Source organism: Carettochelys insculpta, chromosome 15, assembly GCF_033958435.1.
Source record: "Carettochelys insculpta isolate YL-2023 chromosome 15, ASM3395843v1, whole genome shotgun sequence".
NCBI classification, from domain to species: domain Eukaryota; kingdom Metazoa; phylum Chordata; order Testudines; family Carettochelyidae; genus Carettochelys; species Carettochelys insculpta.
This window is the reverse complement of record NC_134151.1, coordinates 2,505,335-2,577,423: the sequence shown is the minus strand read 5'-3', so window position 1 is coordinate 2,577,423 and position 72,089 is coordinate 2,505,335. Positions and strand designations below refer to the sequence as shown.

The window sequence follows — 72,089 nt, the reverse complement described above, 5'->3', positions numbered from 1 at the left end:
TCCACATAACCATCCATCCGGCTCACCGGCGATTCCTCCGGTTCATGGTAGGCAACGAACACTTCCAATACAAGGTCCTACCGTTTGGCCTCTCCTCGGCCCCCAGAGTCTTCACCAAGACCTTGGCAGTGGTGTCAGCCTACCTGCACAGACAGGGGGTATTTATTTTCCCGTATCTGGACGACTGCCTGCTCAAAGGGGCCTCGAAAGGGGAGGTTCTGCGCATGATACGCGTCACAGCAAACACGTTCTCCTCACTTGGCCTGGTTATCAATCTGGCAAAATCACAAATAGACCCCACACAGGACATAGAGTTCATAGGGGCTCGCATAAACTCGGTTGCAGCGAGAGTATACCTACCAGAGGCTCGCTTTCGAGCCATCGGTTCCCTCGTGCAAGTCATCACCTTCAGCCCTACGGTGCCGGTCTTGACGTGCCTGCAGCTGCTGGGCCACATGGCAGCGGCGACGTTTGTAGTGCAGAACGCCAGGTTACACATGCGCAGCATGCAGCACTGGCTGGCGAGAGTATACAAACCGGCAGTACACACCGTTCACAGGGTGGTGTCGCCCACAGCCGGGGTGCGCAAATCCCTGCAATGGTGGGTAAACCCCAGGAACTTGCTAACAGGGGTACCCTTCCACCAGCCGCAAATATCGGTTTTTCTCACTACAGATGCCTCCCTCATAGGGTGGGGAGCGCACATGGGTGAAGAGGTGACTCAAGGACTGTGGTCACCCACGGAACAGTCACTACACATCAACGTACTGGAGCTCAGAGCAGTGTTCAACGCCTGCAAACACTTTCGAGACCACATACAAGGCAAAGTCGTCGGGATCAGTACAGACAATACCTCCACCATGTTTTATATAAACAGGCAAGGAGGAGCTCGATCCCGTGCCTTATGCGCGGAAGCAATCCGCTTATGGAACTGGTGCATCGCCCACGATATAACCTTGAAAGCCTCATACTTGCCGGGTGCGCACAACGTGAAGGCAGACCAGCTGAGCAGGCGTTTTGCGCTCACACACGAGTGGCAGATCCGTCCCGATCTGCTACGGTCGATTTTCCACGCATGGGGTTTTCCCCAAATAGATCTGTTTGCCACTCAGCACAACAAGCAGTGCCCACGATTCTGCTCCAGGGCAGGACTGGGATGGGGGTCCCTGGGGGACGCGTTCGCGATCCCGTGCGGGGGGCCCCCTGCTTTATGCGTTTCCTCCCACAGTGCTGATCCACAAAGTTTTGCAAAAAGCCAGGAGGGAACGGGCCCGGATGATCCTGATAGTCCCAACGTGGGATCGCCAACAATGGTTCCCCCTACTCCTGCACATGTCGGACCGTCCACCGATGCCTCTTCCGGTGGCGCCGGATCTGCTCACGCAAGCCCAGGGGTCCATAGTGCATCCGCACCCCCACAGCCTGCGACTGCAAGCGTGGTTAATCCATGGCTCAGCTCCCTAGAGAGCACATGCACAGTGGCAGTACAACATGTCCTAGAAAGTAGCAGGAGGACTTCCACTAGGAAGACCTACAAACAAAAATGGACTCGCTTCACGGCTTGGTGTTCTACCAAGCAGCTGGCCCCCCTTTCGGTGCCTATACCTACAATTCTAGAGTATTTACTGGACCTCAAGAGAGGGGGACTCTCGCTATCCTCGTTAAAGGTCCACCTTGCCGCCATCTCGGCGTTCAGACATGAGGAGGAAGGGCACACGGTGTTCGCCCACCCTATGGTTACCAGGTTCCTCAAAGGGTTGATAAACCTCTACCCCCCTCGGAAACCGATTCCACCTTCGTGGAACTTGGACCTGGTGCTTACCACGCTGATGGGACCACCGTTCGAGCCCTTGGCCACGGTTCCCCTCCGCCCCCTTACAATTAAGACGACCTTTCTTCTCGCAATTACGTCAGCTCGTAGGGTGAGCGAGCTCGCGGCAGTCATGGCAACGCCACCCTGCACTGTTTTTTCCAAGGAGGCGGTAACCATACGGCTGCATCCAGCCTTTGTCCCCAAAGTTTCTTCCGAGTTTCACATCAACGAACCTATTGTTCTACCCTCGTTTTATCCAAAGCCTCATAACTCCAACGAAGAGGTGCGCCTACACCTCCTGGACGTGAGGAGGGCGCTAGCCTTCTACGTAGACAGGACCAAGTCCTTCCGGAAAACGGATAGACTCCTAGTCTCCCTCGCTCCCAAATCGAAAGGAGAGGGTCTCTCCTCGCAGAGAATCTCAAAGCACATTGTATCCTGCATAAAAATGTGCTACGAGCTCAGAAAGACTCCTTTATCGGCCACTCCCAGGGCTCATTCCACCAGGGCGGTGGCGGCATCAACAGCCTTTTTCAAGGGCATTGCGTTAAAAGACATTTGCAGAGCGGCGACCTGGTCATCCTATGACACCTTCGCCAAACATTACGCCCTTCACAGGGTGTTCCAAGAGGATACCCGTCTCTCTGCAGCGGTCCTCTCGGGGACAAGCTGCACATAATCCGATTACCCACCACCTATCTTGGGTTACTGCTGGGTAGTCACCTATTGTGGAGCACCCACGGGGACACTCGAAGAAGAAAGAGAGGTTACTCACCGTAGTAACGGTGGTTCTTCGAGATGTGTCCCCGTGGGTGCTCCACTACCCGCCCATCCTCCCCGCTTCGGATCTCTGTTAGTGTTTTGCAGGGGCACCCAAGGCGGTTGGTCGAGGAACTGGCGGGGACCGGATCGCGCACATGGCCAGGAGCGCGCAAGGGAGCGGCGCGCGCCGGCGCATGCGCGGTCCGGCAGAAACTGCTTGGAAGATCCGATCTGCGGCGCCGGGCAAGCCCGTCACCTATTGTGGAGCACCCACGGGGACACGTCTCGAAGAACCACCGTTACTACGGTGAGTAACCTCTCTTTAAAATGCCTGCTCAACAGAATGAGGTTGTGTACTAGTGTCCTTCTCCACTTGACTTCTACTCCATCACCGTGGGATGCAGCTGCATCATGCCTAGTCCAGCCTGGGCCCAATTCAGTACCAGTGGGGTGGGTGAGGGGAGAGCTGAGCACACACATCTGCGTTTGGTGGAAGGTTGCCCAAGCTGCTGAGCTATTTGGGGTGTGACGCTGTGAAGTGCTTCAGAGAGGTGCAGCCTAGACACTCCCACCCCAGCGTCTGGTGGAGAGGCGGGGCAGTGATTAATCATGAGGGGCAGGATGTTACTTCAGTGAGTGCTCCACTGAGGCAGCTATTGCTCAAGTGCATTGAGCAGAAGCAATGCCAGGAAACGGTTCTGTTTTGTAACAAACCACGTTTGTACCAGCGGCACGGAGAAACCAACGTCCAGCGCCAGGACGAAGGCAGCGGGGAGGGGCTCCTCGAAACACTCCCCGCATGCTTGTCTCGGCCTGGCTTGTCACAGAATGCAGCCCTAGCAGGCTGGGGCGCTTCCTTCAGCACCGCTAGAAAATGCTATATGAGGAGCTGTCCACGTGTGGGGGAGACCCAGGGGCTGTGTTTGGGCTGGGAATGTTCCACACCGTTCCATGTATTTGTGTTTCCAAATCAAGCTGCTTCTGATCTGGAGCCTGCTGGAGTTCCTCCTTGGAGACCAAGGGCTGACTTATCCCATTGCGCGAGCTGCTGAAATTCTCATTGGGAAACTAGCTTTCTTTCTGAGAAAAGGCTGGCTGAGGGCTTTTGTTAAAGGGCACCACCCCCAAGCGCACCTCATTTGCCTTTTATGGTGGGAGGGGAGGGGACAGCTTTACAACCAATGACAGCAGGGTTACCAAGCAGGGTCAGAAACTGCTTGTGAACTTTTGGTGCCTGTCTTGTGAGGGTTTCGGTCTGGGAAGTATTTTGTGAACTGCTGCTGCTCTCTCCCCATAGGGCACAGCCCCCGGAATAGGCTTTGGCTGGCAGATGGAATTGCAGCAGCTCTGTGGCTAACAGCAGGCAGTAGGACATGCTGGGACGGGGTGTCCTCGGAGGAGTGGTGGTGGGGGAGAGAATTCTTACACTGTCCTCTCGCCCCACAGCCTCCCAGGAACATCCGTGGCAGGAAGAGCCCCACCCCAGCCCCTGTGTTTCTTGTCCCGCACTCACTCGCCATCCCTGTCCCACACCAGAGGCCTGGCTGAGCTTTGAACTTGCCCCCCCTCACTGAGTGCCTGCTGCAGAACGTAAACCAGTTCATACGCTCAGCTGGGCAGAGGGGTCTGGGCCCAGGTCTCATGTTGGGCCTGTAAGTGGTGCAGCTGGAGGCGAGGCACAGCCTGCAGAGCACTGCTACCCTTCACGACTGGACGCTTCCCCAGCGCTGTCTGCGCGAGCGTCTCCATGGCGGGCGTTCCTTTGAAAAGCCAGGGAGCCCACCCTGCCGCCGGCTCGGTGCTGCTTTCTGGAGTGACGCCCCCGGCTGCGGGGGGTGCCTGACGCTTAAATCGTGCTCTGGCTTCAGAGAGCTTCACCAACATTGACCTCCTGCGTGTCAGAGAGCGGGCGCTAGCCGGTGCGCCCAGAGCCAGGCTGCCGGCACTGTTGAACTGGCAGTAGAATTAAGGCCTTCCTGGCTCCCAGGGCCTGGCTCAGACTCTCTGCTGCCTCTGTCCATTCGGCTTGGTGCAGCGCGTGCTCGGTGCCTGCAGTGCGGCAGAGAGCTGCTCTTGGTCTCTTCTTCCCTGCTGCTGTTCTCGCATCCAGCAGCCTTTGCACCGGGCGCCCTGCTTGGGCCAACAGGCCCCCTGCTCTTACTCCTCTCTTTCCTCCTGGCACACTGGGGACCGTGCCTTGGCCCTCCCCGTGCTGCCTCAGCTGTGCTCCTGGGTGCGCGCCTGCACACCCAGCTCCAGCGTAGGCCTGCAGCACACACCGTTCGCCTGGGAGCCAGGTCTTTGGCAGCACAGCCCGCTCCTGCACAGGACGGGCAATAAGCTGTGCCAGTGTCAGGCACTGTGTGCCACTGCATCCACGCTAGCTAGGGCTGTATCAGTAAAACCTCGCCCTCCCGACCAACAGGCTGTGCGTAGACTGGGCCAAAGCATAAGCAAACATCACTATCAGATGTCAGGGCACAGAAACTAGTGAGCCGCATGCCCTGGACATCACCCTAGTCTTGTGATATACAAATGCCTGGCCTGGGGTGCAGCGCGGCAGGTTTGGGTCCCCACCTCTCCATGTTTTTCTGACAGTCCCCAAGGCAGTGGGTACAGCACCACCAGCTGCTGCCCTAGACCAGCAGATGTAGCAATCCCTGTGTGTGGGTAAACAGCAGTGATATTTACTAAACTCTCTGGAGCAGGTTGGACAAAGCAGAATCCAGCCAGATTCCAACTAAACCAGTTTTCTTGCTCAGTTATTGTAGTAAGAAGCTGCTACTGGCTGGTCTGCTCCTGCTGCACCTTTCTGTGTGGTAGGATCACAGCAGTGCCATGGCTCTGCAGCAGGTGTCTGTAATGTGACGTGTTTAGTGCCAGGTCTTGGAAGCTGTGAGAATGGACTGTGAGGGCTTTGTAAGAAGATCGAGGCAGGGTGGCCTCATAGAGAGGGTGCAGTGCTGGGTTCTGGTCTGGATGCTGCTGTGCTAGCTAAGCAGGGGAAGCCACTGAAACACATGCTTCAAATGTGGCCACAGGTAAGGGGCCTAATAAGGACACTGGGTGTTTTTTGAAGGTGCCCTGTCTCCGCCTTTCACCACTGAAGGTGCTGAGTGCCTCCGATCCGGCCCTGCGGGTGTCAGGTCAATTGCCTGCAGCAAATATCCTCATTTGCAGATGTGGGCCTCTGTCTGAGCATCTTCCCTGTGCAGTGAGAAGACTGCCTGCCAAGGCAGAGGGCCTGGGCTTGCAGTGAGATCCTCGTATGAAAGGTGCTCTCCCTGCGCAGCGTTGGCACTTCTTTGTGCCTGATGTGCAGCTCAGCATGACGAGCCAAAACTTAACTGGCAAGTCCGGCAGGGCGCTCAGCCACTGGCTGTGCTGTCTCATGCAGCACCATATTCACACAGCCCTGACTGCAACCTTCTGAACTCGCCTTCTTTTTCCCCACAGTCTACGTTGTGGAAGAGCAGAGACGGGACAACAGAGGGGAGAGTGCCTGCCTGACAGCCTGTTGGACTGCACTGTGCTGCTGCTGCCTTTGGGACATGCTGACTTGAGTGCCCCAGGAAGCCACCACTGTCAATACCTCTCACTCAGAGTGCTATGCATTCTTCTGTCATCTCTCTTCTTCTGACCTCCTTCTAGCCATGTAATCACTGATCTGCTTTGCACAGTCACCAGTCCCGGGCTGGTGTAGTTCTAGCACCACGGTGCTGTTTGCACTCCTTTAATTTAGTGAAGGGAAATCCCCTCAGAATTTATGTCTAAGATTTTTATTGTATTTTCAAGACTGTGCTAAATGATATTTCTTTTTGGCCCGAGGCTTCATGATTACCCAATGTGTGTTTATCGTTTTAAATTTTACCCTTTCTAGAAATGGAGAAATATGCAATAATTACAGCCAATGACTGACTTGTCTTTGCCAGCTCCCACTTTGGTTTCAATAAATTTGTCAGATCCAGCTTGAGTGTTTGTCAGGTATGTGCCATGTTGTTCATTTGTTCTGCAGATGCTCTGCACTTACTCAGAGAACACAGCCCGGCAGGGACGCAGAGCTCCCCGCTTCACTGGCCCCCAGAGCCTCCCGTGGGTTTGTGCTGAGGGAACTAGTAATTGTCTCCCCTGCTGCCATGTAGAGACGTTGGGCTGAATCCTCGATGTGTGCGAAGAGAGCTAAGAGACGAGTACTGCGGCAACAGTGCCCGCTTCCCAGCAACAGCATCCCTCTTACGTACATCGCAGCTGCCCCGTGGAACCAGTCCTTAAAGGGCCAAGGGACTCGTGGGAGGACTGTTCCTTCAAAGCTGGGGGCTGCGCTGCAGTGGTCTCCAGCCAGGAGTTGCCTAATAAGGCATCTTAACTGGGTGGTTTGCGTTTGGCCTCTTTGCCGGAGGCTGGGGTGAAGACCTGTCACTCCCCAGGTGCTGAAGCACAGCACAACGCCCAGTGACTCAGGGGAGGCGCAGCAGAGGGCTGGAGGGGCCCTGGAGACAGATGAACGCCCCCCCCCCCCCCCCAATCCCCCAGAGCTGGAAGCCTGAAGGGACTTGTGCTCGATTTGCCTGGGACTAGCCCGGTGTTCCCAGCGCATCCTTCTTGGCCAGTGCTGAAGGCCTGAGCTGCAGCACCGTCAGCTCCACCTACGAATGCTGCACTCTCTATAGGACAGCACAGGTGCCTCCCGCCGCAGCCCTGGGAGAACGAGCCTGCTGGACTGGGGCTTGTGCGGCACTTCCACTCCCCCCCTGCCTCCACCAGCATCTCCTGCTTGGGAACCCGGCTCCAGCGACCCCTAGTGGCGGCCTGCAGCGCTGCAGCTCGTTTCTGCAGAGGAAAAGCAAATTGTGCACAAAAGACATCAGTTTCTGGATATTACACATGCCCAGAGGTGCTGCGGTGCCCTGGGTGCTCATAGGCTGGGGCAGGGCGTGGTGTGGAGGTTGCTTTCCAGCCAAGGGGAACCTAAGGAACTTCCTGTGCCAGTCGTACCTCCCTGTCTCCTCGTTTTGTCTCCAAGCACAATTCTGCGTCTCAGCCCCCAGCGGGAGGACGAGGGACCCTGGGAGGCTTATGCTACAGTTACATTTTCCCCTGCAGGTGGAGGAGGGACATGCAGGGAGAGTTGAAAGCGATGCTGGGGATCCTTACTCCCTGCGTTCTGGCAGCTGCCGCGCTGCAATGTGAGGGCAGCCCGGGGGCTGGATCGAGCAGGGGCTTGGACACAGGGCAGTGGTACAGGTTGGAAGGTTGTTTCCTCAGCCCCAAAGAGCAGGGTCAGGAGCCCCCAGCACAGCACATGCTCCGAGGCCCTGCCTGGTGGTAGGTGCTGTGCTGCATTAGTTCTTCCACCACACAAATGGCCTGGGTGTGTGTGCACAGCACTGGCACCCAGCAGGAAATGCTGAGGATGACCCAAGGTGGGATAAGGCAGGAGCACCCTTCCCTGGTGGAAATGCCTTTCTGGGCCCCAGCATCAGAGCTAGAGCCAGCCCACCACACTGCTGCTCCTTGTTCTGGGCCCCTCATGTCCCATTTGGGGACCTCTTCCCTTGCCAGCCAGCTGGGTGTAGGCTGCACATGAGCAGTTGCGGGGGTGGGGAAGAGGTAGGGTGTAGCCCTGCCTGGGGCAATGTACTTGTGCTTTCTTCAGCCAAACAGCTGCTCAGGTCCTGGCTCTGCAGGGCTGGGAGCAATTAAGGAGCCCAAGCTGGGCAGTGCAGAGAATCTATTTATAGCCACTCAAGTCAACAACTCTGTGTTCCCTTTCTCCTGATCCCCTAATCCCTCCGTGTGACACAAGCTGCATCTTCATTGCACTGTTAATGGGCTCGGTTCCCAAGCCAGCATCCTTCAGTCCCCTCCCAGGCAGAAACACCAGCGGCCTGGCAGCCAGCCCTGTAAGCTGATCATGTGCCTGACCAGGGCTTTGCAGGGAAGGGAGGGGGGGGGCCACTGGGTGACAGCCCAAACTGTGGAGCAGAAAAGCTACAGCAGCAGGGCATGGGGAGGGCCCCTGCCCAAGCCCCCTGCTGAATACACCTCCTGGTCCACCCTGCCCCCTGCTCAGCAACACTGCTTTGGTGCTGCCAGCAGCAGAAGCCCCAGGGACCTGCAGCTCCTAGTTAACAGGGAACACGCTGAAGCTGAGCAGACAGAACACACCAGCCCATGGTGAGCTAATTCCTGCCTGCCCATCAGACCTGCCCCCAGCAGAGTTGAGTGCATTGTTCAGCCAGCGCCTCCCTGCCTGGAGAACCTGCCACCAGCAGAGGTGCCAATGTGCTTCAGCTAGTGCTCACCTAAGCCACCCTAAATCTGGGCATGTGATGGCCAGCCAAGGCCCCCAGGACCTTCCTGTACTGAAATAATCACGCTGCTATCCTGGCCTGGCTGTTTGAGCAGCACAGGTGTGGTGCATCCCAGCACCCTGCCAGCAGAGCCCCATCCCAGCAGAGGCAGAGCCCCAGGCACGCTGTAGTCATAGCAGGGAAGCAAAGGAGGAGCTCAACAGTTGGGCCAGAGGCCAGCAAGGTACCCTCCCCATCATGTCCCCCATGCTGTCTGGGCCAGGCAGCACAGGGTGGCACCTGCTACGGAGAGGTAAACACTGCCCTGCCTGGCTGGTGTAACACCAGGAGTCCAGGGAGTCACAGCTGAGGAATGCCACCCCCCCCAGCACCCTGTTAGCCTGGCCTCCTGCTGTTCACTTCGCCCCCACCACTGCTTTGTGCCCGTTACCCGCAGGCCCAGGCCCAAAATCTCTGGCATGCAGGAGTAAAACAATGACTGTGTCTGCAGCCTAGAACAGGGCCCTGGCCGGCCAGCACAGTACTAAAAACATGCAGGACTGTGGCTGCCAATATTCCTGCTAATTGTTTCCATCCAGGGTGGAATAAATGTTACATGCACTAAGGCCTGTGCAAATGTGCACCACCAATAGAAACAGGCTGCTGGCACTCTGCTAATCAGCTGGGCAGCACCTGAATCTCTCCTGGGCAGCTGCTCCAGGTTGCAGGAAACACTGGCAGTAGGGGCTCCACCTAAAGCCACCAGCAATGGAGCTGAAGCTGAGCTAAGCCGCATGGGGTGTGCCAGGGCTCCAGCAGAGGGCAGCTCGGCACCCTAAAGCCGGCTCAGCTCTGCACGGAGCCCAGTCATTTCAGCCTTCTCCTGCGTATTCCCACTTCTGCGGCAGGGCGAATGGCAGCCAGAGCAGCCTTCCCCGCACCTCAGGGCTGGTGGGCAGATCGCAGCCTGGGCTGGAATTGTTCAGCGTAATGATCAAACTGCCAAGCCACAGGGCCTGTCCTGCTCCCCTGAGGGACTGAACCAGAGCCCCAGAGAAGGGGTTTGTTGTGTTACAAACGCCTTGTATGGTGCCAGCAGCTGGTGCTCCCCCCTCCACTCCCACTGGCCAGCAGAGCTCCTGCGCCCATCACTGCCGGGCCCGAGCACCCTGCACTCTGAGGTATCGACCCTCACGCTGCTCCAGGGAGGTAGGGGAGGACTGGCCCATGAGCCACGCAGTGACTAGGAGAGCCGGGAGTTGAAGCCGTCTCTCCCCAGTGTTAGGCTAGTTCCCCACCCCTGCTGGGGCCATGAAACCCTTTTGGCAGAGTTGCAGGAAGGGGCAGAGCTCTGTGGAGCAGAACCCTCTTGCTGCTCCAAACTGGTCCAGCTGCAAGGTCAGCTTCAGCCACACCTGGCTGCCTCCCTCTGGTTCTCCAGCTGCAGCTGTCACCAGAGATGCTAACAGCTGCCAGCTGTCCTCGGCCGCTTGGTCCCTGTGAGTTGCTGCCTGTGGCATGTAACTGCCAATCTCCTGGGCTGAGAGAGGCTGGACTCTATGGTGGCTGGTTGAGTGCATGGGAGCCTGTGGTCTAGGGGGGTCACACCAGGCTCTCTCTAGGACCCTGCTGGCCTTGGACTCCACGACTAGGGATTTCTAGAGGGGCTGTCCTCAGGTCGGCCACTCATGGAAGAAAGCACCAGCCTGTTCAGCGAGTTAACCCCTTGCTGAGGAGAAGCTGAGATACTGACAGCTCAGGTGTCTTGCCTGAGGCTACCCTGGAGCTGCAAACACCCAGGGGCCTGCTCTTGCTTAACTCATGAGTGACGGGCCCAGCCATCCATGAAACGAGCACTAGCCCCAGGGCACATGCAGCACAGCCTGGCAGTGCCCAGCTCCGGACATGGAAACTGCTCTGGATGCATCACGGCACAGAGAAACCTGCCCATCCTATTCTGCAGGTGGGGAGGGTTCATTACAGACGTTACCCACGAGGGGGCACCAGCACCCCACACAGCCGCCAGGGAGAGTGGAACAAGCGCTCTGAGCAGAGCTGGGTTGTATCAGAGCAGGAGTGACCCAAGTGCTTTCTACTGGTAAGCTGAGACTGTAGGTGACCACGGACAGGCCCGCTGGCGATGCCTCACCCTGGCATGCCCCGCTGTGCCTGCCCCCGCAGCCCTGGCATTGTGGTTTGTTTGTGAGCTCTCCGGGGGACAGGACCATCTTTTACTCCACAGATAAAGCCAGCTGGAGCCCTGATTGTGGCCCTCAGGCACACCTAGCTCCGAACAGCTGCCCCAGCAAAGATGCTTATGGACATCTCGGGAAGGGACCCTTTCCCTAACAGCTAGGCACACCCCGGAAGGGAGAAAGTGACATTACAAGCAGAGAGGTTTAGAGACAGGTTAAAGTTCAACAGAAATGGCTGAGAAAATCCATGCTCCCACCTCCTTTCCTACTCCAGGTTAGGAGCAGACCATCCACTGCTCATGCGCCTGCATTCTTCTGCACCGACTCGACCCTCGAGCTAGCTGCTTTTTGCTGCCATTCGCTTCTACGCTAGTTCTGCCAAAGGAAACACCAAGAGCCCTTGCAAAGCAGCTTGAAAAAGAGACAGCAAGTCCCTTCTCGCCCTCTGCTCCTTAGGAGACAGTGTGAGGCTTTTACCACCACAACAAGCAGCCCACCAGCTCTGACCTCAGACAAGCCTCCCCTCTTGAGCACTGTGTGCCAGGACCACGGATGTCACTCCCTCTGCTACACCTAAGAGTGACCAGCTGCTGCATTAGTTCTCACCTCCGATCTACGGGGAGAACTTCCAGGGAGCTCTGCATGCTGGGTGGTGCCGAACTCCCGACAATCCAGCCCTCACAGAGCAGTTCCACTCCTAACGAGAACTGCTGAGTGCTTTGCAAATCTGGGCCTGATCGGGTTCTGAGCTATTGAAATCTAACCCCCCACTAAGCAAAAAGGATGACACCTGAAGCAGCAGAGGGTGTACCCCGCTGGGAAGCCAATGCTAAGACCACCACAACTGGCATAAAAGGCACACTGGTCTGCTAGATGCAGGAATCAGTGAATGCAGCAAGCAGCAAGGAGAGTTTATTACGACATCCAAATATACACTGTGTGAGAGACACCAGCCGACGCATTCAAACACAAACTCCTCCCCTCAGCAGGCAGCGGCAAACAGAACAAGGACGTCTCTTCCGAAGACATCCTGGTTCCAGCTGATCAGTGCAGGCACCAGTGAAATGGAGCAACTCAGCTGCGGCTTTGGGGGAGCCACATCCCTATTGTGCTCTTCGGGCCATCAACATTTCTCGGATGTTATCTTCAGCGTCCTTCACACTCCGCTCCAGGTATGACTTCCGCTGCTGCAAGGCATAAGAACCGGAACAGACTCAGCAGCCATATCATCCCAACACAACCATCTGGTTTAGAGCAGTGGCTGAACCTGTGCTTTCCAGGGCAGGGTGTGAACCACATCCCACCACAGACACAAGGCGTACATTGTCTGGGCACCATGCGAGTCCTGAGTGATGGTGAACAGAAGTCCCAGCATAGCCTGGTTCACACACCAGGGCTGTAGAGGGTTATTTCTGAATAGTTTCAGCATTTATGACATATTTGGGCACTGTCATATTTATTTGGTTAATGTGCATTTCATACCTTTATGGACATCGTATTCATAACTGTCATTACAAAGCACTGAGAAGCGATTAACTTTATTGCAGTTAGTTTGGCCAACAGATCTATAAACTCACATCTTGAGCACGAAACAAAGGAAAAGAAAAAGCACTTCTGTATTATGTTGTGAAATAGCTCTCTGTACTTTGCGTGCTCACATCTAACGAATCAACCGCCAAAAGGCCCATAAAATGATCTATTCCACTCAGCTAATACCAGAACTGCCATAAAATCATCTTCCAGCCCGGTCAGGTTTTCAGAAATTGGATCACCTTCTACCCCCTCTCTCTGAGGTGAGTGTTCTAACCCTCCCTCACAATCAAGAGATACTTATTTAAAAAAAAAACACCTCACCCTGAATTAGGCTAAACGTGGCAGGGAAATGAACAAACTGTGTCCCGGAAATAGGAATTCGGCTGGCAGCATTTTCCTCCTCCTCTGCGTAGCCCTAGCAGGCTGGAGTCATTTCTTTGGACTGTTCTCTCCCGGTTTGCAGACAGCGCTGGCACAGCTCCAGAGGGAGGACTCCAGAACCACAAAAAGCATTTTTTCTGGAGTGAAATGACCACTGAATCCCAGAGGCAGAGCTTTAGATGCGAACTCACTTCATTAACCCCTGCAAAGAAGGCTCAAGGAGGCTCACAAAGACCCTGTCTTTCAGAGGAGTGACCCATGAGCTCCGAGGACACTGGTGAGGAATGTAACAAGGTAACCATAAATGCCATTTTAAAACCCAACAAACTGTGACAGGTGTCAATATCCAGCTTGGTTCACAGCTGCCTCCCATACTCTATCCCTCCAGAATTATGGGTGCCCCCAGGTGACCGAAAAAAACCAAGAGGCCTGTTGACAGCAATGTTCCCTCTACTTCTTTTCATCCATGTGTGGAATCAAGTTTGTTATGTGCACCAAGGAAGGGAGGGATGTGCACCATCAGTAAAAACATGCTGGCAACTGTGGGGGCTCAACTGGGCAGCACCTGAATCTCCTTGGCAACTGCCCAAGCGCTGCACTCACAGGGAACACTGACGGACACCCTTCATTTCACTGAATTGTAGGGGTGGGCAAGATATGGCCCATGGGCTGGGTCCAGCCTGCCAAGCTGCCAGATCTGGCCCACGGACTGCCCTGCTGGGATCTGCAGCACACTGTAAGAAGCCACTTAAAGCAGCTTCCTGTTCTGTGTAGCGCTCTGCTCCAGACCTCAGGGGGACACTTCATGTGCTGGCACTGCCCCGCCCTCCAGGTGAAAATCTCTAAGCTCCCATGTTCTGGCCAATAGGACGTTTTGCTGGGGGAGAGGGGGGTGAGAACAGAGCATGAAGCCTTCCCGATCACTCAGTGTCCGGAGCAGAGGGCAGACATGCAGCAGGATTGGTCGGGGACTGCAGCAGGAAAGGAGCCTGCCTCAGAGGGCTGCTGGCTGGGAGCTGCCTAGGTAAGAGCCCAAGCTCCACGACGAGGACAGAAGCTGAGCCAGCCTGCGTGTGGATCAGCCTTTTATATGCACAGCTGTAGGGATAGCTGGGGGGAACAGAAGCTGAGCCAGCCTGTGTGTGGAACAGCCTTTTAAACACGGAGAGGCAGTAAGGGAAACCACCTGATCCCAGCTCAAGCAGGGTTAGGGGCTGTACCACCTACTCCCTACTTACTTGGTTGGGGGGGCCTGTGAGTAACCAGTAGCAATCGGTCAGTCATGTACCCAAATACTCCATCACATCCCTAGTATGGGGGGAACCTCCCCCAAACGGCATGCGGCTGGCTCACACACCCCAAGGCTGGGACAAGCTGCCACAACGCAGGAAATTCCAGGTTAAAGCTCCAAACCAGACTGACTCCTGTCAGGCATTGCCAAGACACAGAGGAACTGGACGCATGAGAACATGAAGCTATGAGACAATCCTGCCAACATCCCCTTGTGTGCACACTCTCCCAGCCAGACTCCAGCAGAGGCACATGTGACTGAAAAGCCTGCTAGAAGCTTTTAGTTAAACTCAGCTGTGCAGCACAAGTCTGCACACTACTGAGGACAATTTGGGTTCCCCTGCCCACAGCCGCAGCCCTTCAGTGAAATAGCCAATGAGGAGAGCCCAACAAAGAGCTTATGGAGGTACCTGCACAAATGAAGCAGAAGGGTTAGGTGATGAGCTCATGGTCACAGAAGCAGTGTGTGTCAGAGTGGTGGTTAGCCCTCCACATCCTCTATAGTCATGCTGCCAAACCAAGATGGATGTGGCTGGCTTTAGCTCCAACATGATCCACCCCTACCAAGTTACTTGCTAACCAAATGTTCTGTTAGCTGGTAACACATGAAACCTCCGTCTGTTTGTCCTCAAGGCACATACCTATGACAAAATTTAATTTTATAAACCTTCCCTCAACAGATGCAAAGTGAGGAAATGGAGGGGTTGTATCATTTCTATTTAGGTCATTAAAGAACTCACTTAATGCCACGACACATAACCGATCATTAGCACTGTCAGTCTGTCTTTATGCACTGAATAGGATTGCAAACCTCCATTGGGAGGAAACCCAAAGACCCGTGGGCCTTGCTTCTGATGAGTAAAAGTACAAGGACACAGCCCTGAGGTATTCTTACTCTGGGTGTAGACAGTGAGGCACGGCTCTTCAAATAACCTTCTACACTCCCCCACTCGGCCTCTTGTCCATTGGCAGCATGTGGTCTCCAGCTGGCAGAGGGCTGAGCACAGGAGGTGAAGCAGTCCACCAAAGGGGACATTACTTGAAGAGCCAGATCAGATCAACACTATGGAAATTCAGGTGAGGGCATCTGGGAGAGCTGAATGGCCTGTAACTGCGTTCCCACCCCATTACATGGTTTGCAGGATCCAGTCCCATAGCTGAGAGGGTCTGCTACCTGTCCCGAGTCAGACCCAAGGTGGCCTGGCTTCCTCCCAGCACAAGGCTGTCCTAGCACAATCCTCTTCATGAGGTCTGCGCTCCCACAGAGAGAGCAACACTGGGCACACAATGGTCTCCGGGAAGCCTTCAAGCTGACAATGCCAGCAGTGGAACAGAAAGGCAGTGAAGGCAGCCTTGGACTCAGCCGCGAGGTGGAGGCCTCAGCTGCAGATAAAGGGAAATGGAGAAGGCTGGGGCAAAGAGGGAACCAAACACATTTGCAAACAGCCTTGCAATGCACTATCAAGTATCCAGGCCACTCCTTGTGCCCCAAGGGAGGGGTTCACCAGAAGGAAGAAGTGAAGCACCAGAACACAACCCAAAGAAGGTAGCTGTACAGATACCTCCAGCCGTGAGCAGCCCGAAGGGCCAGGGTTATGGTGGCGCATTACATTTGAACTAAGAGCCAAGCTCTAAAGAACTGTGTGGTATCGACTAGTGCTTCATTTCCATTGCAAAGGGAAATCAAGGTGTCCCCTCCCCTCAGAACCTTGGGCTGGTGTGTGTTGAGTAATCACAGACCCTATCAGGAACTTGCGTGTAAACTCCTCCTTGTTCCCTAATTACCAGGGCCTAGAGAGGAACTTGGGGTGACTCCCTGGCCCAGTCTTTGCTGGGGACAGCAAGAGAGAATTACACAAGCTGATCTGAAAAACAGTTTGCCTGGTCAGAGCCATTTAAAAACCCACCTGATGAGTCTTGAATAGAGTTAAGTCACCTCTAAGGCCAACTCTGCTGACACAGCCACTTTTGATTGGTCCTAGTTGGGGCAATAAGTGAATCATTAATTGGTAGCATTATCAGAAACTCTACCAACCTCTTGTGACAATGCACCCATTATTACAGGCTGTGCCAGGATCCTCAGGGTCCGGAGTCGCATGTCATTGGCCTGGTTAACTGACCACCAACAGAAAAAGGCTGCAAGGTATTAAAATTCATAGTCTGCTGCTTCACTTGAGTTTCATGCTACCCTTTAAAGAAACGCCCTCGTAAAGAGGTACAGCTGTATCCCCAGGCACACGCAGGCATGCGTGTTTCAGTCAATGGATGTGTTTGTATTCATTGGACAAAACCAAAAACCCACCACTTTGCCCAAGTCGCCTCCCCAGCTCAGCATTTTACTTCAGTTCTACAGTGCTTTTAACCTCTGCACCTCGAACCGACTGTGCGGAGGCGCAGCAGGGCACTGACCCTGCAGGACAAGGACCTACACTCGGGAATCAAGCTCTCAGTACTGGAAAGACAGCTGCTGTGTTCTACCCCAGAGATGGCTGCATAACGCGGCTCAGAGCAGAGAATGGAAAAACACCCTATCCGATTGAAACTGCTTACACATCAGCGGAAGTGCTTTCCCACCTACCTCCCCCAGCAGCAACAGTGAGGTCAACTGAAGAATCATCCCGTTGACCTAAGTGCCTCTATGCTGCGGGCCGGGCTGTACACATGAGATCAATCTAAAGTTTAAGTGTAGACCTGGGCTTATTTGCTGCTGTTGCAAGGGGCGGGGGGTGTAAAAGGTTAAGTTGCATGAAGAGATTGGGTTGCCAGCTGATGGCTATGTCTGGAACAGAGCTGGTCCCTTTCAGAAGGGCTCTCCCATGCCCCAGTCAGCAGGTGCAAACGACTCCTTATTTAGCTTACTATGTATGAATTTATGAGTCAGGACTCTGCTACCAAGAAATAACTTGATTATTCTAGCGAAGCTCCTTTGGCCCAGGCTACTGCAAGTAGTTTAACGTCTCACTGCCAAAGTGCAACAAGATCAGGAAATAAGCTTACATCATGTGCCACGCAAATGAATCGTCCGGCACTCAAAATTACCAAGGACTCCTGTGCATCTCAGTTCCCAGGGCTTACCGGGCTTAATTTGAAAGGAAACGGTTTTCAGCCGTTTCAGAAACGAGACAGTTTTTAATGGCACTTGCCTTTAATGGATATTTACAGGGCAGCCAAATATGGAGGAGTGACCTGACGTTACACCCCTCTGGCATGTGGCACAGTCTGTTAATTATTGCCAAGCTGAGGAGCTGAAGCATAAGGCTGCCTTGAAAGCAGCTGAATGCACAAGGGAAGTATTTAATGAGATCTGTAGTTCTACGCCTTTGGAATAGGGCAGAGTTCACATTTGATTTCAAAGAAAAACCCCTCCCTGGGTCAGAGAGGAAGGGCGGAAGAGATGACTATGGGAATAAACCTGAATGGCTGAATTTGCAAGTATTGCTAACTCCATCATGAACACCAAGCTTATGTCATCACCCCCCCCACCCGTTACAGAACTGGAATCCTGCCTGCCACTCCCACTTCATCAAGCCGTTTCCCCCACACTAGCATGGGGCCATGGGGAAAGAGTATTGCCCACCATGGCATGATCGCCGTGCTATTTAGAGCAAATCTATGCCACACGGTCGAGCCCCAATGGGTCAACTGAGCATGTCCCCACTAGGTCATCAGCAAAATCTCCCAGAAGTTCAACCCTGATCAGGTTGATCTTCCAGTAAGTACAGACGTACCCTACAAGGCTGCTTTGATTGCTCTGCTTTGTCTTGTCAGCAGCACAAGACAGATGTTGTAAATAATATATAAGAACTAGGGGACACCAAATGAAATGAATGGGCAGCAGGTTTAACAAAAAAAAAAAAAAAAAAAAAAAAAAAAAAAAAAAGGAAATTCTTCTTCACATAGAGCACAGTCAACCTGTGGAACTCCTTGCCAGAGGAGGCCATGAAGCCTAGAACAACAACAGGCTTTAAGAAAGAGCTAGCTAAATTCATGGAAGTGAGGTCCATTAATGGCTAGTAGCCAGGATGGGGAGGAATGGTGTCCCTAAGCCTTTGTTTGTCAGAAGCTGGAGATTGATGGCAGGAGAGAAATCGGTACCTGTTCAGTTCATTCGCACTGGGGCACCTGTTATTGGCCACTGTTGGCAGACAGGATACTGGGCTGGATGCACTTCTGGGCTGACCCAGCAAGGCCGTTCTTATGTTCTTAAATACCTGGCCTCACACTCTAACCTTGCAGTAGTGGACACACAATGTGACCTTGTGTTTTATATCCCTCCTCGGTGACATGCTGCCCCCTTGTTTTCTGATCTAAGCAATGCTATTTGGACTCAACAGCAGCCGAGGAACTGCACTCTGTTTAATGAAGAAGCTGTTAGCAGATACTCCCTCAAGAAGTTGATGGAGTATCTATGGTCTGAAGAAATGGGTCTGTCCCACAAAAACTCATCTAATAAATTATTTGGTTAGTCTTTAAAGTGCTACTTGACTGCTTTTCTGTTCCCTCAAGAAGGAAAGAGCACAGACTCTCCCTCTCTTTGGCAATCCAGGAACAAGTTTCCTGCATGGTGCAGGTAAATTGGGGTTCAATGCATTGGCTATTCCTCTGGAAAGTTTTTATGACACTAAAACCTCTTAGTTATGAATGACTGAAATGGTGTCATTCTGAAACAGGCAGGCAACCTGACACATTCTTAACAGGTTAAAGAGGTAGCATGCAGGCATTCCACAGAAAGGGAAAAACCTATGACTCAGACCCAACTCCAATGAGTTAGATTTCCTGCAGGCTTATGGCTTAGATACTGCCCTTGCATTAAGAGAAACTAGGATGGGTTGCATATTTATGGAGAATCCTAAATCCCATCCTCAGGAGAGGATGTACTACCAACATGTCCATTGGCTTTTGCCTAATGGCACCAACCAGTGTGGCATACATTCTCTCTCCTATTAAACAGCCAGTATTACCTGTCTGCTCTCCATGATGAACTGGGCTGTGAAAGGCAGAACTCTAGATTATGCACAAGATTTAAAGACATAGTCTTTGATCAAATAATTCTTTATGAACTATTTTTCACAATTTTTGATGTCTGCATTGTGCTTCTCTCTGTGCTTGGACAATGAAAACAATTTACCAGCGTAGCCAGTTTCAGCCTCTAGTTCTCATGCATTAGCTCAATGCTTCAGCGTATGGGCTGCAAATACCAGAAGGGAACCTTTCAGTCCAAACAAACAAAAAAAACTCTGTGAAAATTTAAGTCAGTCCCAGAAGTTTCCTGCCTAATTTTAGGCTTTGTAAAACCTTGTTCCTACAAACCATAAATGATGAGCCTGAGGCAAGCTGGCAGCCTCCTTTCCTAAGGATGCTCTTCCTGCTGTGTCCTCTCCCAAGCATTACATCACATTCGAGAGTGTCAGCCTGCCAGTTGCTAGTACTTTATTCTCATGATCAGAAGCTTTCCTCAAGGAAGGCTCTGAAGTCGTTGGACATGACACAATGCCTCAAACAGCACCTCTGATGTAACTCATCTTGTGACATGGTCTTTATAAGCTTTTTGGCCGGGAGTTTCTGTATCTCTGAAGTTAATACGTGTCATTTTTTGCATTCCTCAAGGTCTGTGTGGGGCCACATTGGGAAAGTGATGAGATCCCAAGATATAGTTAGGCATACACACTTGTCTGGAGATAGATTTTCCCCTAGTGGGAAGGAAATCCTACTGCCCCACCACCAGGAGCCAGACAGGAGTGGTATGAGGTTACCCTCACTCAACAGGGCTGCAGCCGCCATCCGGGTGGTTGAAATTGTCCTCATAACCCAGGCTGGAGAAAAGGAGACTTTTTTCTGCTGTCCTCAAAGAGACTGGCAACGAAGTGAAGTATTTGTGGCTACTCATCTTCTTTTAAAAGGACAGGTCTGAGGTGTTTTGCCATTTATCTGGCCAGAGTGAAACCTAATTAGCCAAACAGCTTAGCCCACATAATGCCAGACTGGGCTTTTGCTGCTACCTGTATGTCTTGGGGAAATTCAGAACACTGCAATCAGTGGGCTGGTTTTCGAGCATTCACATGGGGACACACCATTTCCCAAATTCTAATTCTTTCGAAAGCACCTTCTTCCCAAAAAAAGTTGGGAACATTCCCGTCACTGCAATGAGTGTCTCTGGTGAAGCTCTGCAGAAGCATCACTGAAGCTTTTTAAGTGAGACCCACAATTAACGTGTAACTCTAGGCAAAGTAAAGCGTGAACAAGGGAAGGCCAAGATGCAGTCATGGCAACACCCCTGAATTCCTGAGAACTGAGGTGTGGTTCAATGACGCTGACTCATGGCTCGGTCAGTCAGGGCACAGGTAAAGGCATGCCTGGGTCTAGGCAACATAAATAACGATTTCCTGTTCCCACCTGGGGAGGGGGTTGGGGAGCAGGAAACACTGATTACCCCCACAATAAACTGCATGGAGTAAGGGCTAGTGGGGAGTGGCAGGATGGGCCACAGTGACTAAGAAGTGAGTCCAGAGATATTAGACTCATGAGTATGGATTGCCTATGTGAGTAATGCTATCGCAGAGAAAGCAGAACTGAGGAAGTACTGGCCATTGCCTCAGCTAATGTCTCGCTATGCATTGCAAGCACTCCTTCCAATGGCTCAATACTCTGTTTCCAAACTATAAAGAATGATTTTGTAACTTACCAACTTTGTGGAAAAGACATTTTAAATGTATTCATAAAAAGAGGCTCCGCTCCTATCAAAGGAAATAGCAGTCACTCATCGGCTACTACTATTCCCTCTTCTAAGGGCATGCTGTGAAGCTGAAAATCATATTTAAAAAAATGTGGCCAAAATTTTCAGACACCTGTACCTAAAAAGTTCAGCTCTGCATTCCACACCTAGATACTAAATCAGAAGCAGACTTTGTTTCTAGCCTGTTTCACATTTTAACTCCCCTGCACTAGAACTGAAGGCTGGTTTGCAAACAGTGCAAGGGTGGGTGATTTTTTAAAAGCTCCTTCCATTGGAATTTTTTTAAATGATAGAAACATTTCAATTACAGAGTATATTTTTTCACCAAATCTACATCCTGGGACAAATTTGGCCAGAGACCATCCCTTCAATAAGTTCTCAGAATGTTTTTAAATTAATTGATCAGCAACTATGTCAATCATTTTCCTAGTTTCAAATCTACAACATGTTTATACAATTTAAAAAAAAAGAGTCAGGAAAACCATCAAAGGTCCAAAAGACAAAACACAACGGTGACCATATGGAACAGGGTGCAATTTCAAACTTTTCAGTGTATAAAATCAACATGTTTATTTTGTACCATTGGCAGCTCAATGGAAGATTGGTTGAGTGAATTATTAATATAATAATCAAGCAGCTATCTTGGATAACTTGCAGGCCTTACACAAATCACTATTAATGAAAATTTATTCCAAATTAAAGGCCTGACCCAAAAAAGACATACACACTAGTAATTGTATACATATTGGCTGTCCCCTTGAATTCACAATGGCCAAAAAACACTTCAATGTACAAAATAGGTGAAATGTTAAAGTCTAGAGCTCATGACTTCCCAGAGCTAAGCCACGGCCAGATCCTCTTAGAAAGCTGAAAGTCCCCTCTTTTATATGATCTAATTCTCCTATTTCTATCCCCACTGGATTTAAGGTTTTATACCTTGCAGCCTATTACTTGCACCTCACATACTATAAAAGCCATAATTTGCTGGCAATTTTAAAAACCCCGACACACTTTTCACCTGTGTTCTGAGTTTGAGAGCAGAAGTGATCTAATGCATCAGCCCCATCACAGCAGGGCATAGAAACTGACCTCCTGGCTGCATCACCATAATTACTGCAGATTAGAACTCCAGAGTCCCTTTCAATGGAAGGCTGTAATCAGGCAGCAAAACTACTCATCGAGGTCCCTTCCAGCTCTATGAGATATGTATGTATTACACAGATCACAGGTAAAGTTCTCTCTATTTCTCTTGTCCTACTCCTACGGTTACCCGCACAGAGTAAAAACCTGGAGGACCTAAGCAATAAAGAATTCAGTGCAGTATTAACTTTGTCCCATCTCTTGCAGCACTAACTAGAATTAATCCACATTTGTAAAGCAGCAACTACATGCCTTCTGTGCTCTGTAAAAGCAATGTTTTGTTCTTTGATCGTGACAGTTTCAGGCTGCTCCAATTTCTCCAATCTGGTTACAGAAACATATTTTTAAGCCATATATAGGGTAGATTCATAGCAGCAGCCCTCCCTGCATGTTCAACAGGCTACCACCACTGGGGAAAAACCTCCTTGTATAACTTCACACCTGCCAAAGGGAGCAGGGAAATGAGAACGGGTTGTGTAGGTTCCACTGCCAGAGCTGGGAGTACAGCAATGGAAGAGGAGGAGTTAATGTGGTGGAATCCCCTCCCCAGCCATGCACTGCGGTTCTTCAGTCCAGTAGCTGCCACATGCAACGGAGAGAGACAGGAGGGGTGAGCAAAGCCTAAGGACAGGGAGAGCCTATCTATGCATTCTGCAATTTTTCCGCCAGTGCCTCAGATGCACTTCAGGACACTTTCCTCTGGAGGAATTCTAATAGATCTTCTTAGGTGGACAGAATTCTGATACCAAGTTTTCTAATGCATTTCAGAGTGAAGCATCCAGACAGAAGCCTGCAACCATGCTGGTAACAGCAGCTGGGAGTTAGCAACATGTATTGGTGCAAAGATCTCAAAGCAAGCCTCTTTGCCACAGACGTACCTCATTGGCTGGCTGAGCTCTGCGGAGAGCATTGAAATTGCCGTGGCGGCACAGGGGCCAGGTTACGCGAGGCTTTCAGCATGTCCAACTTCATTCAAACAATGCAGATAACTCCAAATACCACAAAGCCATTAGAGTCAGAACAACACAGCACTCACTGCGAAGCCTGGTACTGTCAGGGGAGGGTAGATTCCCTGGGGGCCAAACAAATCCAGGCTTCATCAAGCCATGGAGTGACAAAGACAAGAATCGCAACACTTCGTAGGGAAGGAGGAGGCAGAAATCTGCCCTGGAGCCTTCCACACCATCATAAATAACAGACTTTGGGAAAGTCTGGGAACAATACAAGATACTCCCAAAGAGTTCAAACAGCCAAATATTATATGCAGCAAGGCATGAATGTGTACAGCCCTGCCTACGCAATGGACATGTTATAAACTAGCACCAGTTCTGCTCCCTTAGCACTGGAGGCAATGGTGCTCAAAATACCAGCAGCTCCACTACATTAGGGCTCCCAGTGATACTCAAAGTTTAACTGAACTGGTGTTAGCAATGGTACGAAACATTCGCAAGAGGTCCACAATGGAGCTGGGGCCATAAGGCCAGCACTCAGACTGACCAGCACTCAGACTGACCAGCACTTCTGGGCATGCTTGGAACAGTTCTCAAAACTGACAGCCTGTTTCTACTCTATGTATTGTTGCTGTTTAATTGTACAAAACAGAGCGGGGGGTGGCAGGGGAGCGACACCACACAACCAAAATAAAATCTACTCTAGAATAAAACACAGAGGCCGATTCTTGAGAGCATTCCCCCAACACAAGCATAAGCAGGGCCATTCATTATTCTCCTCCCTTTAAAAACCCTACACACTCCAGACCATTGGCCTGCTCCATGGATCAACAATAGGATAAGGAGCTTGGCAGTGGTAAACTACAAGATTAAGTTCGGTCCAGCTCATTAGTATTGTAACACTGTTACCTTCTGACGGTGGCTTAGTGGCCTGTGAAATGAACTGAGGGTTCAGACTAGTTTTTAAGCTTTCACATTAAACATCACACTTGCTACTGGCACCTACCTTGACAGTCTCAGTATGGAAATCAGGTCCCTTCCTCCCTTTTGGAGGTGGCCCCTCGAGAGCAGAGTGGAAGCATATTGCCAAGTGAGGGAAAAACCATTACTGCCTTAACTGTGCGATCCCCCTGACAGAGATCTTTTCACCACCACTACGCTTACTATTTTAATTCTCATGTAGCGTGAAGAAGCCTTGGCAAATCCAGAGACTCCTTATCTGATTGAGATGTTGCTAGTCTCTGACACCTGCAGTTAGGCCATTCTTTCATCCAAAGATCCTGTGGTGCCTGTCAAATATAACAAACCCATACACCAATTCTGAGAGGGGCCTATGGTGCTTATTTTACAGAGGATGAGCAGGAGGCACAGAGAAATTGCTAGCTTCCCAAGATCACTATGTGCAGGGGGAAAAACAACGTCCATGCCCTGATATCCGGCCTCCCTAACAATCATTCGATCCCACTGCTACAGCATGAACCTTTCCTTTTACTCTACCATGAAGGAGGCTGGCAAAGTTCAGCTCATCCTCTTGCTCCAGGAGACCAACAGTGTTAGACGGACCCCTAAAATATTAGGTTCCATGTCATCATGGCAAAGGGCAGGTGAACTGATCCTGAGCCTGGATCGGGACAATTTTAAATGGCTTCTCAGAAGCCGCACAGCAAAATTTCTGTCAAAACAAAAAAGCAGTCATGTAGCACTTTGAAGACGAACAAAATTAGATGGATCTGCATTGCGGACGGCTGAATGCAGTGCCTTGCATGTTGAATAGTGACAGAGAGAGAGCCACGTGGAAGTGCTACGTAACTGCTTTTCTGTTAGTTAGCTGTTACTCTATCGCTCTGTCACTAAGCAAAATTTCAGCATTCGAACGCAATCCCTTTTTATTCTCCTGTAGTTTTCCAGGAGTGTCACGTTTGCTGCAGATTTTGCCCTACAGCAGCAGTTTATAACCTCTAGTACACGTGCATGGAGTATTCATGTTTGGGAAATGTGAGACACACAACAATGTTCTTGTCAGCACTTTAAAAAAAGAAACCCCATTCAACAAGAATGGAAGTGGCTTGCTTCTGCCCTTTCTATGAGGGAACTAAATTCAGCAAGTGGCACACACCGGAGAAAGCTGCCACAGAGCAGCCTCCCCCATACTTGTTATTTTTAGCAATTTAGTCTGACAACGCCTGACAACTAAACATGCCGAGAATAGCAGGACGGAGGGAGGGGGATTATCAGATACTACAAGTGAAAAAACACAGCAATAATCACTTCCTCCAGGCCGAAGGAAGAATCATTTTCCATGTCTTTATAACATCACAGAGTGTGGTCTTTTTAAAATGCCACATTTCAAAACAGAATCCATCTAGCCCTACAATGGAAACGGATAACATTTCCTGAAACAAAACATTGTTCCACCCCTACCATATCATGTTTCCTTAAAAACAAAGGAAGAAAAACATTACTAGGTTTTTCTCTTAATACTGCACAAACATTGTTGAGCTAAAAAGGGTTACGGTCACCCTTTTAGAATGCTTTTGAAAGAGATATTGCACACCCCTCTAATACAGGGTAAAGTAACAAGAGAATTGATATTATCAAGGCTGGAAAAATCCAATTGCTACTGGTGAGTGGAATGCGCCCCATGCAAGTATGTGAGCTCAGGGCATCAATCTCCACAGAATTGAGGAAGTTGGGTTTTTGTTTTTATATTGCCTTATAGTCCCCACCTTACAAGCATGTGCATACAAGTCCCATTAATTTCAGGACTGGACACAAAGGTGAAGCTAAGCTCCTTAAGTGTTTGCAAGATTGACCTCACGCTAGCAAAGACCATTTTCAAATGACCACTGAATATAAGCTGCCTTTTTAGGGTTTGCACATAGACAGGTCTAGCTCCCCTGCCACAGTTCACCGCTTTGCCATGCAATGGAGATTGCCGTGATCCCTGCAAATTTCAGATATGTCGTTGGACTGCGCCACAAAACACTAGGAGCAGCAGCAAGCGTTGGCACTGGAACTATTCACAGGGAAGTGGGACATGGGACAATGAAGAGAGGAGTGAAGAGAATAGCAGAGACTTTTCTTCCGCTCTATGAGTCCTCACAGCACTAAGGAGACTTCAGAGATGGGAGGAAAGGCAACAAATGTCTTCTGCAGGTCAAAGGGTTGGTGTGAGCTTCAAGTTCATCAGACACTTACTAATCAGGAGGAAATATGAGAGCTGGGTCTCCAAGCACAGTTCCAGAACAGCACCCTGGTAGACTCCCAGCACCCCTCCTCAGCCCAATTCTTGCTCTCACTAATGTTCTGAATATTTTTGAGCTCTGAGTGTTATCCCACCATTTTTCATCTTCTTAAGAACTGTACACTTTTTCTCTATACAAGTGAATTCAAGAGGCTGTGCCCCTAAAAGTGGCTTCCAATGCAGCTGAGTCTCAAAGGCTCCTAATGGGCCAGCCTTGTTATTTTCATTTAGATTGAAGTTGGTATAAAGTTAGGCAGTTCTAGTTCTGATTCAAAGAGTGGCCCAAAACCCTCCAAAGGAACCTCCAATTCTTTTCTGAATTGAGTGTGGAGCCCTTAGTAAGGGAAGCAGAAACAGCACAAACAAGCCCTGAAACAAACGTCGAGTTTTACATCACAGGCTCGATGTACAGTCGTTCACTACTGCAGGGCGGTGAATGTAAAAATGTGCAACTAGCGCCTCCGGAGAGCACCGAGAGTGTGATTCTTATAAGTACTAAGCACCCAACAGCTCCCAACACACCTATGGCCAGATTTCCAAGAGAGCGCAGTAACCAACGGGCACCCACCCTAGTGAAAACCTGGCCCTGCTTCCCAGGGCTGAGCACTTAGGAACATTCCAGCTTACGTCAGCAGTATACTTCTCATGTCAGCCTGATAACAGCTCTGCAATACTAAGCCACAATTGTCTCATACAGCTCCCAACAATGCCCTGGATCAGCCACTTTGAGGTTGTGATTTCTCAGAGCACCTAGAGCAGTGGTTCTCAAATTGTGGGTCGTAACCCCATTTTAATGGGATTGAAAGGTTTGCTTAGACTTGCTGGAGTCCAGAGCCAAAGCCTGAGCCCAACTAATCAGGGCTGATGCTGTGATGGGGTTCAGGGGTCCCTCTGCACTGCACCCCGTCCGCTGGCAGGAGTGACTCTCACTCAGCAGGTACAACAGGAGGTTTATTGAGCAACAGATGCCCAGTTTCTCACAGAAGCGACAGTACAGCAGTCAGAGACAGTCCTTCCAACCCGTCCTGGGGAGAAGACCCCGAGGGGTGCCCCTCTGGGGTGTAGCTTTCCCCCTCCTCAGGCTGGCTGCCCTCCAGCTCTCTCGTCCCCTAGCCTCTAACTGCCGCCCCCGATTCAAAAACCCAGCTCGACTCCTCCCTCCTCTTTGTTCAGGGCAGAGGTGTTACCTGCCAGTTGTAGCCCCAGGGTCTTCCTCAGCCACTGGGAGCTGATCTGCTTGCCTCTCACATCCAGCCTGACTCACCCATGCACTCCTCTGACTCCATCACATCTCTCCCCCCTTCCAGACCGAACTGAGCGGGGTCACTTAGCCAGTGACGTGGGGAAGTTCGGGGCCCTGCCTGCGTGACAGGGCATCGGCTATGGTGTTGTTGTTCCCCTTCACATGGACCACCTCCATGTCGTAGTCCTGCAGGAGCAGACTCCACCGCAGGAGCTTGGAGTTGGCCCCTTTCATGTGATGCAGCCAGGTCAGGGGTGAGTGATCGGTGTACACGGTGAAACGCCGTCCAAACAGGTACGGCTGCAGCTTCCCCAGCGCCCACACCATGGCCAGACATTCCTTCTCTGTGGCTGCGTAGTTCTGCTCCCGGGGCAGCAGCTTCTTACTCAGGTACACGATGGGGTGTTTCTCCCCTTTGTCAGTCACCTGCATTAGCACAGCCCCCAGCCCCACATCTGAAGCATCGGTGAACACCAGGAAGGGTTTGTTGAAGTCTGGATTTGCCAGCACTGGGGCCTTGACCAGAGCCTCCTTCAGTATGCCGAGGGCCTCTTGGCACTGCTCGGTCCAGACCACCTTGTCAGGCTTTCCCTTTTTACACAGCTCCGTGAGGGGGGCTGCGATGGAGCTAAAGTGGGGCACAAACCTCCGGTAGTACCCCGCCATCCCAGTGAAGGCCTGGACCTGCTTCTTGGTCTGGGGTGTTGGCCAATCTCTGACAGCCTCCACTTTAGCTGGCTCTGGCTTTAAGCAGCCGCTGCCCACCTTGTGGCCCAGGTAGGTCACCTCAGCCATTCCCACCTTGCATTTCCCTGCCTTAATAGTCAGACCAGCCTTCTGGAGTCAGTCCAGCACCTGCTTGACCTGGGACACATGGTCCTCCCACCTCTGGCTGAAGATGCAAATGTTGTCCATGTAAGCCAGGGCAAAGCTCTCCATCCCTTTCAGTAGCTGGTCCACCAGACGCTGGAAGGTAGCAGGTGCCCCCTTGAGGCCAAAGGGCAGGACCAGGAACTCGTAGAGCCCCACAGGGGTGATGAAAGCCGACTTGAGCCGGGCATCTTGGTCTAATGGCACTTGCCAGTACCCCTTGGTGAGGCCTATGGTAGTGAGGTAACGGGCTCCCCCCAGCTTGTCTAAAAGGTCATCAGGCCTGGGCATGGGGTGGGCGTCCGATACAGTGATGGCATTAAGCTTGCGATAGTCCAGACAAAACCAAACAGACCCATCTTTTCTAGGGACTAACACCACGGGAGAGGCCCAAGGGCTGGAGGAGGGTTGGATCACCCCCAGAGCCAGCATGTCTTCAACCTCCCGCTCTATGTCCCGAGCCGTCTTCCCTGTAGCTCTGAATGGCACAAACTTGATAGGGCCGTGGGTGCCTGTCTCTATTCAGTGGACAGCTAGGTCAGTGCGTCCGGGTCTGTCCGAGAACAGCGGTTGGTGTGAATGCAGCACCTCCTTGATCTCCGTCTGCTGGGCAGGGGTCAGCTGGTCTGAGAGGGGAATAGACTCCAGCAAGGAGCCGGCTCCAGTCCTTGTGAGCAAATCCACCAAGGGATCATCCCCCTGCCCCTCCCAGTGTCTGCACATGGCCAGCACCAAGTTCTCCCTGTCCCAGTAAGGTTTCATCATGTTCACATGATAGACCCGGTGGCTGTGGGCCCGGTTCGACAGTTCCACCACATAATTCACGTCATTTAGCTGTTTGATGACCTTGAAGGGCCCATCCCAGGCTGCTTGCAGCTTGTTCCGCCGCACAGGTACAAGGACCATCACTTGGTCCCCGGTGGCATAGGCTCGGGCCCTGGCGTTATGGTCATACCAGACCTTTTGCTTCCTTTGGGCCACGGAGAGGTTCTCCCTGGCCAGGCCCATGAGCTCAGTGAGTTTTTCCCCGGAAGGTCAGTACATACTGTACCACTGACTCCCCTTCAGGAGAGGCTGTCCCCTCCCACACTTCTCTGAGCAAGTCCAGGGGTCCCCGTACCCTCCTTCCATACAGCAGCTCAAATGGGGAGAACCCCGTGGATTCCTGGGGCACCTACCTGTATGCAAACAGCAGGTGGGGTAAGTACTTGTCCCAGTCATGGGGGTATTGATTTATGAAGGTTCTCAGCATCTGCTTCACAGTCCCATTGAACCTCTCCACCAGCCTATTGGTCTGCGGGTGGTAGGCTGTGGCCCAGGTGTGCCGGACCCCACACTTGTCCTACAAGCTTTGCAGCAGGGCCGACGTGATGTTGGACCCCTGATCTGTGAGGACCTCCTTGGGGAACCCCACTCTGCTGAAAATGGACAGCAGTGCATCTGGCATGGTGACAGCGTCGACAGAGGTCAAGGCCACTGCTTCTGGGTATCGCATGGCAAAATCTACCACCACCAAAATATATTTCTTCCCCGAACGCGTTGCCTTGCTGAAGGGTCCCACTATGTCCATAGCCACTTTCTGGAAAGTCTCCTCTATGATGGGCAGTGGCCTCAGGGCAGCTTTCCCCTTGTCCCGGCTCTTCCCCACCCTCTGGCAGGGATCGCAGGACAGGCAATACAGACGGACAGCTGCAAAGATCCCTGGCCAGAAAAAGTTCTGTAACAACCTTCTCCTGGTGCGGTGGATCCCCTGGTGTCCTGCGAGCGGGACATCATGCGCTAGGTACAGCAACCTGCGCCAGTTCTTTTGGGGAACCACCAGTTGCCTCTGTACCTTCCATGGCTCCGCTTTGCGTCTGGGAGCCCATTCCCGGTACAGCAATCCCTTTTCCCCACAGGAATCTCTCCCTGCAGCCGTCCCCCAGCTGTGGAGCTGGGCTGAGACTGGCCAGTTACCTCAGCTTCTGCAAGGAGGGGTCTCTCTGCTGCTCTGCCTGGAACTCTTCGGCTGGGGCAGGGGCAGATGTTACTTCCCCATCCCTGCCTAGCTCCAGCACCCCTGGCCTGTGAGATCTGGTTTTTAGGGGCCCCCTTTCTCTCAGGGTTGGCCCCTGTGGCTTTGGCTGGGCCTGTACCCCTGAATCTGGGGAACGCACCCCTCGTTTTCTTTGGCTATGGGTCAGGACCAGGGCACAAGGGCGTTCACCTGGCCAGTTCTCCAGGTCAGCCCCCATCAGTACATCCGCCAGCAAATGGCTGTGCACGCCCACCTCCTTGGAGCCTTCCTTGTTCCCCCACTTCAGGTACACCCTCGCCATGGGCACCTTGAAAGGGGTCCCATCAATTCCTGTTATCGTCAGGTGGGAATTGGGTATCATGTGGCCCGGTGCCACCACCCCGGGTCGGGCCAGCGTCACGTCAGCGCCTGTGTCCCAGAACCCTGTGACCTTTTTCCCGTCTATCTCGAGGTGTTTGAGACGCTTGCTCCACAGAGGTAGTGCCGCCCCCACTCTGTAAACTGACCTCTGAGCATCTGGTCCCCCTGAGGAGCTGGTCTGTGGGGTGGACTCGGCCCAATCCGAGTGCCCATTGTCAGCACCACCCGCCTTGGCCGCCAGCCCCTCTGGCTTCTGGGACTCCACCCAGTTGACTCCATGACCCCCCGGCCTGCTCAACCTGTCTGGGAGCTTGGGTCACTGGGCTGCTCTATGCCCCTTTCACCCACAGCGAAAACAGCCTGGGTCTTGTTGTGTCCCTCGGGCCGGCTGCTCTGTCCAGGCTCTGCTTGGCTCTCTGGGGGGTGGGTGGCCGGCCTCTCTTTCCTGGGCTTGCCCGAGAGGTGGTCCCCTCTGTCGTACGGTCAGGAACCGGTCTCTCTGAGATTCTCGGTCTCTCCGGGACTCCCTCTTTGTGGGGCTCGCTTTCAAACCTGGCCCGGCTGTTTGTGAAGTCATCTGCCAGTTTCCCTGCATTGTGTGAATCCCCAGGCCTCCGGTCCACGAGCCACATGCTCAGCTCAGGTGAGCACATCTCGTAGAATCGCTCCAGGACCGCCAGCTCGATCAGGTCCTCTACGGACTGGACTCCCATTCCGAACACCCACTTCCGGTAGTATTGCCTCAGACGGGCGGTTGTATCTACATGGGTTTCCTCTGGCCTCTTCTGCGCCTCCTGGAACTTCTTGTACATCTCCGGAGTCAGCCCGAACTTATGCAGCAGGGCCTGTTTGAACCATTCATAGTCCCCAGGCTGTAGCCCCTCCAGCTGGCTGAGCACCGCTGCGGCCTTCTGGCCCAGCAAGGGGGTGAGGTGCTGGAGCCACTCAGCTGGGGGAACCTCATGCAACTCTCAGGCTCGCTCAAAGGCAGTAAGGAACTCGTCCATGTCCCCTGGGTCCTGACACTGGGCCAGCACATGCATCTCCAAGTGACTGGCCACCCCGAGCCGTCTGACCCTCTCCCCGCTTACCGCAGCTGGGGCCTCTTGGCATCTCACCTCTGCCATGGCCCGCTCATGCTCCCGCTCTCGCTCTCTCCCCTCCCGCTCTCGCTCTCTCCCCTCCCGCTCTCGCTCTTGTAGCTGGCGCTCATGTTCCCTCTGCCTTTCCTGGGCTTCCAGTTCCTTTAATCTCACCTCGAGCTCCAGCCGTCGCAGCTCTGCAGCGGGGGACTCTGCCCGCGATGGACCACCGCTAGCTGAGTGCGACCTGGTGGGCACCGTGTGTGTCTGACGGCATCGAGCCCCCGCTTCTGTCAGAGAATCTGAAACGCTTCCCGAGGCTGACCAGCCACTTTCTGCCAGGACAGGCTCTGCCCCCCTGGATCGGTCATTCTTTTCCAGCTGGGCAATCAGCTGGGCCTTGGTCGCCTTCCCCACAGTCAGGCCCCTCTCTCTGCACAGCCCCGCTAGCTCTGCCTTCAGAAGTCAGGTATAATCCATCTCCCCGCTGTCTCCTGGGGTATCCACTCACCAGCAGCAGCTGCAGGAATTGCTCTGTTCCCCCTCTGGCTCTTGTGAGGCTCCTTCCTTCTCTTGCGCTCAGTCAGCCACTGCTGGGAGCTCATCCGTGGGTGCAGTGCATCCCACTTCTGACACCAGTGTGATGGGGTTCAGGGGTCCCTCTGCACTGCACCCCGTCCGCTGGCAGGAGTGACTCTCACTCAGCAGGTACAACAGGAGGTTTATTAGGCAACAGATGCCCAGTTTCTCACAGAAGTGACAGTACAGCAGTCAGAGACAGTCCTTCCAACCCGTCCTGGGGAGAAGACCCCGAGGGGTGCCCCTCTGGGGTGTAGCTTTCCCCCTCCTCAGGCTGGCTGCCCTCCAGCTCTCTCGTCCCCTAGCCTCTAACTGCCGTCCTTGATTAAAACCCCAGCTCGACTCCTCCCTCCTCTTTGTTCAGGGCAGAGGTGTTACCTGCCAGTTGTAGCCCCAGGGTCATCCCTAGCCAGTGGGAGCTGATCTGCTTGCCTCTCACATCCAGCCTGACTCACACATGCACTCCCCCCGACTCTATCACAGATGCCAAAGCAGAGGGCTTTAGTTTTGCTCAGCAGGCTCAGGTGTCAGCCCCCTCCTGGGGTTGTGTAGTAATTCTTGTTGTCAATATGGAGTCACAGTGCAATGAATTTTGAGAGCCCCTAACTTAGAGCAACGAGTCTCCCAACTCACACAGATGTTCAATGGCAGTCCAGGACCTAACATTCTTCCGCACTTTCAAAAAGCACACTATTTTTAGCACGCGACGTCCCCGCAGAGCCAGGATTTGACTATTAGTTATGAATGGGGCTAGGAGCACTACCTATTCAGGTAGACCAACACTCGCTCACAAGTCCCTGCTTTTCAGCTTTCAGGTGCTTCAAAAACACTTTGCCAACTTCCCTGCCGCGTCTTAGGCTTGCTTTTGGAGCGGGGTGGAGGAGGAAAGAAAGAAATATGATTATTTCAAGCCAAACTAATTCAGCTCTTTCCAGTGCCATTGGCAACGGGTTGAGTTGGGTGTCATTCTGAAGCCCTTTCTCCCACAAACACAATGGTACTAAACAAAACAACCCCAGAACAATGACGTGGATCTATATTTGAGAAAATGTTAAAGTATTTTAAAATTCACATCAAATACACAATCCTTATAACGTTAAGCTGTGGGAGGACATAGGCAGCATCTAACAGTTGAGGGCAAAAACAGAGTCTTCGCTGAAGTGCTGGAGCTGTGTCACTGTAGTTGGGATGGGGAGGTGGTAAGAAAGCAGCAGACATGGAAAGTAAAGCCATCCTTCAAAACCTATCCACATTTAGTGACTTAGAGCTGGGGATTTTTAACCTGACCACGTTTCTCTCAGTCTAGTGTTTTCTTTAGGACAACTTAGTTGGATCACTAAGAGAACTTAAGTTTCACTTTCTTTCCTCCCATATCACTGGTTGGTTTCAGGAACAGAGAAATTTTCTCAAATCACTTCTGACAGAAGTAGATGGAACATGAGACTTAGGTGTTCCCTTGGAAATTCTCAGCTCAAAGGAAGCCTCCATGTAAGACTTCAACCTTCTCACAGGGAATCCCCTGGCTCCCCATGGAACAGCCAGCTTAAAGGGTAATTAATAGTGGATATGAATCTTCGTTTTAAACTGGAGATGCTTTAGAGAACCTGGCCCCCATATCAAAGGAGAGCGCAATCTAACTGGCAGCCTTTCCCACTCCCACCTCTTACTGAGATCAGTCACTGCTTTTGTTACAGTCAGTTCAGTGCCAGTAACCACTGGCCAAAAGCAGCTGTACGCTTCAAAGGAGAGAAAACATCCATCAAGCGGACAGCTCTGAAGCTCTGCCTAAGAAGTTAGAAGGTTATAATTTATGGGGAGCTCCACCCATTCTGCTTAACCCAGCAATCTGAAAGTTCAGAAGGTTAAGCACTGTTTCCCACGAGGAACAGGAACAGATGGAGACATGCAACTGAAGGTTACAGTCACAGAAAACTGACCACGGTCTGGCAAGACAAGCACTGTGGGAGCCCAACAGTCAGTAAACAAAGGCCTATCAACCAGATTCCACACAGCTTTAACACTAGGGCTACATCTAACCAGGAAGTTTAGAGCTGCCTTTCAGTCTCACTGTAGCTTCACCTGGCCTGTGAAATGTCCAGTGTGTGGTAACAATGACTGTGGCCTGCATACACTAGAGCTTACCCCTCTTACGGCACAACTATTACCAGTGATGTTAGTCTGAGAACATATGTGATTTTGTGGGCAAGATACCAACAGAAACTTAAGGGAGGTGTCACTTGGGTCATAGAAATCTACAGAACCATAATTTGCTTGGCAGAAATTTTCATAACATGTGACTGTGTGTGTGTGTGTGTGTGTGTGTGTGTGTGTGTGTGCATGTAAGTATAATTTAAAAAATATTTAACAGGTGTGTCAAACACGTGGCCCTCAAAGTTAAATCGTGGCCCTCAACTGACAGCACTGTATTATCACTTTATGCTCAGAACATTTCTGATCATTTTGATGTTACAGATTACAATACTGCAAGGAGCACTCCAGACTGATTCATCATCAGCAAAAAAAGAGAAGGTTCGGTGGCACTGAGTATCAGCTTGGTTTATTATGACAAAAGAGTTGTAATTATGCATGATATATCAGCTCGCAGCCAGAAATTACTGGAATCCATGTGCAATGTGCAAACAGTACACAGATAGTTACATAATTATGTGATGTAATGTACATTAATTACACTAACAAAAGTATTATGAAATCTTTGTTTTTACTTTAGTCTTGATCATTTTTACACATCTATGGGGAGATTAGGAAAACCCATTAATAATTAAATATTTTAATGAAATCCCCTGCAGAGGACATAGCTAACTACAACCCTCAGTGGTAACTTAAAGTTTGTAAGAAGTACAACCATAAAGTGAATTAGGCAAGGCTGGAAATGAAATACACTAAAAGTTTGGAAAAAAAAAAGATTTCAGGACAGCCGCCAACAGTGGGCAAGACTCGCCTTATCCTAGTTCCCACGGCACGCATTTCGAGAAGAGGACGACCTGCTCCTTTCACAATAAGCTGGAAGCCCAAAGGCACACATTAAGTAGAGTTTCAACACATGAGAAACTGTATAAAGCAGTCACGCTCAGTGAGAATGCTGGCCTTTCTTTGACAACTCAAGAATTCTAACAAATTTCAAATGAAACACTAAGTGTGGCTTGAATGACTTCCCCAGAAGTAACCAAGAACTATTTGAGCTCATTAGATGCTGTTAAACACCAAGAAAGAGCAATTTTAAAGCTACAGGTGAGCTTACCCCATGCAGGATGGACCACACCTCTTTATTATGACAATAGCATAATATTACATCACTGATGAGACAGCATATTACTCAGATGGATACTCTGGGTCATGATTTGGATAAAGCCTCCAAAACTCAAGGTTCCCATTACGGAACACAAACCAGTGTTGTGCTCAAACTCCAAGAAGGAAGCTAGAGTGCAGGTGGCGCAGACTATTATAAAGCTAACTACAGACAAGTTGGCATAAGGAAGCTGCCACCTCACAGCAGTCCATGGAATTACTTCATAAATCTCACAAGGAAGTGGACTCAAGTTCTCTTGAATGTCATGCATATCACAGAGAGTTGCTACTAACCTCTAGATTTTTGGAAAAGACAGATGGTTTTGAGTGCTCTTTCTGAGATGCTACCCAAAACTTGCACCAGATGCTGGCCTTGTGGCAGTTGCTGGGGTACAGCATGATTGATTATGACAGAGGTGTGTTCCTATCACTTAGGCCAGGGATCAGCAACCTTTCCGAAGCGGCGTGGCAAAATCTGACCTTTTGACTTCTATGTAGATCCCAGTGCTGTCTGCTACTCTCGCAAGTCACTAATAGTCCTACTTACAACAGCTTCATTAATCAATAAGATGCAGACCTTTACCATTTAGGTGGTGGTTTGCAGCATTAGCTGGTGTTTTGTTAATCCACAGACTTCGAGCAAGCTCCCGACTTCACAGGGGAGGAGATGGGGCTGAGCTCCCGCCTCACGTGCCAGGGATTGCTGACCCCAACTTAGACCAAAAACCACCACACGCCTAACTAGAAAGACCAAATTATCTTCCTGGAGGCATCTGATTCAGTCCCCAAAGAGCCTGATCTTGCCCTGAAGATGCTAAGAACACCTCAGACAGTCATATGTGCACAGAGCTGATCACATGCCATATTTAGGATTTGAAGACCAACAGTGCAACACCTGCAGAGGGATGCTGATGGATGTTTTCCATGACAAAAAGGAAAAAAACTGCCAACAGCAAGGTATGCAGTTTTACCCACTACCAAGACGATGAATTATCACACAATAGAATAGTTTCAGGATCAGAAAGTGAATTCAAAACAACCTTTAATGGCCGCTAAGCCAGCATGACAGCAGGAGGGAGACTCATTAACATCACTGACATTGGGTTTCATCACTGATAGTCCCAGCAATGAGGTTAACCCAAGCACCTTGGCTCAGAAATGACAGCTGTCATTTGCAAGTGGATCTTTCACATTATTCAGAGAGAGAGAGAGAGAGAGAGAGAGGGAGAGAGAGAGAGAGCTGGGGGGAGTGTATTTTTTATAAATATAGTGTTAATCTTTTTCTCCAGAGCCTAGGGCAGCACTCTTTGTCTACACTGCCCTGGACTGCACAACTAAATAGGCACAGTTACAGCTTGATCAGATCCGATAACAACCCACACTTGTTAATGTCCAAAATGCAGTTAAAACGTTACCTTCCCTCCCATCATTAATCCAGCTGCCCACCAAGGCAACTCTGCTTTCTGCTGAAAACTGAGATATTTAGAAACAGATTTTCAAAAGTTAAGATACCATTTTTGTTAGGATGCTGCTGTAACAAAAACATGCTTTCACATTAAAGAGTTTGTCATGGTGCTGTTATGGTTGCAGGCATCTCTTGGTCATTGGAGTGTGTATTACTTTTCAAGATAACAGTTAAACCACCACACACACGAATGGTAGATACCAAGGCAATGCCAACTTAAGGCTGTCCTACACAAACACCCACAGCTATTTTAAATCTGCCCTCAGCCTACCCATGTGCTTTGAATAACAACATTATTCACCACATGAAATCCCCAGTCATTAAAACAAGCATGGGTAACCACAAATAGTCGGTTGCAAGAGTGGCCCTTCTTCACTTAGTAAGCTGCAGTCCAGGACCCACTGGGGTTCCACCTGCATCTCTGAGGACCGCCCCCCCATCTGTCCTCTGTCCCCCACGCACCTCTCAGGCACTGGGGCATGTGAGCTGCACACTTACCTGTTCCTCCCCCACCCACCCAGCACTTTTGGAGCACATGAAACACCTGATTCACACTCCATCCCTGCTCTTCCACCTCTGTCCCAGAGCTAGAATGCTGCAAACAGCTGATTTCCACCCCAGCTGAAGCGATACCACTGTGAGCACCAGAAAGGTCTGTTCCTGCAGGTCCACCTGGCCAGGAATCAGCCAATGGGAGCTGCAGGGGACAGTGCCTGCAGTTGAGTGCGGGGAGCACAGAGAAACCTGTTCCCCACCACCATGGAACTGGAGCTGACCGAGATAAGCGCCCAGCACCCCAGTCTCTGTCCACTACTCCAACTGACTCCTAGATCCCATACCCCAACCTTGAGCCCCATCCTGCACTTAATTCTTGCTGAAACCCCACATCTGCACTCCTCTCCTGACTTAATGGTGACATTTTTGGACCATTTCTATTTGCATCCATCTGAATAATTAAATGTAAGGTGCACAGCAGCTGATGTTGAAGGGAAAAATTGGTCAAGATTAAATGGACAGAAGGTCCTGTTTCCAGAGTTCCAACTTGCAAAAGGAACTTCACTGAAATTACTGTGCATTTCTTATATATTTCTGAATTGCTCAAATATTCAAATTAGGTAAGATGTCTAAATCACACTCATTACTTCTAGACTAGATAGGACGATACCTAACAGTGAGGTCTGTAGGATACGCATTGCTAATATTACAACGCCGACAGCTGCTGCATTCTCCCCAAGAGATAGTAATGTTTCAGCAATGGGTAGGAATTCTAGTGTGTTAAGATCCTTTAAGATGAAAATCTCTACATAAATAGACTATAGGCATAAGGGATACAACAGACTACCATGCTGAGGTTTTCTAAGGCACTACTTTTTAAATATTATCTTCATTCACCTACAACTTACCTCAAGTTCTTTAATTTTCTCTTCTGCTATTTTCTGTTTTTCTAACAATTGGTTGTGGATTACTCCCTTGGACTGAAGAATAAACCTACAAATGAAAAAGAAAGAGAAATCAGGCAAATTTACTACAGTCATCAAAAGTTAAACTACATCAGCCAAACACTGCTTACTCTCTCTGTGCTCTGGAAGGACAGACTGCAGAGAGAGCTCTTTACAGCACAATACAATATAATACAATTGGTCACTCAATGGTTTAGTGAAAGTGATGCAGACTTCACTCAGCTGAAGACAAACTAAAAACTTAAAAGGAGGGAGTAAAGCTTGATGCCAATCTTTTCTGCCCCATGCGTTACCACCAGCTGTCTATCTTTCCTAATGGTCTTAACATTTAGAGAAGACACTGTAGTTGCAAAGTCTGCGGGTGAAATACTGAAGATGTGGACCATAGAACATGTCACACAACTGCTCACACATACTAAGAGGTGACACTTGGGCACCACACTAACCTTTAGATTTCCATGCAAGTCCTACAATTTCACTATCTCAGTTTAAGCATTTGAATACAGATACACTTGATCCTTATTTCATGACACCTGGATATTTTATGGCATATGGAATGCCTTCGGTATGTTAGGGATCCAACCAAGAATCATTAAAGGACTTCTTCCCTAGATTATTTATGCCTGGAGTCTGACTGCTTCCTATGGTTAAAACTCAGAATTTCCATTCTGTGGGGAATTCTGACATTTCAAAGAAGTCCTCATTCTATTCAGAATGAAAAACTGAAATTTCAGTTTAGCCTAGAAAGGAAATTCTGGTTTTTTTTTTTTAAATAACCATTTCAGTTCCTTTCTTCTACATGCAACGGAGCAGCCAGTCACCCCCACCTTCCAAGCTGCATTACACTCCTGGGGATGCCACAGGATTCAGGTGAGCTCTCCACCACAGAGCAAGGATCCTACAGTTCCTGCAGTCAGAGCCCAATCTCGGAGCAAACCACATGGCAAGACAAGGTCCTGGAACCTGAGGTCCTGGCCTTCAGAAATTTGTCATGGAAGGGACACCCCAGAGCCAAAGAAACCCTATCTGTGTTCTCTTAGACATTCATTGAACACAAACGCAATTCTGACAAATGTTTCGGGTTTAATGTATTGGTGTTTTCCAGCGAACCTTGTCCCTGACCAGCTGTAGTTAAGAGTCGGGTGTTAATATTTTAGCAGTCACAGAAGACATGAACCTGTGTGATGGCTGAGAGAAGGCAAACCCCGGCTGTTCGCGCCATGAAGACAGATTTATGCTTGTTTGGATGCCCTTAGCTGTGCTTTCACAGTTCCCATTGCTTAGGGCATCTTTATTTAAAGTGAATGTTGAATTCCAGTGCTTGCTACAGTTCAGTTTTGTCACATGCACATTTTTTTAAATTGAAGCTGCAGTCGTGAGCATCTAGTTCTCACCTTTTCTCCATTTAAAAATCAAGTTAGGAAGATAAGTTTCCAATGAATTAGAGATGAAAGTCACAGCAAGCTTGGACCGCCATCAAAAGAGAACTGCCCCAAACTGCTCAGTGTCTGGAGTCTGGTCTCAGAATAAGACACTGACTGACAGCTTGCAAAGAGGTAAAGGCTAACTGAGTTCAAGTAAATTTTAGGAACCTGACATCGCTTCCTTCAGCGCCTCCTCTCACACCCAAGGAATTCACAGGCAATGGATTAGCCTCTTCCCTACTTAGAAAGTCACCCAGAAGGATTAAAAGGAGCCTTCACAGTTCATGCCATTGTGTTCCAGGTCTCTCTCAGGACCAACTAGTGTCTGGGACCAGGTCTTCATGCCAGGTGACAAGTGCTCACGTTAAACAGCTAAAAAGACTAGCTGCAGACCGGGCAGTGCCAGACTACATGCCTCTTCTGCATAAAAGCTTCAATTCACTATGTTACAATCTCCCATGACAAATGGAGATGATTAACGGGTCTGTTCAGGGCCTGGAAGATGAACAAGTCTTGTACTTCTTGAAAAATGTACCCAACACCAGCAGCCTGGAGACTGAGCTTGCGTGAACAACACCTGGTGCTACTGAAGCCCTGGAATTCATAGCAACAGCTGCCTTTAAGTTTAACTTGTTGCCAATTCACGCTCACTTTAGTGTGGTTTTCAGTTGCACTGCACAGTGCATTCCTTGATTTTCTTACACTTACTTTTCCTTCCTGGCCTCACTCCACTTTCTCTTTTATAATTCATCGGTAGCTCTCACACAGCTTTCAATGTCTCTCCTCAGGTCATCCCCATCATATACCCCCTTCCTTCTATCCTATCTGATTTGTCAGTTTTTATTGCAATTTTTCTTCTTTTTGGTCCTCTGTACTTGTATTGGAAATGAAATTGATCAGAAGAAGTGGGTCTGTCCCACTCGTCACTGAATAAATCATTTTGTTAGTCTTTAAAGTGCTACATTTTGCTGCTTTGTTTTGGTAGAGTACACACTATCACAGCTACCTCTCAATTACTATTCAACTTAGCTGGAATGTTCATTGTTGAGTGGGGGAGAAATTAAGCACTAATGTTTCCATGGAGTAACTACTGTGGCGTGTTACACTGATTTGTATTGCTACATATGAGTTGATATCGCTGCACTGCAAGAGACGCGACTCGCAGATTCGGGATCTCTAAAGGAAAAGGACTACACCTTTTCCTGGCAGGGTAAAGCCCAAGAAGAACCCAGAGAGCATGGTGTTGGCTTTGCTGTCAGAAACATCCTTCTACAAATGGTGGATTTAGTCATGGGTGGATCAGAAAGACTTCTTCGGATCACGCTTCAAACTTGCGCCGGTCCTGTCCACCTGATCAGTGCTTATGCTCCAACCCTGTACGCCACACCAGAAGTAACAGACAAGTTCTATGATGTGCTTAGTGCTGCTGTAGCGCAAATACCTGCTCGTGAACAACTGTACATCTTGGGTGACTTCAATGCAAGAGTTGGAGCTGATTGGGCCTCGTGGCCTTCCTGCTTAGGACACTTCGGTGTGGGAAAAATGAATGACAATGGACAGCGTCTCCTTGAACTGTGCATGTACCACAATCTGTGCATCACAAACACATTCTTCTGAACGAAGCCACAGCACAGAGTGTCGTGGAGACACCCACGCTCAAAGCACTGGCACCAACTAGATGTGGTCATCACTAGGCGTAATAACCTCAAAAACGTCCTTCTGACACGCAGCTATCATAGTGCTGACTGTGATACAGATCACTCGCTAGTTTGCTCCAAGCTCAAGCTGAGACCCAAGAAGCTGTACCGCTCTAAACCTGCTGGAAGGCCCCGCATTGACGCCAAAAAGACGGCAAACTCGGAGAAAGCTGAAAAGTTCAGAGAGACCCTCCAGGAAAATCTGTGCAGCGGCCCTGGGGGCGCCGATGCGACATCCAAATGGCAACATCTGAGGGATACAGTTTACAACACGGCCTTGTCGGTGTTTGGAAGAAGAGCTAGAAACACGAACGACTGGTTCGAAGCTAACTCCGATGAGATGATTCCAGTCATTGAAAAGAAGAGCGCTGCACTCCTGCAGTACAAACGCTCACCGAGCCAGAGTACCCAGCAAGCACTTGGAGAGGCCAGAAGAACAGTACAGCAGACAGCCAGGCACTGTGCCAACAACCGCTGGCTCCAGCTATGCAGCAGCATCCAGACCTGTGCCGACTTTGGTAATCTCAGAGGAATGTACGAGGGTATGAGGAAGGCATTAGGACCCACCCAGAACAAGATGGCACCTCTGAAATCCAAATCTGGTGAAGTAATCGCTGACAAAGCCAAACAGATGGAGCGCTGGGTTGAGCACTACTCCGAGCTGTACTCACGCGAGAACGTTGTGGTTGACGCAGCCCTCAATGCCGTCGAGCTCCTACCAGTAATGGACGAACTGGATCAAGAACTGACTGTGGATGAACTGAAGAGAGCCATCGAAGCATTGCAGCAGGAAAGGCCCCTGGTCAGGATGGTATACCACCAGAGGTAATCAAATGTGCCGCGGACACACTCCTGGAACCCCTACATGAGCTACTGTGCCTGTGCTGGAAAGAGGGTGAGGTTCCACAGGATATGCGCAACGCTAACATTGTAACGTTGTATAAGAACAAAGGAGACAGAAGCGACTGCAACAACTACCGTGGAATCTCCCTCCTAAGAGTCACTGGTAAAATGTTCGCTCGCGTCATCCTTGGCAGACTCCAGAAGATTGCTGAGAGGGTGTACCCTGAATCGCAGTGCAGATTCCGTGCAGAGAGGTCTACCGTCGACATGGTCTTCTCTCTAAGGCAGCTGAGCAAGGCAGGGAGCAGAGGAAGCCACTCTACATAGCCTTCATTGACCTGACCAAGGCCTTTGACTTGGTCAGCAGGGATGGACTGTTCAAACTGCTCCACAAGATAGGCTGTCCTCCACGGTTACTCAAGATGATCCAGTCATTCCACAAAGACATGAGAAGAACCATCCAATATGACGGTGCGCTATCGGATGCTTTCAGAATCGGGAGCAGCGTCACACAAGGATGCGTGCTTGCTCCGACATTGTTCGGGATCTTCTTCGCACTCCTCCTGAAGCATGCCTTTGGATCTTCAACAGAGGGCATCTTGCTGCACACAAGATCTGATGGGAAACTGTTTAACCCTGCAAGGCTGAAAGCTAAGTCTAAGGTGCGGGAAGTCCTCATCAGAGACATGCTGTTCGCAGACGATGCTGCTGTAGTGTCTCACACAGAAGACCAGCTTCAAAAGCTGCTGGATCAGTTCTCCAAAGCGTGCAAGGACTTTGGGCTTACCATCAGCCTAAAGAAGACAAACGTACTCGGTCAGGATGTTGCTGAATCCCCATCAATCAGCATTGACAACTATATGTTAGAGGTCGTCCACGAGTTCGTTTACCTCGGGTCCACCATCACTGACACCCTGTCGTTGGACACTGAGCTAAACAGGAGGATCGGAAAAGCGGCCACAACTTTGTCCAGACTCAGCAAGAGAGTGTGGAATAACAACAAGCTGTACACTCACACCAAAATGCAAGTCTACAGAGCCTGCATCCTCAGCACCCTCCTTTATGGCAGCAAGACTTGGACCCTGTATGCCCGTCAGGAAAAGAGGCTGAACGTCTTCCACTTGCGCTGCCTCAAGCGCATCCTTGGAATATTATGGAAGGACAGAGTGACCAACACAGCTGTCCTCGAGCAAGCTGGAATCCCAACCATGCACACCCTCCTCAGGCAGCGTCGACTCCGCTGGCTTGGCCACGTCCACAGAATGAATGATGGAAGGATTCCAAAAGACATCCTGTATGGTGAGCTAGCCTCTGGCAAAAGACCTCCCGGACGCCCCCAGTTGTGCTACAAAGATGTCTGCAAGAGAGACCTCAGAGAGGTAGACATCGAGCTGGACAGCTGGGAAGAAATAGCAGACGACTGCAGCAGATGGAGGCAGGGGTTACACAAGGGCCTTCAGAAGGGCGAGATGAAGATCAGACAGCTAGCAGAGGAGAAGCGAGCGCACAGAAAGCACAATAAGGACTTGCCAGACACCCACTACATCTGCAAGAGATGCAGCAAGGACTGTCACTCTCGTGTGGGTCTTTATAGTCACAATAGATGCTGTAAATGAAGTCCTCAATTGAAACTTTAAAGGGCGCGATCCATAGTCTATGCAGATTGAAGGATGCCTACTACTACTACTGCTGAGTATGACATTTCTTGAACTTTAAAGGAATGTCAAAAACCTAGAAAGTAGGAACAGGAACTCTCTTCAGTATGGGTGCAAAAATATTCTAAAATTGTTAATTCAGTGCAAACTGCATGAAAAAACTGAACAGCTGATGAGACTGCAGGGACTAGAATTTTAGAGTGTTCATTTTTACCTTGCATATGATGTAATGCTCAGGAGATAGGCAATTTAAAAGCAAGGGACAGATTCTCAGCTGGTGTAATTTAAATTAACGGACCTATGACAATTTCCGCCAGCTGAGGATGTGCTCTCCAATATGTAAATGAGAAAAATAAAGCCAGGAGAGCTAAGTTGCCTGCTTAAGAAGTGTGGGGTTGAGCTTGCAAGACTAACCTGACTTACACAAGCTAGACAGGGTAAGAAGGCACTTAGCAACGTTCTGCCCCACTCATGTCTAGTTTCCTCATGTGAAGTTCCACCTCTCAAGATTTATTCATTTTAACTGGGATGACTGGTAAGTTCCACGATGTGCATGTTGCCGTAACAAATACCATGGCAATCCCTACTCCAGAAAGCTTTTTCCTTAACCATGGATCCAATAGGGACTGGCATGGGGCCAAACTCCCTTCACTTGCTTCTTTCTCCAGAGGCAAAATTTCTGCTCCCAACTGCTCACACACCTTCAGAACAGCGTACAACAACCACCCAGAAAGAGTTGTGAATTTCCCTTGTCAGTAGAATTAGCTGTTAACTTTAAAGCCTAATAACTTCCATGACTGCTTCTCATACAAGAAATACCCATATCTCACGTAGCAGATTAATCAAATACTGATGTTCCATTATTTGAAAGGATGGCCCATTAAAAATAAGGTTGCAAATTTTTAACAGAAAAACACCTCAATGTTCTTTTGATGTTTTGGACACATAAAATAATTCCTAAGGTCCTTAGGAACTGATAAAAATAAGAAGCCGGGAGTCTTCTCAAATACATTAGGCTCCTCTGGTGCCATGTGCTGCAGATTGTTCAATACTATCTAGGCTGCCAGCAGCACAAGCTGCTCTGTACCAGGGTAAATATTTCCTCTCCCAGCCCCACGTTTGCAGAGCATGTCAGCACCTGGCCTCCACTGCCTGCAATAGCGCTGAGCAGCAGCCGTGGTATTGGAGGCTGCTGCGCACTGGCAGGCTGCGGGTGGCAACCGCGCTCTGCCCTCGTGCTGTCGGCTCAGAGCCAGGGCCTGGAGAAGCCACAGCGCCGAGTGCGCCAGGAGCCCCAGGAGGTGGAAGGATCTCCTGTCCCAGTGTCATGGCTCCTTCCCCACTCTAGCAAGACAAATGCAGAAGTGGGGGCCAGCAAAAGTACCTCCAAAACCTTATCTACCAGGTGTTAGTATAAACTTCCCCCCCAAAATCCTAAACACCTTAGATTGTGGGGATAAAATTCACTGCCACCACCCAAGTAATAATAAGGAAACCAGGGAGAGACTACTTGGGAAATCTCAGCCCCAAAAGTGAAAAACCAGGACACAAACATTAACCAATACCAGTTTAATAAAAAGAAAAAGAGAGAACTTTTATTATTACAACAATATTCGTGCTGCAAGCCTCATGACTAGATGGAAGAGTCACAAAGTAAAACACATGGGGAGTCTCCACCATGGGCCTAGAACTTAGTTACAAGGAGAGTAAAAGAACATTTCTAAAAAGTGCCCAGACATCAGATCCCAATTCCCGAACCATAAAACAACAAAGCCCAACGGATTTATCTAAACTTTACCCCACTTACAGAAGATTGGAGGGAGATATTCTGTGTCTCCCTCCCTCATGGCTGGAAAGAAGCAGCAGCAATAGAGGACAGAAAAAGGGAGGAGCCAAAAAATTCAATTCTTACCTACATTCCTATAGGCCAACCCCACCTGGCTAAGGAGGTTAACCTTTTTACTCCCAGGCTGCCAGGTAACCCTCATGACCATGACACCCAGTAATTAGGAGAGGGAGATGGACATGGGAGGGGAAGAATGGGGTGGTGGGAGGGGGAGGGGAGAGGACAGGAGTGAGTGATAGGCCGGGAAGGTCAGTGCATCATCATATAGTAACCATTCAAATTTAACGAACTTTTGGCATTAACAGACATCCCTTCCCCCCATTAGTCTGTTAAATCGAGGGTTTACCGTAACAGCGTTATTACCACAAGCAAAAAGAGAAAACACTGCAGAGAATCTTTCAAAAACTCCCCCGATTCCTGTTTTCCTCCCAGTAACCCTCTGCTAATTCCCAAGGAGATATGTTGTTTCTTTCAGTCAGGGTGGAGACTCTGCATTCCCCTTGGCAACCCAGCTGATGGTCTCTTTCAGACAGTTCCCCCCACTTCCAGATGGGAAATTTCTAGCATATAATCTTTCCATCATGTAAACCTCTACAAATCATTTTATGTCCCTTCCACTCCAACATGGTCTTCAGGATCCAACAATTCATCAGTAACAATATAAACACTATCATCTGCAGGTCCTGCTGTGTCACTCTCACTTACTAGCAAACACACCCACATATTGACATTTACACTGAACATTTAATTCCATAACCCACAGTTTGTTTGTGCCAGGATCTACTATTCGATTTGCACATCAACATTACATCTTAAAATATTTCAGCTGTTGCTGGATGAGGTTATGGGGGATAATTGTTCACCACAAATCAATGCAGAGTGCACATTTTACAGCAAACATGTTATTATGGGTGGACTCTGGTGATATCTAGAGGCAAGTTAGCCTAACGCTCTCCATTATAATCCTGATTTCAGTGGCTTTTAACTTTGCCAGTCTTTAACCTTTCAGGATGAAATTTTTCATGCCCGAAGCAGAATTTTATTTTAAATTCAGTAGAAATTATTCTAGCTATTTCTGGGAATGAGATAAACACCATCTGAGCCCCAACCTGGATTATTCTATTTACTTCCTAAAATCCACAAACCTAGAAACCCAGGACGCCCTATTATTTCATGTATTGGCACCGGACTATCCAGTTACAGTGACTCCCTCCTCAAATCCTATGCCACCAACACTCCCAGCTATCTACGAGATACCACTGACTTTCTGAGGAAATTACAAAACATTAGAAAAGTTCCTGACAATACCATCCTTGCCACCATGGATGTAGAGGCTCTGTACACTAATATTCCACACGAAGAGGGACAAATAGGTAATTCTGCCAATCTCAAAAATTTACCAGCTATAGTTCCCCCCCAGGAACCTGAAATCTGGCAGATGGATTATCCTGGTATCAAAGAGGTGCCCTTTGTCGTCCAAATGACACCCCATCCACGTTAGGTCAAACTATAAACCTCTAAAAGCTACCTAGCACATGCTCAGCAGAGCTCGTTTGTGGTTTGTGGCAGTTGGAAAAAAGGCACAAAAGGACACTAGAAGCTCCTCAACAAAGCAGTGCCTGACAGGACATACTGCACAGCCCCAAGATGGCCCATGCTCTGTTCCACAGTCCCACATACCCCACAGTGACATACGGGATACACCTAGAATCACAGCATCAACTACTTCAGCCCCCTGCCTAAAGCAGGATCAACTCTAACTAAAACATCCCAGACAGAACTTTGGCCATCTTATCTACCTCTCCCCCTAGCTTAGTGTCATTCGCAAATTTCCTGAGGGTGCAATCCATCCCCTCATCCAGGTCATTAATAAAAATGTTAAAGAACATCAGCCCTAGAACCAATCCCTGGGACACTCCACTTGAAACTGACCGCTAACCAGATATAGAGCCACTGATCACTACCGGTTGGGCCCAACCATCTAGCCAGCTTTCTATCCATCTTACAGTCCATGTATCCAACCCATACTTCCTTTAACTTATGGGCAAGAACGTTGTGGGAGACTGTATCAAAAGCTTTGCTAAAGTCAAGGTATATCACATCCACTGACTTCCCCATGTCCACTGAGTCAGTTACCTCATCATAGAAGCTAATCAGATTGGTCAAGCATGCCTTGCCCTTGGTGATTCCATGTTGACTACTCTTGACTACTTTCTCCTCTTCCAAGCGCTCCAAAATGCATTCCTTGAGGATCCTCTCCATGAGTTTTCCACAGACTGTGAGGTACGGCTGACCGGTCTATAGTTCCCTGGATTGTCCTTCTTGCCTTTTTTAAATATGGGCACTACATTTGCCTTTTTCCAATCATCCAGGACCTCTCCCAATCTCCAAGAGTTTTCAGAGATAATAGCCAGTCTCTGCAATTACATCTGCCAATTCCCTCAGTATCCTTGGATGCATTAAATTCAGACCCATGAACTTGTGGTCATCTAGCTTTTCTAAATAGTTCTTAATCTGTTCTTTCCCCACCGAGGGCTGCCCACCTCCTTCCTATACTGCATTGCCTAGTGCCGTAGTCTGGGAGCTGACCTTGTCCGCAGAGACTGAGGCAAATAAATAAATAAATAAACAAATAAATAAGCATTTAGTAACTTCAGCCTTTCCCACATCATTTGTCACCAGATTACCTCCCTCATCCAGTACAGCCCCACACCGTCCCTGATAACCCTCACTGTTAACATGCCTGTAGAAACCCTTCTTGTTGCCCTTCACATTCCTTGCTAGGTGCAGTTCCAACTGTGCTTCCACTTTCCTGATTACTCCCCAGCATTCTCCAACCATATATTTATATTCCTCCTCAGTCACCTTTCCAAGTTTCCACTTATTATATGCATCTCTTTTGAGTTTCAGCTCACCAAGGATTTCCCTGGTAAGCGAAGCTGGTTGCCTACCATATTTGCTTTTCCTACCGTGCATTGGGACGGTCTGTTCCTGGGCCTTCAGTAAGACTTTTGAAAATACTGCCAGTTCTGCTGAACTCCTTTCCCCTTCATATTAGTTTCCCAGGGGGTCCTGCCCATCAGTTCTCTCAGGGAGAGAAAGTCCACTCTTCTGAAATCAAAGGTCTGTATTTTACTGCTCACCTTTCTTCCTTTTGTCAGAATCCTGAAATCCACCATCTCATGATCGCTGCAGCCCAGGTTGCCACCCTCTTCTACGTCGCCCACTAGTTCTTCCCTGTTTGCAAGCAGCAGGTCAAGCTGCGCCTGGGCTCTGGTCAGTTCCTTCAGCACTTGCCTGTGATAACTTCCTGGTACATTCTCCAAAAAGTTCTTGGATTGTCTGTGTGCTGCTGTATTGGTCTCTCAATAAATCTCTGAGTGATTAAAGTCTCCCATGAGAACCAGTGCCTGTGATCTGGAAGTTTCTCTTAGTTGTCTAAAAAAATCCTTGTCTACCTCATCTACCTGATCTGGTGGTCTCTAGCAGACATCAACCACATCACCACCCCTGTTGCTTACGCCTCTAAGCTTAACCCAAAGACTCTCAACTGGCTCTTCTTCCTCCATGTACTGAAGCTCTGAGCAATCATACTGCTCTCTCACATACATCGCAATTCTTCCTTCTCTCCTCTGCCCATCCTTCCTCAACAGTTTGCACCCTTCCACAACACCGCGCCAGTTATTTGAGTCATCCCACCAAGTCTCTGTTATTCCAATCACTTCATACTACTTTGACTGTGCCAGGGCCTCTAATTCTTCCTGTTTGTTTCCCAGGCTGTTTGAATTTGTGTACAAACAGCTTAGATAGATGGCTGATTGGCCTACATCTCCTTTCAAACCAAGGGTCTTCCTCTGTTGTTCCTTCTTCCTTCCCCATTTACCTCAGGGCTTTTGTCACCATCCCCTGACAAACCTAGTTTAAAGCCTGACAAAGGCTCACATCCCCCTGTCTGATCTGACTTGTTTTTTTTCCTCTTTTGATACCTACTACTGATAATGGGCCATTTCCACCTTGCTGAATAGACCTTCTCAGCTCTGGCTCTCCCTCTTACTGGGACCCCACTCTTTAAATACCCTTCTGAAACCACGCCCCTCACTCATGCATCTGATGAAGCGGGTCTTTGCCCACAAAAGCTTACGCTCCAAAATATCTGATGAATCTGATGAAGTGAGTCTGGGCTCACGAAAGCTCATGCTCAAAACTTTTCTGTTAGTCTATAAGGTGCCACAGGACCCTTCATTGCTGTTACAGATCCAGACTAACACGGTTACCCCTCCAATCCAAAATATCTGTTAGTCTATAAGGTGCCACAAGACTTCTTGTTGCTCTCGAAGCTACAGACTAACACGGCTCCCTCTCTGATACTAGTTTAAAGTCCTCCTCACTGAGTTCACCTAGCACCATATGGCATCCCTACCCACAGTGCATTGCTCCCACTATCAATGGGGGACAGCTCCCAATGTAAACATGATGTGTCAACAGGTGGGGCAAGCAAGAACATGCACTGGTGACTTTGCTTTTGCCAATTTTCTGTATGTCGACATTAGTTGTACACATAACCCTAGTCTCAGCTCTTCCACGGAATGGTGTTAGTTCTTTACACTTTACAGCCCTTATTGGTCAGCAAAGCTTCATACCCCTACCTTAGGAAGTAAGCAGATAACACTGTTCCATTTTACATATGGGGGTATAACACAAAAATCACCTGTGTCAGACTAGGAATATAACCAAGAGACTACTCTGATTTACTGCAGCATTACCTCACTGCCTATGAGCCTCTCCCAAGCCCACAAACCAGCTGCTCCCTTTTCTTTCCTTAGCATATCCCTACAACAGTGGCTATACAGGGAACAATGTGAGACTGAGTACACTGGAGCATAGTAAAAGGGTCATAACAAGGCCTAGAACATGGCCCCACATCTCTAGCAGGGTAGACCCAAAGTTGCTTGCACATGGCCTCGCCGTCTTTCTGAATCAACATGCCACACTGTATTTGACTGTGCTGTCTAACCACTAGTTCACAGACTACACCCCACAGACAGGAACAGAACCCAAAGTTTTCAACATTCCTCTGCCGTCCAGCAAACTTGCATAGGTAATCAGAAAAGCACACATCATATGCCTGTAGTGGGTGGTCCACCAACAGGACAATAGCCTAAACGCTATTACTAGTTACTCCTAAAACTGAAGGAGCAAAGGTCTGTGCGATGGATCTAGAGGTGCTGTATTCCAACCTGACCACTGATTCATGCAGGAAGACAACATGGTTCCATAAATGGGAGTTTTGGTTATTCAATTCACTTAAAGTCTAAAAGTTACAAAAATAAAACGTGTTAAAAGAACGGTAAGACTACAAAGGAAAAGTTGGGAAAAGCCAGAGTTAACGCTCTTAACTCAGTTCCCTTTTGTATGCACAGCCTGAATGTTCTGCCTAAAATGCTGTTCCTGATGTGTAATGCTGTAGGCCAAGGTTTTATGCAATCAGACCAAGCAATGTGAAAAGTTCGGTTAAGCCCAGTCATGCCCTTGTCTATTTAAAGATGCTTTTTTCATGTGGAACTCATGCTGCCATTCAAGCTTTGAGAGTAACCCGGCACAGGATTAGTGCATGTTAAGTACTGTTCAAAGCCAATGGAAGAGGTTTCCATCTTGACTGGAACAAAAGTGGTCTGTTTAAGTTCACAGCCACTCAGAACAGATCCCTTCTCTACATATGCCCACTTAAATGCTAATAATAATTTGCCTGTGTACTTCACAGCAGATACTAGTTATACACCCAGCAAGCTGCAGTTTTAATTCCCTAATTATCTCACTGAGAAATATCTACTAGCCATAAACTCAAATACAAGATGAAAAATATGTAATTCATCATTGTATGTGTTTTAAACACTATTTTATACAAGCTCCCTTTCATATTCAGAGCTTTCATATTTTATCACTCTTTTTGAATGTCTCATTAAGCCGTTTATTGGCTGGTGCATTTGAGACACCTCATCTCAAGCAGATTAGATGGCAAGTTGTTCCTATGTTTGCTGCTATGAGATAACAGGCAGTTAATAATCAGAAAGCTAGACTCAACTCTATTTTTCCGCAGTTAGCAAATATTTTGGAGAAAAAAGTCATACAATATATAAATCTCCCCTTAAAGGCTAACAACTTTAGCCAAAGAACCTTCTCAGCATTTCTCTGCACTTGTTAATACAAATCAGATTTTTAATTTTACTACTGTATCTATAGAAGGAATTAGATTCTTCTGTGCACCAAGTTTAATGAGCATTTGGCAGTTTTAACGTAAGACATGGAGGGTCAATAACATACACATTGTGCAGCAATATCTGTGCCACCTATGTTTGATGGAGAAACGGATTAACTACAAGGGAAGTGCTCCAATTTTACTCTTATAGGAACAACAGAGAAATGGTGTATATTAACATTTATAAGTGATAAAGCTATTGATCTTAAAGGACTAACAGAGAGGAACAGAAAATGCAGAACTATTTACAATTTCAAACCTATGTCAGGAACAAGCACACCTGCCCTATCTGATGAGGGAATGTTATTAATCTTACACCTGTACCATGTTTACTTTAGCTTTATTTTGGATCCGTCAACAGTTCCAGTATATTAGATTACTTCATACAGAAATAGTATCACAGCTTCCCAACTGCAGTTTCTGCATTGCTAGACACTTAACTAGATGGTAGATTTATACCATTGTTCATACTTAGTTTCTTAAAAATAATAAGTAATGGTTCACCTCTAAATTGGTGATGAAGATAGTATGAGCAAAAATAATGCTACGGTAGTTACCGTCAACTTCTAAAAGGCCACCGGGCATCATTTTCGAAGGCTAGATCAAGTTTTACTGAAATTCTGACTAATTTGCACTTTATTGTGATGGGGTAATATTAACCCCCACGCTAACTCAGCAAGACACAGTGAACTGCTAGGGACCCACTTCACCATATCCCACTACAGCTGCAGTTAGAGACAAGTAATGAAAGGGCAGCTCAAAGGGAAGAAAGAGAGCTCAGTTACTGGCTGATCAGGAAGGAAAGCAGACCTGGCATGTTCTTTGCACCTGGAGGAAAGGACCCATCTTGCACTCCTTCAGGGACTGTGAAGTGTCAGAGCCCTCAGAAAGATGGGAGGCCTGCCCTAGGCGTAGTATCTTTGTTTCTGGCTGTTCTGGTTTTGATTATAAAAGGCTATTGACCCAGGTTGGGCTGTCTGGAAGGTGCCCGAGACTGTGGCAGGGAACCAGTATGGGGAAATGGCTTCAACACTTTCTTTCACCCTGTAGTTTTTCTTAAACCCTCAAGAGCACATGGTCACACCTTCTTTTCATAGTAAGCTACCTGAGCAAACAGAAGAAGATAAATCTGTATCAGAAGTGAAATAAAATCATTTCAAATACCATTTATTAAAAAGGGGAATATAGCCAATGTCTGGAATCACTCCACCCTAAGCAATCGCTAATCACTTATCTAATTTCCTGTTTAACAAACAATTACAAACAAAAATAATTATTAGCTGGTTAAGCAGAGAAAATGCAACAAACTTATGTCTAACAATGTGCTAGCAACATACTTCAGATAGATTATGCAACATCATTTGATATAGGCTTACAAAACCATATGCTACCGAGGCTGGAAACCTGCTTCCCCGCCTCCTGTTTGGCACAGGATAGATTTGATAATATAAACAAAGGAATTCATGATGAGCTGTCAGCCAGGTTAGTGCTGCACCTGACTTGGACAGTGTGAGGATGGGATTATTAGCTTTCCACACCATTTCTAAGGCACGGCTATCATGTATCCTATCTAACAACAGTAGGATCCGTTTCACAGAAGTTTGCATAATCTTCCAAAAACAGCTGTCTGACTACATCAATTCATATAGCAGAAGAGCTTCTTGAAATTAAAATCTAACAGAGGCAGAAAAAAAGAAAGACAGCAAAAACTAATAGGAATGCCTTCTCTTCAGCATCTAAAAATAGAATTCTCTCCTAAAAAGTGTTTCCTATGAATTTAAATACAATAAACACTCTTGATGGAAAGAGAATGAATTTGAGAGCGTAAAGTAAGTACTTCTATTCCACTGCCCATTTAGGGAGCCCAACACCTACCAAGGTCTTCCAAAAATCATAACAGAGCTCATTTGAAAGGTAAGCCTGTTCCTTATACTTATAAAAACAAGTTAATGTCTCATTTGTTGTGCATCTTCCGGAAAGATGCACAAAGCTGAAAGTGACAACGGGAGGCATAAGGAAAGCTATTCAAAAGACCACAAGTAACTAAACCCTGGCTTTTTACTTGCAGATTCCAGAATGCCCCTACGTTACTTAAGAGTTTGCTTTTATGTATCACAGAAATTGCTTTTGTGATATGAACAGAAAATCAATATCAGGGCAAGCAATGAGAGGAAGTAATACTGTACAATTTATCACAGACACATGAATAAATATAATGAAATGTCCTTTTGACTCTAGAATGATAACCAGCACACTGATACATAAGATGTGTTTAATCAAAAGATGAAAATACACAGCACTAAAACAATTACACTCTAAGTACTCAGTAACGAAAAACCAAACCTCCTAGGGCAAGCATGTGCTCAGGAACATCTAAAAAACAAGACTAAGTACTTCCTCCATAGTCAACAATGAAACTCCATCCCAGGGAATAATCACGCAGATGACCACTGAGGAAGAAGAAACTGATTCACAAACACGGAGTAAAAAACCAGCTATTTTTTACAGGATGACATTCCCTAGACATCCGGCAAATCTGCATCCCCCAGGAACTCTAGGATGCACAGAAAAAAAGACTTCGGAGCTTAGGCATTCTGTCTGGCACGTGTATATTCCAACCAAAGTGATATTTTCAGATCAGAACTAAAATGCCAATGAGGAAGAGACATACACATTGATACTGGTGCATTTTCTCAATGTTGCCAAATGGCCAATGATGTCCAGTCACTTGACTGATGTATTTCTGCATCTGTGATGGTGTTTAATCCCTTTAATGGAGAACTCAGATTTGTGACTAAGAAAACAATCAACTCAAGAACCGTTTGTATAAAAAACCTGGTGTAGTGCTCTTTCTTCTAGAAAACGTGAGGCCTTCCTTAGGTTCCAGGCCTTTTGTGCAAATGACACAGGTGGGAAATTTATAGTTTTCATAACAGAAGTTGGATGAACGTTTTAGTTATGGAATATTAAAGTGATAACTTAGATGGTTCCAGGACAAAAGGAGATAAGCAAAAACATTCCCCATGTTCCTGTTTTAAATACCCTGAGAAACCACCTATGACACAGTGGACCAAATACAGCTAACGACCTGCAGCAGGAACACTGCAAAGTCAGAGTTTAAAACAAAAGCTCACCCAACACTTTGTGCTTGTTTAACCATGTATCTTAGAAACTTCTCTGGGCATTACTGCAGCAGCCCACATCAGGCGAACTACATTTGATGATAAGCTGCAGATGGGTGAGATCCAATGCTTTTCTACAGCACTTGTGATAATCAGCTAGAAACACGAATTTATCTTCACAAAACCCCTATGATATACAAATGTGGTATTATCCCCATTTCACAGATGGGGAGCAAGAGCACATCAAGATTCTGGTAAAAAGTAGCAACTAATTTTGAATCCCCAGTCTAATGTTTGGGTGCTTAGCTTTATACAGTGCACACATCAAGCCACAGCTCCCACTGACTTCAATGCAGTTGAGAGCATTCAGGTCTTCTACAAGTCAAACCCCAGAGCTCAAGTTGGGTACCCAGAAATTGAGAAACAAACACTGAGTGACCCTGTGTGAGAAGTTTGATTTAAGTGACTTGTGTCTCGTCATACAGGAAACTTTGTGGCACAGGAAGGAATGGACTTTCTCCTCTGAAGGATATTTAATTGCCTTAACCATTAGATTCTCCTTTCTATTTCTGCAGTCTCCTGCCTTATACACAATACACCTTCCAATGTGTGCAGTAAAGGAAACAGAAGTCTTACACACTACCATCTGCCTTACCACCAAACCATGATACATCCCTAGAGCAGGTCTGCCCTTTGCATGGTTTGTGCTGGGCATTTAAGGAAAAAACAACAAACGATCATGTACCATGATGCTTATGCACAAGAGGGTCCAATTATGGTCAGCTTGGCAACCTTAATTCTAACTTTACTCAGCTTTTTAGTGCCTGACTTTATAACCTTCATGTTCTCTGACTTTAAGGTTTTGTTTTGGGGATGTGGGAGGGGAGGAAGGTCTGGTATTCATAAAATCTTGGTATCTACAAGTCAGTTACACTCACAAAAGTCTATGTTAAAGCTGCAAAGTCAAGCACTCAGAAGTTAGGACAGAAAAGTATTATAGTTTCTACTTAACAATGGCAAGCAGCAGTTTGCCATTTGGAAAGCACAAGCAACTTCAGCATCATTTTGTTGTTGCTGAACATAAGCTTTACACACACACACACACACACACACACACACACTTTGGCAAGAGACACTATAAGACTGGGATATTTTCTAAGCAGCAGCAACATACACTATACAGCACTTCACCACTTCCCCCTACATAGCACTGATTCTTTATATTAAATCAAAAATACCTATAGAAGAAGAAAATCTAGCACTACTCAAAGCTCCCTATGCTGAAGAGAGGCAGGGTCGCATGCTGCACATCAACTGCAATGGAGAAAACCCAGGTTTGGGAATGACAAATTAACTTTCACACTATGATGATGCAGACAAGGCACCTCTGAGAGAATGTACCCAAGTTCAAGGCAGGGGCGAGTAAAGACCACAATACTCATTCATGTATCGTTCATGAAGTGAAAGATTAAATTGTTTGCCTCTGGGGCAGCATGTATTTCACCCAGATATAATCACATAAATGTGGTTTTAAAGCGTTATGGTTGCACAGTGACCTGACACAGGACTATCCACCTAACTGCAATTCTGTTCCAGTGCCTGTACTGCTGCTCAGACTTTCCCAAGCAGACCCATTAAGTTAATAAGACTCAGATCAGTTCAGAAATATGTGGGCAGCAGTGAAACTGATAAAAATCATGTTCATTACATGCTGCAGCTTGGGAAAGCTACCAGCAATAGAAGCAGTAGGCACTGGCTTCGTTCCAAGAAGTGGAGGAAGTAGAGAAGAGTAGTAGACACAAATGGCCAAGAGTCTAAGCTCCCATTCTCTTCCAGACATGAGATGGAAGAATTTCAAAAGTAGTAGGCCCTACAGATCAGTTGCTATATCCAAGAGTATCCCTGTCGGAGAGCCCGGTACATGTTAGTGAGGGGACAGGCTTATCTTCACAGTTGTAGAAAATGGGTATCCTGTTTTATATCAGAGAGGTAGCTGTGTTAGTCTGTATCTTTGAGAACAACAAGAAGTGCTGTGGCACCTAAGGTGCCATAGGACTTCTGTTGTTTTATGACTTTTCAATCACACCATGAACAGCACTGGAAGTAGAAACATGCTCAGGGAAATGGATTAGATTATCTAAAAAGGGCTTCTGCACCTCTCAATTCTAACATGTTTTCATTTGTGTACTTAAACACACAAACGATTTTGATAGTGATTTTTGAAGTGTATTAGTTGTCATGCAGACAGAACATTTCATGGGCACAGTCTTGAAGATTAAGGTGTAGAAGATACTGAATTTGTTTATTCTCATATCAGACAGTTCCTCGGGCATACATCTTCTGAGAAAATGTCAGAGGAGTAAAACTGAAGACACAATCTTTAAAACTAAATATCAACACATGACAAAAATACCAGTTTTGGCATCCCACAGTAACAAGAACTGCCGTGAACCCTATATTGTGTCTGGTGTAAATAAATACTTTCCCTTACAACTCTGACGGGATCTATTAATTATCTGCATGTTAGAAGTATGTAAAAGGAAAGATCTTAAGTATTCAGACAGAGAATTCTGCCGTTTAAACTTTCATCATAGTTCTCAAAGCAACATGATGATGTCAGTTCACAAATAGCTTAAGTAGCAAAACTAAAAGTTGGTGGTGGTTGTATCAGACTACACAACAAGTCTTTCTAAAGAATATGAAGTAACATAACTAAAATGTACTTGGCAAGATGCCACGAGGCTGGGATACCTCATGAGCAATGGAAACTTACAGTATACAGCAATTCATCACCGCCTACTATGTGGCACTGACTTTCCTTCAGTTACATCAAAAATAGCCATAGTAGAAGTAAATCTAGCACTACTCAGCTCCCAATGCTGGAGAGAGGTGGGGCTGCACACTACACATCACTTGCAACCAAGAAATCCAAGGTTCAGAAAGGACAAACTGGCTTTCACATTATGAAGCTGCAGAGAGGGCACCTCAAAAGACAGTGTTCTCGAGCTCAGGGCAGGGGAAAGTACCTAAAAGATTAAAACTTCTAGGGTACATGTGTTTCACACAGGTATAACCGAGATCTCCCATAGTGGTTGCCATCTAGAATAAGATGCTTTTCAATTTCTAAGGTACATGCAAACATTGAAATATTTTTCTGGGAAAAAAGTCAAAATATTGTTCTGGGAGTGAGCTGGGGTTTGAATTTATTAAGCTCAGCATAAGAAATGAAACATCAGCCTACATCCAATAATCTGGCCATTCACACAAGTAGTCACAGTGCTCCAGTGACATTAAAGTCCAATGCTGACTGTGAATCCCAACCCGCTCCGAGGGATGAGACGAAAGCGCATCCCTGACCCTGAGTTACAGTTTGTTCACATCTACTTTGATAAAAAAAGTACTAAAAATAACTCACCACTTGCTGCTGGACAGCAATATTCTAACCAGTGCTGAAGAAACCATAATGTGAATCCACACCGCTCACAAACTGCCTTTTAACGTCTAACCTACATAAGAACATAAGAATGGCCATACTGGGTCAGACCAAAGGTCCATCCAGCCCAGTATCCCGTCTGCCGACAGTGGCCAATGCCAGGTGCCCCAGAGAAGGAGAACAGAAGACAATGATCAAGTGATTTATCTCCCACCATCCATCTCCTGCCCTTGTACTGAAGGCTAGGGCACCATACTTTACCCCTGGCTAATAGCCATTTATGGACCTAACCTGCAAAAATTTATCGAGCTCTTTTTTAAACCCTAATAGAGTCCTGGCCTTCACAGCCTCCTCCGGCAAGGAGTTCCACAGGTTGACTGTGCGCTGTGTGAAGAAAATTTCCTTTTATTAGTTTTGAACCTACTACCCATCAATTTCATTTGGTGTCCCCTAGTTCTTGTATTATGGGAAAAGGTAAATAATTTTTCTATATTCACTTTCTCCACACCATTCATGATTTTATATACCTCTATCATATCGCCTCTCAATCGCCTCTTTTCCAGACTGAAAAGTCCCAGTCTCTCTAGCCTCTCCCCATATGGGACCCGTTCCAAACCCCTAATCATCTTAGTTGCCCTTTTCTGAACCTTTTCTAATGCCAACATATCTTTTTTGAGGTGAGGAGACCACATCTGCATGCAGTACTCAAGATGTGGGCGTACCATAGTTTTATATAGGGGAAGTATGATATCTTTTGTCTTATTATCTATCCCTTTTTTAATAATTCCTAACATCCTATTTGCTTTACTAACTGCCGCTGCACACTGCATGGATGTCTTCAGAGAACTATCCACTATAACTCCAAGATCCCTTTCCTGATCTGTCGTAGCTAAATTTGACCCCATCATGTTGTACGTGTAATTTGGGCTATTTTTTCCAATGTGCATTACCTTACACTTACCCACATTAAATTTCATTTGCCGTTTTGTTGCCCAATCACTCAGTTTGCTGAGATCTTTTTGTAGTTCTTCACAATCCCTTTTGGTTTTGACTGTCCTGAACAACTTGGTGTCATCTGCAAACTTTGCCACCTCACTGCTTACCTCATTTTCTAGATCATTGATGAACAAGTTGAACAGGATCGGTCCCAGGACTTACCCCTGGGGAACACCACTAGTTACCCCACTCCATTATAAAAATTTACCATTTATTCCAACCCTTTGTTTTCTGTCTTTTATCCAATTCCCGATCCATGAAAGGATCTTTCCTCCTATCCCATAACCGCCTAATTTACATAAAAGCCTTTGGTGTGGGACCGTGTCAAAGGCTTTCTGGAAATCCAGGTATATTATGTCCACTGGGTGCCCCTTGTCCGCATGTTTATTAACCCCTTCAAAGAATTCTAATAGATTAGTTAGACACGACTTCCCTCTGCAGAAACCATGCTGACTTTTGCACAACAATTCGTGCTCCTCCACGTGCCTTGCAATTTTATTCTTTACTATTTTCACCTCTTTCACTAACTTGCTTAGACAATGAAGTCAGCAAAAGACAAATCTCTAATGTTACCTGACATTTCCTAGCACAAAAAGCCAGAACTGACTATTGTGATAATCTCTCCATCACAACACAGGCCACAGGATTTCCCTGAATTAATTCCTGTTTCAATTAAAACACGTATTTTAGAAAGACATCCAATCTTCATGTAAAAGTTCCTGTGAAGGGAAACCCACTACAAACCTAATAAGCTGCTCAATGTTTGATTACCCATATCATTCAAAATCTGCACCTTATTCTTAGACTAAACTTACCCAGTTGCCAGCATCCTGCCAGTCTTCAGACCATAATCATCCCCTGTTACTCTGGTAGGTAACTTTCTCTGTCTGCCTCCTGCTAAGTCTCCCAGGAGAACTCACCATAGATCAAGGGTAGGCAAGATATGCATCCAGTTCTCCAAACCTTCAGAGCTGACCTGACACCATCCTGCAGCCCTGCAGGATCATCAGGCAAGTTCCCTGCCTGCCACACCTCTACACACTGCTCCAAGCGGCTGGCTTCTGGTGCGACGTGCATCTCCATGCAGTGTGAGCCCTTTGGGGGAGCGAGGTCTCTGTACGCTGCCCCCACCTCAGCACAACGTCACAGTTCCCTTTCGTCAGAAACCAGTTACTAGGAGCTGCCTGGACCATGCCTGCAATGCAGGCCAAGGGGCATGTGGTGCAGAGACGCACATGGCTGTGAGTGCAGCAGGCAGGGAGCTTGCCCTAGGGTCCCTCTGAGCTGCTGGTTGGGAGCTGCCTAGGACAAGCGCCTCCTGGACAGAACCTGCACCTGGCACCTCATGCCATCCCTCCCCAACAGGTCATAACCTGTACCCACTCCTGCACCAGTTCCCCACATCACAACTCCTTCCCAGACTCTGCATCCTCCTCCCACACCTCTCCTCCCAGTCAGAATCCTCTCCTGCACCCATATCCCCTCCCAGACCAAGCACCCCCTCCTGCACCCCAATCCCCTGCACCAGGTCCCACTCCTCTCCTGCCTTAGGTCACAACCCAAACCTCTGTATTGGCTCCTGCAACCCTAACCCCGGTCACAAGTACTTTACCCCAATCCCTGGCACCAAGGTCCTTTATGAACCCAACCTCCATTCCAGACCCCATATTAATATCATAGAAGAGCACAGTCCTTGACCACTTACAAATTCCTGGACTGGCCCTCCACCCCGCTATAGATATTCATCAGATATTCCTGGCTCACATCCAAGAAGCTGAAGGGATGAAATGTAATGCCTTGACATGGCTCAAACCAAATCCAGACAATTGTAATAGCCAACTATTTCTCCGCTTCCAAAACCTTCAGCAGCGTGTTCATACACAATTCAATCGTCTCCAGGTTATTCCCCATCTACATGAATCTGCAGAAACAATACAGATGGAACACAATACCCAGCGCTAACATAACTCTCACAACTAACCAACAGTACCATTTCCCAGCTTTCTCGGCAACTAGAAAGTGCACGTAAGCTAACAATGTCTGGCTAAAGCTGAAATCAAGCTAGACTAAGGCCTGGTCTGCACCAGGGAACAAAGACAATCCCAGGTACACAATTCGAGCAATGCCATTAGCGTAGCTAGAATCAATGTATCAGAATTAACTTTCTGCCCTTGTGCAGATCAGGGCCCTTTGGGCTCGTGTCAATGCCCCTAACTCCACATGATAGTGTGGACTACCAGGGGCGATGGCCAAGCCCAGAGAGATCAATTTTGCTGTGTCTTCATACATGTGGCAAAATCAAACTCTAGAAGATTGATCATGGCACGGTGATCTCCGTAAGTATAGACAGTCTGAGGTGTTACTAGCAGAGAGAAGGAATCACTCAGAGAAACCTGCCTCCTCCGTAACATCACCACCTACAGAGGGTATTTGTCATCACCCCAAGTTAAGTTAGTGCACAGCTTGCAACCTGTTTGCATCCCTCTCTCCTACTGGATGCCTAACTACAGACTTCTTAACACAAGCAGCCAGAAAATAGCAGCTCTTTCTATTAGACACAGACCTGGCCACAGCCTCGTGACCTCCAGACTTGATTACTGCAATTCATAGCTAAGAATGAAGCAGACCACGCTCCAACTTGCACTTAACACAGCAGCAGCGCTAAGCTCATCTGGTTAAACAACAATCAGTCACAGTGAACACATCTCTTGACTGACAGGCAGCAGAAAGCTATAAATCCCCATAAGACTTCACTTCTTCTTACATCCAACAACTGCACAATTAAGACAGATGGAAGAAATACAATTACTTCCCTTAGGCCAGATCTACACTATACCTTAAAGTCAATCATAGATACACAATTCAAATTGACGTTATCTAAGATTGGCTTAACTGGCCGACCTCCCTTATTCCTCATGAGAATGAGGAATACAGAGGTCAACTCCCAACCCCTGATAGTTTGATTTCTCACACCTCCACTAGGCGCACAAAATCAAGCATGCAAGAGTGACCCAGTTAGGGTCAATCTCCCAGTACAGAGATACCCTAAGGAACAGGTGCCAAGCAGATTAAAACACCAGTCTCTATCCCAACTCACAAGAACAGAGATTCAGTACAAAACTGGAGAAGTTCTTGACAGGTGTAACAGCAGACAGAATAAATAAATTAAAAACAAAATCTCACTATAGTGGTCTCAGATTTTCCTATTTCAGAACAGGGTTGTTTTTTTGGTTTTTTTTTTAAAAACAGGTGCCACCTTAAGGAGTTTGAGTATAAGAACTGCCTGTGTGTGGAGTGATGTTATTGAACCTAAAGATATTGAAAAGGCCAACCAGTCCACCACTCTGCAAATCCCTTCTGCTGAGGTCTTCCTCAAATCACCACCCCAAGTTCAGTTAGTGAGTTCATGAGTGTAACAATACTCACAGTGAAGTAATGTGCAAAAACTGAATCAGGATGATTCTATCTAAAAACATGAGACTGAGCTAAAGGAGCAGGCCCACTACTTCTGAGGCAGCAGCTGACTCAAACAAGGAGCAGCAACCAGAGAAAAGAGCAAGTCACTAGCAGGAGAGCTATTCAAGGTGTTAGCAGGTTCCAAGACAACGCAAGTGGTTCCTAGTGGAATGAGCTATCAGTCAGTGATCAACCATCCAACCCTAACTAAAAACTACCTTCCATTTTACGTGCCTCTACTATAGTGTTAAAATTCCTAGAACTAATGAAGCATAAACAACAAGGAGCCCAGTGGCACCTTACAAACAGATTTATTTGGGCATAATAATGTTTCAATTGCTGAATGTAGATTTTGGGTGCCAGGTTTGTTGCTGGCCTGTGATATCCACGAGGTCAGACTAGAGGGCCTGGAAGGTAGTTCTAGAATTAAAAACTCTATAGCTTTGATATGCCTACAGGCTGCATCATTCACTTCTCTGCCCCACTGGTAGGGAGTAATATTAATTTTTCTTTGAAGGGGACAGTAAATAATACCCTAGTATACCACCCAAAAGAATTCACTTCAGCTGCACAAATAAGAGACAGTACATAGAAAATATTGGACTCCCAGAAAGGAGACACAGAACACTCCTTCTGGGGGCCCAGTTTGTCAGTACTACCTGATACACTATATGACAGAAAAACCTTAGTACTTCAAAACATTTATCCAGTAAGAAAGTGCTAATAAAGATTATTTCACATAGCCTTTTACAAGACAGTATCATAAGTACAATAGGAAAGTGTCATTAGGTTTCCATCAAAACACATACTAGTTTTGGTTTGAGCTATGGTTCTTTTGAAGACAGTCCGATGTATAAAGGTTACATTTTCCTCCTTTTCTAGTGTTGTTTTAGAATTAACATATGTCAAAATGTACCACCTGGACAAACAAACAACTTTCTGGCACCAATTTCACTTCATTTGAGTGACTGAAGATTCTAGAGAACACTTTTTTTTAGAACTTAAGTCATTTCCATTCCTTTGGACAGCCATAGCCCCCGAATCAATGCATTAAATTATTAGAAGCCATAAAATTTTTAGAGTTAAAGACATATTCCATGAGATGCTGTTAAAGTTGGACACTCTCACTATAAATCCTCACAAATCTACACTTTGTCATCAGCATTCATGAGAAATCCAAGCTCTGCTGATGAAATCTATAAACTTCCATGAAATCCCAAATGTGATTGTAGTCCATGTGAGAAACCAACAAACACATATATATGCAATCACTCACTGAAATAAATTGTTATGCCAGAAACTGGCAAGTCGTAAACATTGTACCTACAAGGTTGATCCTGGGAAATACAGTGCAGTAAATCCCACTTACTGAATATATGCTAAAATTATAATTAAAAATGGGATTATAAAGCATCTAAACAAACACACAATGATACAAAAAAGCCAGAATGCCACTTATTTGTATGAAAAGCAATGAGAGAGCATCTGTCCCCTACTGGAGACCCTATATGCTGCTCCAGGAGATACCAGAGCCCTGCAGATGGCCAGGGTGAATTTTCCCCATGTAGGGTCATGATAATAACTGCCACCTCTGGACTCTGCACTCACTCATAACCACAGAATTATTATAAGGGGGGAAAACTAAATTATATAGCCCTGAAAGATATGTTTTGAAGGACAAGAGTAGAGAAATAGCAGCTTAACTGTATATAGAAAGCAGCTAATAGACAGTGTCTAGAATCAGAACTGTCAGCAAGTGATATGTAAACTGTGCAATGTATTTGCACATCTTTTGCAAAGAGTTTTGTCAGGAGAGACTTTTCTGACATTCAGACGGTCCACATGGGGCCAAATGTCAGAAAAAAAAAACCCTGTGTCGAGACAATCCTTTTTCCTTGAGGCGTACAGGGATGTTGCCAGAACACTCCCAACCAGCAGATCTCTTCCAAGAGATCTGCAGTCTGGACACATGCTCTGTCAAAAGAAGTTTGGTTGACAGAAGCCTGCAGTCCAGACATGGCCATATTTATGAGCCCAATGCTACGTCACTGACTATGGAAAGACATGTCTAATCTACACGCAATTAATTACAGCATGTTTTATTAGGAGGGTGGAACAATGGGGCCTTAATCTCTTCCATCAGTAAAGAAGTTACTTACATTCTCCCAACACCTTCATACATGCGTGTCTCATCCACCAGAGTCATAATCTCTGTGTCAGTGAGGTGTGCATGCTTTTTTGTCCTGTTTAATTGCTCAATTTGTATATCTGCCAGCTTCACCTTTTGCTGTGTGTCAAGAACCTTGGCTTGCAGTTCCGTAAAAGCCTGGTGAAAAAAGTAGGCAAGTTAGTCGTTTAGTAACGCTGACCTGGAACATCCTGACGTTTGCACAGGGAATGAAAGTGCATATGCAGCACTTCATTAAGCAAATTCCCCCCCACAGCAACTTCGAAGTATTCAAAATTTTGAGAACTGGACTGCAGGCATCTGTCAGCCAAACTTCTTTTGACAGAGCACGTTTCCAGGCTGCACATCTCTTGGAAGATGTTGAGAAGTAAAATTTTGAGGAGTAAAGGGACTTTGAAGTACTGGCAGGTGAGCCACGTCTAGACTGGAGCCAGCACTCTGAAGTTGCTGGGGGGGGGGGGGCGGAATTTGCTTAATGAAGTGCTACATATGCACCGCAGCACTTCATTAATAAACTCCTAACACCTTACTTACCATCCTTCCTTCAAAGTAAGGAGGTAGTGTAGACAAGCCCCAGGAGTGCCAAGTAGCACTTTGGGGCAGGGGCAGCTGTTTTAATTTTGGCTCAGAAAACAACCCCAAAAGCTCAGCAATGGCTACTCATTCAGGAACAGTCTCAGAGAGGAGCCGTATTAGCCTGTAGCTTCACAAAAAAAAAAAACACAAGCAGTCCTGTAGCACTTTAAAGACTAACCATTGTGTCTATTAGCTTTCATTTCACGAAGTAGGCCTTACCTATGAAAGCTAATAAAGAAAACTCTTAATCTTTAAGGTGCAACAGCACTGCTTGTTTTCTGTAACTCAGGAATCAGAGAGGTAGCCGTGTTAGTCTGTATCCACAAAAATAATAAGTTCTGGGGCACTTTATGGACTAACAGATTTTCTGGAGCATAAGCTTTCGTGGGCAAACACCTGCTTTGTCACATACATCCTTGTCGTTGCTCATGAAAGCCTATACTCCAAAAAATCTGTTAGCCCATAAGGTGCCTGAGGAGATCTCAGGTATCAGAGAGTTAGCTGTGTTAGTCTGTAGCTTTGAGGACAACAAGAAGTTTTGTGGCACGTTTTCAACTCACAGATATTTTGAAGCATTAGCTTTCGTGGGGAAAGACCCGCTTCATCAGATGCGTGAGTAGAGCTCCCCATTAGACGCTGACAATGGCTCACATCCCCCTGTCTGATCTGACTTGTTTTTTCCTCTTTTGATACCTACTACTGATAATGGGCCATTTCCACCTTGCTGAATAGACCTTCTCAGCTCCGGCCTCCCTCTTACTGGGACCCCCCTCTTTAAATACCCCTCTGAAACCCCCCCCCCACTCATGCATCTGACGAAGTGGGTCTTTGCCCACGAACGCTGACGCTCCAAAATACCTGTTAGTCTCCAAGGTGCCCCAGGACTGCTTGGCGCTCTCGAGGAGTTCTCGTCGTGTCTGTACCTCGGGAAGTGCCTCTCCCACACGGGAGGGCCCCAGGAAGTCCAACCGTGGCCCCGCTCCTGGGCCAGGCTCTCAGGTGAGGCCCCACCCGCCAGCGAGGCGCACGCGTCTGTTGGACGGTGAACAGCCAGGCCCTTCCCTGCGGGCGCAGGGGGCTGCTCCCCGATGCCCGGCCGCCGCCGCCGCTGGGTCCTGGGGCTCAGCGCCCCCCTCCGCCGCGCCCACCCCCGTCCGGGGCCTCCCTGCGCTCGCGGGGGGAGGGCCGGGGCCCCCGTCTGTCCCGGGGCCCTGGGGGGGGGTCTCAGCTGCGCACGCGCGAACCCGGCTCGGACCAGCCCCGGGACACCCAGCCAGGGCTGCGGCCCGGCCTCTCCTGCAGCCGCCCCCCGCAGCACGACCGACGGGCCCGGCCGGTACCTTCTTCAGCTCCAGGTCCACGGGCGCCGCCATCTTGCCGGCCTCTGCGCGTGCGCGTGCATGAACCTGCCGCTGCTACGGGGCGCGTGCGCGGTGAGGGCAGTGGGTCAGCGCCCGCCTACCCCGGGGGCAACAGTGAGCGCGGGCACACTCACTAGCAACCCCTCGGGGGGGCAGCCCTGCACGTACACACACACACACACACCCTCGGGGGGGGGGCAGCCCTGCACGCACGCACGCACACACACACACACACTAACAACCGCTCGGGGGGCAGCCCTGCACGTACACACACACACACAGTCCCTCGGGGGTAGCCCTGCACGTACGTACACACACAAACACACACACACACACTAACAACCCGGGGGGTAGCCCTGCACACACACACACACACACACACACTAACAACCCGGGGGGTAGCCCTGCATGTACACACACACACAACCCCTCGGGGGGCAGCCCTGCACGTGTACACACACACACACACACACACTAACAACCGCGGGGGGGTAGCCCTGCATGTGTACACACACAAACAACCCCGGGGGGAGCACTGCATGTACACAGACACACACACTAACAACCCCGGGGGGAGCACTGCATGTACACACACACACACACACACACACACACACACACACACACACACAACCCCAGGGGGGTAGCTCTGCACGTACACACACACACACTAACAACCCCTCGGGGGCAGCCCTGCACACACACACATATATACATAACCCTGGGGGGAGCCCTTCAGGTTCACACACACACATAACCCCCAGGGGTAGCCTTGCACGTACAGACACACACTAACAACCCTGGGGGGGAGCCCTGCACGTACACACACAAACACACATGCACACTAACAACCCCGGGGGGATCCCTGCCCATGCACACTAACAAACCGCTGGGGGATGCTCTGCACACACACACACACACACACTAACAACCCCTGGGGGGCAGCCCTGCATATACACAGGCACGCACACACACATCCACTAACAGCCCCCTGGGGGCAGCTCCACATACACACTTGAACAACCACCTGGAAGGGCAGCCTTGCCTGTGCACACTAACAAACCCGTGGGGGATGCTCTGCGCACACACACACAAAAGCAACCCCTGGGGGCAGCCCTACTGACCAGCAACCCATGGAGACTCTAAAACAATCCCAGGGGGTTGTCACACCTACCAGCCAGCCCCTGCCCCCTTTGGAATGCTAACAACCAGAATTGCACTGCATCAGGGATACCACCCAGGTCCACCTCCTGCCATTTGAGCTAAAGGAGAATCACCAGTAGCTGTCCGCAATAAGGGGCCTCTGACACAGAGCTGGGCTGTTCTGATGTCATCCCATAGAAGTGGTGCCCCTATGTGCTAGCCAAGCCATGGCAGAACTGCAATGGCTGGAAGTCTGCACGGTTGCAAGAGGTCCATCAAGCAACCAAATAAAATGTAAAGGATAGCTCATCACACTGTATGCATGAAGATGTATCCTATAGTTTTAGGTCAGCCAACCAGGGACTAGAAACGTGGTCATGTGACTTCATAAGTCGTTATTAATTAGCATTATTACACCACAGGTGTGCTTGGCATTTCACCAGCTACTGGAAGATAAGGCCCTTGCCAGAAGAGCTGGACTTTCAACAAATTGTTCCTGTTCCTGTGAAAGTCAAAAGAAGCATTGTCATTGACGTCAGTGAGAGTAAGATCTGGCTTAATTACTCTGGCAGATTTCACAAGGAATGATGGGAGAGGTGAAACAAAGGGGAAGGAGAAGTTGCTCTTGAGAGAGTGTTGTTGACGAGGCATTCAGATCAGTTCATTCATGTCTGCTGTTTTAATTCCCCCTTGGAGTTACCATGTCATTTCATTTCCCATCGTCTGAGCCACAAGTGTGGCTACATAAGATCCCAGAACACGTGTAGTGATCAAATGCAGTTGAGGAAGTTGGATTTTATTTGAATGGTTTGTGATGCTACTTCATATCTATTAGTTAATGGTGGTGTAGTGCTTTGAACATGTAAAACATCATAGAGTTAATCTTTAGAGGTGCTAAAACCCTGTGACTTCCATTGACTTTAATGGAAACATTAGCCGATACCTGATCCATCCAGGTTCTTCTACTGCAAGCAAGAGAAGATATACACCTTCCCTAGTGCACTCGGTCATTTGTGCAATACTACATCGCCAGGTGAAACTTATTCCTGACTAGCCACTGACTAACTTCTTCAGTCTGATTCCCTGAAGGTGGTGTGCAAGGAAAAAAGCTATGCAAAATAGCTCCTCTGGGCTGAACGCTGGAGCTGCTTTGTTTGAATGCTGTTAATAACTTTGGTTTTGTTTTTATGGTGGCCAGGTGAGGTCACCTCTAGAAAAATATTTAGAGCAAGAATGTGAATTAATACTGACAAACTTATGAGGATGCTCCTAGCCAGAATGCTAGTGCTGGATTTGATGTGTGTTTTAAGCAACCCACCCTTTCACATGCCTTAATGCAAGCATCTGGTATTGGTTGGGATGATCTAAAGCTGTGTAAGAGACGCGGGGCAGTATGACATGTGAATGTGTGCTGTTTGGCTCATTACTCACTAGGGAGACTGAGGGTAAGCAGCCAGTCCCAGAGGGGAGATCCCTGTGGCCAGAAGGCTATGTGCAACCAGGGCAACAGGTCCAAAAGTAATAACTATAGCTAACAACAGGGGCAGACTGCTGATAATTAATAATACCTTGCAGTTGTACAGGGCCTTTCATCCAGACAGATACTGACGTGCTTTACAAATAACCCTTTAGGCATGGAGGTAAGTGCCCCCTTTCCCCTCCCACCCGTTGATGGGTCTGACTGCAGTGAGCTGTAAGCTGTCCCCCTGCAACTGCCAAGCCCACCTACAGCCTTCCCAACAATTTTGCTGCCTTTGTAAGGTGCCTATGCCTGTTTCTGTATTCTCCATCAACATTAGCTGCATGTCTCTCAGCTGCACGACACAGCTCCTGTTGGCTTCAGTGCTTCCTGGGGAGGAAAGGAAAACTTGAGCTGAATAGCAGGAAAAAAATTCTTGGCAGCAAATTCTATAATATTGTGGCTGAGTTTCCCAAGGGAAGCCATAGAAACCCCATCGCCTGAGTCATGAGCAATTTATAACTGGACTGGACAAAAGACTAAAGAATGCACAGTGAGGAACAATTCAGTCCTAGCTCCAGGGTGTCTACTCGGTGACCTATGGGTTTTTTCCATCTCTGATGGCCACAGTCAATGAAAAGCTCTGTGTGGCAAAGAGGACTGAAGAAAGCACCAGCACCCTCGCTGGGTTGGCAGCTGAAAGCCCTACAGCTGGCACACGATGGGTTACCCATCAGTAGAAGTGCCAGTCACAGGTTACAGCTTCAAAGCCCATTTCCAGATGAGATGGAGTGATGAAGATTTACCTCTGTCCGAAGTCAGTGTCTGGTCCCACTCTTGAAAGCAAAGGGCATAACTCCAGTGGGAGCAAGATTTAGCCCTTACTACTAATGACAATCCACTCAATGTGTGATGTCAACTAGAAGGCCAACAGAACATGGAACTCCATCAGTAGGAGGCAGAACCGAGACTCACTCCCACCACCTGTCCCATTCTATCTCAGGCTGTGTCTAGACTCACCCGGAAGGTCAACAGCTGATGTGCAATTTTAGGTACACCAGTTGTGTACCTGCAATCGACTTTTCAGCTGTCGACTTCCATGCCTGTCTTCATAGCAGAAGATCTACAGCAGTGCTCCTCCCGTCGACCTTCCTTAATCCTCATGGCTCACAAGGAGTTCCAGGGTTGGCCTTGAGCCGTCAATCTTCCATGGTCAGTGTAGCTGGAGCCTTAGAATTGTTTGGCTCTGGGTTTCCAGGAGACTATGAATTTAAGCAGCCAATTAACCCTTGCTTCCCCAGCCTGGGACCCTCTTTTTGTCTATTCCCACCACGTACCAAACTGGTTAGACCTCTGCAGTCTGCTAGGTAGACCCTACTACGGAGCAATTCATAGCTCTCAGAGTTATTGTTTCAGGCTCCCTTCAGACTCAGGCAAACAGCTCTGTATAAATTACACTGTGTTCACAATTGAAGGTTTTGTCGGCAGCCAAAAGGGCTAGAGACTTAAATTTTTATCAGTGAAGGCCAAGATCTCACAGCACAAGATGGTAGACACCACAATCATTCAGCAGCTCCGTCATCCTGGTTCAGCCTTTGATATCTGCAAGAGATGATGATGAGCTTCTGTTACCGCCCTTAGAGCCTCTTCCACACTCTCATTACATACAGCAATCTCTCATGGGCCCATTGGTGCTTAATTCCCACCACTCTCTCCTGTTGAGTGTGGGCTTTCTGGCTTCCAAGCCTTTTTCCCAACTAAATACCTTTGTGGTATCCACCTGCTCTCTCTGTGGTATCCACCCTATTTCTCTGTCAGGGTTGATCAGAATCTCTTCACTTCTAATGAACATACATTTGGGCTGTGTCTACACTACAAAAATAACTTGGAAGTTGCTTACTTTGAAGTTGAGAGTCTA

At 48.2% G+C, this 72,089-nt stretch overlaps 1 protein-coding gene across 1 annotated transcript; it reads right to left on the bottom strand.

The window, feature by feature from the left end:
• Window positions 1-11,953: 11,953 nt before the first annotated feature.
• On the bottom strand, window positions 11,954-67,665 carry PFDN1 (prefoldin subunit 1). Its single transcript, XM_075009741.1, has 4 exons — window positions 67,549-67,665; window positions 65,604-65,770; window positions 38,660-38,744; window positions 11,954-12,250 (listed from the first exon to the last, which is right to left on the bottom strand). Exons 1-4 carry the CDS (start codon window positions 67,579-67,581, stop codon window positions 12,167-12,169), a joined length of 369 nt encoding a protein of 122 aa, XP_074865842.1. The 5' UTR covers window positions 67,582-67,665; the 3' UTR covers window positions 11,954-12,166.
• Window positions 67,666-72,089: the final 4,424 nt, after the last annotated feature.

Excerpts from the sequence above, each read along its gene's own strand:
- PFDN1 (XM_075009741.1), bottom strand. The coding sequence starts at position 67,581 with ATGGCGGCGCCCGTGGACCTGGAGCTGAAGAAG. Across the intron at positions 38,745-65,603 it reads TATGAAGGTGTTGGGAGAAT|GTTTATTCTTCAGTCCAAGG; the intron begins GTAAGTAACTTC and ends TTTCATTTGTAG. Across the intron at positions 12,251-38,659 it reads AGAAAATTAAAGAACTTGAG|CAGCGGAAGTCATACCTGGA; the intron begins GTAAGTTGTAGG and ends TATGCCTTGCAG.